This window comes from Sturnira hondurensis, unplaced genomic scaffold (genome assembly GCF_014824575.4).
Source record: "Sturnira hondurensis isolate 20B ecotype Veracruz unplaced genomic scaffold, ASM1482457v3 Scaffold0025370, whole genome shotgun sequence".
NCBI classification, from domain to species: domain Eukaryota; kingdom Metazoa; phylum Chordata; class Mammalia; order Chiroptera; family Phyllostomidae; genus Sturnira; species Sturnira hondurensis.
This window is the reverse complement of record NW_028098001.1, coordinates 12,816,406-12,878,307: the sequence shown is the minus strand read 5'-3', so window position 1 is coordinate 12,878,307 and position 61,902 is coordinate 12,816,406. Positions and strand designations below refer to the sequence as shown.

Sequence of the window (61,902 nt, the reverse complement as noted above, 5' to 3'; positions counted from 1 at the left end):
AAGTGGGTCACTCTGCCTTGCTGTTACCTAAGACTCCACCCCTCACCACATAACAGGGACACTGAGACAAAGTAATATGGCCCAAGTGAAAGAACAGATCAAAACCCCAGAAAAAGAACTAAATGACAAGGAGGTAGCCGATGTGTCAGATGCAGAGTTCAAAACATGGCTAATCAGGGTGCTCCCAGAAATGACTGAATACGGTTGCAAAATAGAGGAAGAAGTGAAGGCTATTCAGAGTGAAATAAAGAAAAATATACAGGGAACCAACAGTGAAGGGAAGGAAATCGGGACTCAAGTCAATGATTTAGAACAGAAGGGAGAAATAACCGTTCAGCTGAAATGGAATGAAGACACAGGAATTCAAAAAAATAAGACAAAGCTAGGGAACCTTCTGGGACAACTTCAAACATTCCAACATCCAAATGATAGGGGTGCCACAAGGAGAAGAGGAAGAGCAAGAAATTGAAAACTTATTTTTAAAAAATAGTGAAAGATAACTTCCCCAATCTGGTGAAGGAAGTACACATACAAGTCCAGGAAACTCAGAGCTCCAAAGAAGATGGGCCCAAAGAGGAAGACACCAAGGTACATCACCATTAAGTTACTGAAATTAAAGACAAAGAGAAAATCCTAAAAGCAGCAAGAGATAAGGAGACAGTTACCTACAAAGGAGTTCCCATAAGGCTATCAGCTGATTTCTCAAAGAAACCTTTGAGACAAGAAACCTTATGGACAAGAAGGAGCTGGAAAGAAGTACTCTAAGTCATGAAAGGCAAGGACGCACATCCAAGATTACTGTATCCAGCAAAGGTATCATTTAAAATGGAAGGGCAAATAAAGTGCTTCCCAGAAAAGGTCAAGTTAAAGGAGTTCATCTTCACCAAGCCCTTATTATATAAAAGGTTAAAGGGACTTATCTGAGAAAAAAGATAAAAAATATGAACAATAAAATGACAAAAAACACAACTATCAACAACCAAAGTTGAAAAAACAAAAACAAAAATGGACTAAGCAAACAGCTAGAACAGGAATAGATTCACAAAAATAGAGATCACATGGAGAGTTATCAGTGAGGAGGGGGAGCAGAGAGAATGGAGGAAAAGGTACAGGGAATAAGAAGGATAAACAAATAGGTACAAAATAGAGAGGGGGAGGTTAAGAACAGTATGGGAAATGGAGAAGCCAAAGAACTTCTATGTATGACCTATGGACATGAACAAAGAGAGTGGGAGAATGCTGGAGGGAAGGAGGTACACGGCAGAGGGGAGTAAAGGGGAGAAAAAACGGGACAACTGTAATAGCATAATCAATAAAATATACTTAAAAACCTTATCCTCTAAAAAAAGTAAATAAATAAAGGGAAAATAATTTATTTCCGATTTAAAGTTTTTATCACTTTTACAAAAATTAAGCAAACAGGAGTTACAACCAATGTATTTGTTAGATAAAATATATATTTTGTGTGCAAGTGATTCTACCATTGAAACTATAGAAAATATCTTTCTGCCAGCTTGGATCATGACAACTTTGCAAAATAGTATATGTTTGCTTCTGGGTTCTGTTTTTCCTACAATATATTAACTTTATGCATAGAACTAGTACAAGGCCAGAGGTATTACACTCCCTGACTTCAAACTACACTACAGAACTGCAATAATCAAAACAATATGGTATTGGCAGACAGAAAAACAGACCCATAGGCCAATGGAACAAAAATCGAGAGCCCAAAAATAAATCCACATGTATGTGGGCAACTAATTTTTGACAAAGGAGCCAAAACATTAAATGGAGAAAGGAAAATTTCCTTAATAAACAGTATTGAGAAAATTAGAAAGCCGCATGCAAAAGAATGAAACTAAACTGCTCTCTGACACCATATACAACATTAACTCAAAATGGATTAAAAACCTGAAATTAAGACCTGAAACAATAAAATACATGGAAGAAAACATAGGCACTAAACTTACAGACCTTGGTCTCAGAAGAAATTTTGTGAACTTGATCCCAATGGCAAGAGAAAGAAAAGCAAAAATAAATGAATGAGACTACATCACTTAAAAAATCTTCCGCAGAGCAAAAGAAACTATCAACAGAACAAAATAGCAACCAACCAAATGAATATTTACAAAGAATACCCAATAAGGGGCTAATGTTCAAAATATATAAAGAACTCATACAACTCAACAACAAAAAAATACAAACAACCTGATTAAAAAATGGACAGAGCAACTGAATAGACACTTTTCCACAGAAGACATACAGATGGCCAACAGATGTATGAAAAGATGCTTAACATCACTAGTGTATAAGGGAACTGCAAATAAAAACCACAATAAGATATCACCTCACACTTGTTAGAATGGCTATTATCAATAAGACAAGAAATAACAAGTATTGGAAATGATGTGGAGAGAAGGAAACCCTCACACGGTGCTGGTGGGAATGTAAATTGGTGCAGTCATGATGGAAAACAGTATGCAGATGCCTCAAAAATTAAGAATAGAACTACCAAATTACCTAGCAATCCCTCTTCTAATTATCTGCCTGAAATATTTGAAAATGTTTATTCATAAAGACATATGTATCCTTATGTTTATTGCAACATTATTCACAATAGCAGAAACATGAAAACAATTTAAGTGTTCTTTGATAAATGATTGAGTGGGTAAAGATTGTACATCTGTGCAATGGAATACAATTCAGCCATAAAAAGATGAAATACTGTCATTTCTGACAACATAGATGGATCTTGAGAGTATCATGTTAAGCGAAATAAGTCAGAGAAGGACATGTGATTTCATCCATGTGAGATATAAAACAAAAAATAACAGACAAAACCCCATAGAGACAAGTATCAAAATAATGTCACCAGAGAGGAAGAAGGGTAGAGGGAGGGCAAACAGAAAAAAGAGGCTCAAATATACGGTAATGGAGGGAGACTAGGCTTTGGGTGGTGGGGTTGTGAGCACACAATGGATTATACAGATATTGTATGATAGAGCTGTATACTTGAAATTTATATAATTATAATTTATATAAATACATTTATATTATTAACCAATGTTGCCCAATAAATTTTATTTAAAACAAGATATAGAACTGGTGGAGGTTAAAATATTAGAGAAATAAATTGACTTCACACCAAATCAGTTTGATAGTGACTTAGATAATATAAAAATTATTTCTTAAGTACAAGTCCAATATATTTTTTGCATTTTACCTCTCCACTGCTTTATTTTATCATGTTCCTGAATATTTGAGAGGTGGTGTTCACAGGTGGTTTTTGGTTTCAGTCTTAGTTGGCAGAAGTAAAGTATGATTGCTACCTAGAGCCATGACGACACACCCCACTGATTCATTCATTCAGTAAATATTCACTTGGTAGCTTTTGTTATAGTAAGCCCTGTTTCAGGGTCTATGGATATAGCAGTGAACACATTGGGAAATAATGCTCATTCTTGTGGAGGATTTTAGTGGTGAATATGAAAAACTAAAAGTAAAGTCTGCGCTGTGTAAGATTTTGAAAAATGTTGTGGAGAAATATGAAGCAAGGCAGGCCAACAGGAAGTGCAGGAGTTGGAGTGAAGGTGGAGTACCCAGTGATTCATTTTTTTTACATTTTTTACAATAATATTTTTATTGTATTTTTCTATTTCCGTATATCTCCCTAATACCCTCATTCCCCCACAATCAACACACTCTTGTCCATGAGTCCCTTTTCGTTTTTGCTCAATCCCTCCATCCCCTAACCTCCCCCCAACCCAGAGCTGTCAGCCTGCTCTCTATCTATGAGTCTGTCTCTGTTTTGTTTATTAGTTTAATTTGTTCATTAGGTTCCACATATGAATGAAATCATGTGGTATTTGTCTTTCTGTGACTGCTTATTTCACTTAGTATGATGTTCTCCAGGTCTCTACATGCTGCTGCAAAAGGTAAAGTTTTCTTCTTTTTTACGGCCGAGTAGTATTCCATTGGGTATGTCCCATCGTTGTTTTATCCACTCATCTACTGATGGACGCTTGGGCTGCTTCCATATCTTGGAGATTGTAAATAACACTGCAATGAACATAAGGGTGCTTATGCTCTTCTGAATTAGTGTTTTGGGTTTCTTTAGATAAATTTCCAGGAGTAGAATTGCTGGGTCATAGGCAATCTACTTTTAATTTTTATATGATTGTCAGGAAAAGCCTTACCAAGTAAGTGACCACTGAAGAAAGAGTTGGAGGAAATAAGAGCCATAAATGCAAAGACCTTGATTAGCTCTGATTTCTCCTCAACCTAAAATCACATGCTTCTGTTCCATTGGTGACTAACACAAGACCTGGAAACTGCATGAGTGGTTATTTATTAAGAGTTTGTAAATTTTCTATAATTAGAGCATTTTGTCTTACCTCTGTAACAAACTTTCACTCGTAGGTCATGCTTTATCATATGTATTTTTAAAGCAAAGGCATAAAAGCAATACAATGCTTTTCCCTCTGGAGTCGTTTGTATGTATGTGTGTATATGGTACGGGAGGTAAATATGCGTGTGTGTGAGAGAGAGCATGGAGAGTGCTTGGGGTAAGAGGAGGGTTGGCTCAGAGTCATTACTAATTACACATGCATCTGTTAAAAGGTACCTCCTCTTTGATTTTTGCTTTTTTCAAGTTTAATATTGATACTGAAGCCAATATTTCAAGAAGCATAACATAAAGGAAAATATACAGCAATGAGTATCCTCATGCCATACACTTCCCTAACTCAGCACTCTGACACTAGTGGGACCCTGGTTTCACAGTCCCTCATCTAGCATAGTCCTCAAAGCCTGGCTCTGACTCTGTCCCTTTCCATTCCAATGTGCTCCTGGGAAGCTAGGTGGAGGGCTGCTCTATCCAGTACCTCCCTCATACCAGGCAAGAGCAGTCCCTCCTCTGAACCTCAATTTTCATAAACATACTGACAAATAAATTTATTAACAAACACACTGGATCTCTGTTAACTCCTTGTCTGGTGCTTAGCACGCAGAGTGTGATCTATAAGCCTAAACATCTACTTTTGTTCCTAACCCCATTCAGGCCCCAATGAAAACCTAAGAGCTTCTCCAAACCTCCTGTGCTATGTCCTTTGAAACAAAAGGCACCTGCACCCAGGAAGGTTCGTGGGTTGTGCCACTGCCTACACTGAAGGTTGATATTCCTTCAGGGGATTAGAGTGGTAGAAGTCCTTAGGTAGGAGAAAGACAAATTAACTAACCTGTTAGGTTCTTCCTCTTAACGTCATTCCCAGTAGTATGGAGCATCCACTTTCTTGCTTCTCCTTTGCGTTTCAACTTGTGTTCTTGGAGGACCTCACCAACTAATGTGGTATTTGTAACAGTCTGCATGGCAACCAAGGAATACTCACTGTCTAACATGGTAGCTTTAGCTATAGTGGCTATTGGGCATATGAAACGTAGCTACTCCAACTGTGAAGTGCTATAAGTGTGACTACACATCAAACTTGGAAGACATAGCATGAAAAAAATGTAAGAGACCTCATTAATTATTGTTATATTGATTATATGTTGGAATAATATCTTAATTTGTTGGATTAAATAAAATACATTGTTAAGATTATTTTAACACATTTAAAGTGTTTATTTTTAATTTTTTTATGTAGAAGAATTTTTAATATAAAAAGTTAAAAGTTATAAGTATGTGGCTTGCACTATTTCTATTAGGCAATGCTGACCTAGACATAATATGTATAAAGTGTAATACTTATTCAATATATTAGCACAATTCAGTGCTAAAGCTGTAAATAGTTTTATTTTTCTGAAAATGTCTAATAACATTTCATTGTATTTAAAAATGAATTTAAGCCCTGGCTGGTGTAGCTTAGTGGATTGAGCGCGGGCCTGCGAACCAGAGGATCGCGGTTCGATTCCCAGCCAGGGCACATGCCTGGGTTGCAGGCCGGTTCCCTGCAGGCCAACTCCCAGCAGGGGATGCCCAAAAGGCAACCATACATTGATGTTTCTCTCCCTCTCTCCTTCCCATCTAAAGATAAATAAATAAATAAAATCTTTTAAAAAAATAAATAAATAAAAAGGAATTTAAAGATTCAATTTTATTTAAATAATTTTAATTAAAAATTTTATATGCATTAATTTAGAATTTGTATTTTGACTTAATTTTAATATGTAGTTTTGAATAGTTGAGAAGAAAATAACTTTTTGTAAAGTTATATGTAAAATAACTTTAATTTTTATATTTATTTTAATTTTTGACAGAGATATATTCAAATATTTGCTCTTTGAATACAATCACAATTAACTTTTAGTTCCTTAGCCCTTTACTGTCAGTAGAATATGTAAAAATCTTAGTTAGAACAATATAATAAATGATCTTTTTGTAATAAAAGAAAAACAAATTCATGAAATGAATCAATTTACAAGTAACATAAATGATATACTTCATGTTATTACTCTTCCAAACATTGCTGGCTTATCAGCAGAAATGCCTAAAATGTAGAGTAATCATTAAATTCAAATGCCTTTTATATTTGCCAGCTCACAGCAACAAACAGCCTTAGCTTTAAGCACGTATTTCAACTTTGTTATTACAGACATACTATTGCTTCAGTAGGAGGAGAGGGCATATTTCATTTTACCTGCAACCTTTAAATATTTACACATAAGGTATGTAGGCCTCTATTTGTACTCTTGTCCTGGAGCTAACAAATGTTGGAGGTGGACCTTTTCTGTCCATGAAGGGACCCAGAGTAACCAGAAAGTCCGGAGTGAAGCAGGGTATTCCCTGCGGAACAGCATGGCGTGTAGAGCTTTCGTGACTACTGGGGCTCCTTCAGAGCTGACAGTATTTACATGTCCCCCTCAGGGTCTGGGTGACCCAATAGGGTCTCTAGCTTAATCCATCTGCATGTTCACTTTTGAGCCTGAATGGAAAGGGGTGGATCTAGGGATTGAGTTGGAAACAGAATGAATCTGACAAGGTCTTTGCATGTATGTCTTTCTACATCTGCCCTTTTCAGAGTGAGTTAAATAGCCTGGTTGAAAATTGCTGAGACAGGTTTAAGCCAACTCAAAGCTTCTGCAGTATGTGCAATATAACAGCTGTGGTGCCAGCTCTTGGTAGAAACTGGGTCAAAGGGTGGAGTAGGTAGAAGTGATGACTTCATATGGCACACTCAGCCATCTGCCAACTAAACTACCATTGAGGACCAAAGCTCTTGGAGAACCCAAAGGAATTGTTTGGGTTGAATTGTGAGCTGAATTGTTTATTAAGTTTGATTCAAATATTATTTTAACAACGCATGAAAAAGGAACAAAAACAAAAAGTATCAATTCAATATGGGTAAGTACTGTGAATTACACCTATCCCCAGACAACTTGTACTCAACTCTGGAAATCAATGGCTATTTTTTGTGACAGAACGAATGATCATTCTGTCAGAAATAAAAATGAACTCAGAAACCAAAGTCCAGAGTTCTGATCTTAGTGTTGCTATTTTCCAGATATGTAACACAGGGCAAGTAATAAAATGTTCTCAAATTCAATCTCCTGCCTTCAAAATTATGAAAAAAAATTGTGCTACCTATCTCATAAACTGATCAAATGAGACCATTTAAGTGAAAGCACTTTAAAAATTGTAAAGCTACTGACAATTGTAACATTCTACCATTTTTTGTTTTACTGTTGTTACTACTTCAGGAAGTTAGGGCTAATTGCTATTATTTCTATTAACATATTGATATGGGTTTACTTGAGATGATTATATAGTAAGATATTCAGGAGTGGTCAAAAGTAGGTTTATAATTATAATAAAAATACATAATACAATGATTAATAAGCAATAATATAAGAATAAACTCATGTACTCAGAACTGTAAGTCTACTTTTTCCCACTTCTGTATTTCTTTCCCAATGACTACAATTCAGATTTCTAAATAACCAACTATTAAATAGTAAAGTACTATTTCAGAGAAATTTTTAAATTTAATTTCCATCACTAATATGAGCGCTATATTTTCCCCTTGAATTCCTATTTCTCTTTCCTTCTCCTTCCATTTTAAAAAATCTGATGACTCATTTTCTGTAGGATACTTACAATATCAAACTAAACATTGCCATTTTACCAATGATTGCTTTTCTTCCATCTGTCTCTCCTTCCTGCACTCATCTACCCAGTTCATAAGGATGGAGCCTCTTAGTCTTTTTCATGTTGACTGTTTTTACAGGAAAGCTCTCCTTCACCCCTGAGGCATCTCTGGGCTCCATTCCAACAGGACCAGTCTGGCTGCTGGACACTCCCTGTGCAACCTTGCTCTATCAGATAAAGCAGGGAGTGAGCCTCTGACAGGTGCTGCAGTCACTATCCTGGGTGTCCATGGTGCAAGTGGAACCCTAATCAGACTTGTATGCACACATGGTTGTGCAAGAGGCCGTGGGTGGGTGACTCTGTCCCCAGAGGGACACCTCACCACATCTGCGTGCTGTGAGTAAAAACCTTAAGAAGCTCACTCCTATCACTGAAAGATGCACATCCAATAACATAGGAGGGAAATTTCCAGACCCAAAACATTATAATAAAATGTTTTAATTTTTTTAACTAACTGAAGAAAGGTCTTGAGCTTCTTTATATATTCACATAACAACCTAATGCAGGCCCCTCATGGGAGACACAAGTAAAAGATAGTTTTAGTTAGCATACAATAATACTTAGCTGGCAGAGGAGAGACCATGACCATGAAGGTGATTTTCCCAGGGTGAGGCTTATCCATTGCCAATTTTTGATTTTTTTTTGAAATATTTTGAGAAGGATAAGATTTTTAGTTCTTCTTTAAATGTTGGTCAAATTTGCCATCAAAGCTGTCTGGTCCAGACCTATTGGGTGCTGGCAGGTTTTTAACTGCTTCAATTTCACCAGTTGTTACCGGTCTACAGGAGCTTTCTGCTTCTTCCTGACTCAGTTTTGGTGATTGTATGTTTCTAGAAATATGTACATTTCACCCAGGATGTCCAATTTCTTGGCATATAGTTGTTCACAGTAATTTCTTACAATCCTTTGTATATCTGTGATATCAGTTGTAACTTCTCTTTCATTTCTGATTTCATTTATTTGGGCCCTCTCCCTTTCTTTCTTGATGAGTCTGGTTAAAGTGTTGCCAATTTTGTTTATCTTTTCAAAGAACCAAATCCTGGATTTATCAATGTTTTAAATTTTTTTGTCTCTATGTGATTTAATTATGCTCTCATATTGATTATTTCCTTCCTTCTACTCAAAAAGTTCTGGGCTTTGTTTGTTGTTGTTTCTATAGTGTATGGTTAGGTTGTTCATTTGAGATTTTTTCTTTTTTTTGTAGGCCTGTATTGCTGTGAACTTCCTTCTCAGTGTTGCTTTTGCTGAATTACAGGGTTTGGGGCTGTCATGTGTTCAATTTCCTTTGTTTCCAGAAAAGTTTTTATTTAGTCCTTGATCTCATTGTTAACCCATTCATTATTTAATAGCATGTTATTCAGTTTCCTTATAGTTGAATGTTTTTTAGTCTTTTCCTTGTGGATAGTTTCTGGTTACAAGCCATTGTGATCTGAGAAGATGCTTGATATGATTTCAATTTTCTTGAATTTATTGAGGCTTGTTTAGTGTCCTACCATGTGGTCTATCTTTGATAATGTTCCATATTCATTTGAACATAATGTATAGTTTGCTTCTTTGGGGTGGAAGTTTATGTATATATCAATTATGTCCATTTGATCTAGAGTGTTGTTCAATGCTACAATATCCTTTTTGATTCTTTGCTTGAAAAATCTATCTATTATTCACCACTGGGTGTTAAAATTCCCTACAATGAGTATGTTGCTGTTGATATCCTTCTTAAGTCTCAAAATTTCCTTAGATGTTTTAAGGTGCTCCTATGTTGGGTACACATATGTTTGCAAGGGTTATACCTTCTTGATAGGTTAGTCCCTTAAGTATTACATAGTCCTTCCTTATATCTTTTTGTAGCCTTTGTTTTGAAGTCTGTTTTTTATGATATAAGTACTGCTACTCCAGCTCTTTTTTCATGGTCATTTGCTTGGGATGTTTTTTTCTACCCCTTCACTTTCAGTCTGTGTATATCTTTTTATGTGAGGTGGGTCTCTTGTAGACACATATATCTGGGTCCTGTTTTCTTATCCATTCAGCTACCCTATGTCTTTTAACTGGAGCATTTAATTCATTTATTTTTAAGGTTATTGTTGATAGGTACTTATTCATTGTCATTTTTCTGCTTTGCACCTGTGCTCCTCTCTCTCTCTCTTTCTTCATTTTCTTAAAGCAGTCCATTTAGCATCTCTTGCACTGATGGTTTGGTGAAGATGTATTCTTTTTGCTTTTTTTTGTCTGGGAAACTTTTTATTTCATCTTCCATTTTAAATGAGAACCGTGCTGGGTATAGTAGTCTTGTTTATAGGCCTTTGCTTTTCATTACTTGGAATATTTCTTGCCATTCCCATCTCCCTTGTAGTGCTTCTATTGCAAAATCAGCTGATAGCCTTATGGGAGCTCCCTTGTATGTTACTAGCTGTTTCTCCCTTGCTGCCTTTAGGACCCTCTTTTTTACTCTAAATTTTGCCATTTTAATTATGATGTGTCTTAGAGTGGGCCTCTTTGTATTTATTTTGATTGGAACCCTCTGCTTCCTGGACTTGCTTGACTTTTTCCCTCATCAAGATAGGGAGTTTTCTGTCATTATTTTTTCAAACAGGTTTTCTACACCTTGCTCCTTTTCTTCTCCTTTTGGTGTCCTTGTGATACAGATATTATCACATTTCAAATCGTCCTGCAGCTTCCTTAAACCCTTTTTATTCTTTCTGAGTAAGTTTTAGTTTTTTTGGTCTGTCTGGGAGTTTGTTTCTACTTTGTCCTCCAGCTCATTGATTTGATCCTCTGCTTCATCTAACCTCATTTCAACTCTTTCTAATGTATTCCTCATTTCAGATATTGTATTCTTCACTTCTTCCTGGCTCTTGTTGATATTTTCTATGTTCTTTTTCAAGCTGGTGTAATTCCCACTAAGTTCCTTGCAGCCTCCATAGAGTTCCTTGTAGTTCGAACTGAGCTCCTTGAACATCCTGATTACTTATTTTGAACTCAGTGTCTGACTGTTTGGCTGCCTCAATTTCATTTAGCACTGTTTCTGAATATTTCTCCTTTTCTTTCAATTGGGGGTTGTTTCTTTGTCTCCAACTTTAGGTGACTCTTATTGTTTGTTTCTGCATATTAGATTGATCTGTGTTGACTCCCTGTCTTCATGGTGTGACTGTCTGGGTTAGGAGAACTGTAGGACCCAGTGGTGTAGTCTCATTGATTTCCTGAGCTGGATGTCTTGGAATGCTCTTTGTGTTGTTTATGTGGGTTCTCTGGTTGTAATAGGGTTTTGGTTTTTGTTGGGTGGTTCTTTGGTGGGTCCTTCCTTCCAGCTGGCTGGCTGAGATTCACACCACACAGCATGTCTTGAATGCTGTCACACAGGTGCTGCCAGAACAAAGCCGAACAACCCAGGAAACAAACCCACATCGACAAAAATAACCCCCATCCACAACTATTGACAGCAAATGAGCAAATATTAATAAAGGTCTAAAGAAGCCCTGGCTGGTGTAGCTCAGTGGATTGAGCGTGGGCTTGTGAACCAGACAATCACAGTTCGATTCCCAGTCAGGGCACATGCCTGGGTTGCAGGCCAGTTCCTGGCAGGGGCCAGTTCCCAGCAGGGGATGCACAGGGGATGTACTATCTCCAAGAAGCAACCATACATTGATGTTTCTCTTCCTCTCTCATTCCCTTCCCCTCTAAAGATAAATGAATAAAATATTTTTAAAAATTAAAAAAATAAAAAATAAATAAAGGTCTAAAGAGATGAAACTATTATATGAAAGGAAAATGAATATCAGATGACTAACTGAAAGAAAATGATTTTGAGAGGGTCAAGGGAGGAGAAATAATAAGAGTAGGGAATAAAAACAAGGTGAAGAGAGAAAGAAAAGAAAATTTACATTGTAAATAAAAAAGGTAAGGGAGAAGGCAGAATGGAGTAAGAAATGAGAAGAGTATAGTATTAGGTTTATACAAAAAAATTTTAATATAGTGGAAAAATCAGAACCAAATTAGAGAAAAAGATCCAGCACAGCAATATCAACAACAAAGGAGCAAAGATTAATATAGGTGGAATGGGAATAGAAGGAAAAAAGAAAAAGTCCTATGAGATGTCTAGAGAAAAGGAAAATGATTTTGAGAGAATAGTGGGAGAAGGAATACTAAGAGTGAGGAGTGAAAACAAGACTAAGTCAGGGTAAAATTAAAATGAAAAACAAAGAAAAGAATGGACTGGAACCAAGCAAAATGGAGTAAGAGAGAGGAACAGTAAAATTTGAAATTTGAAATACAAAAATAGTGAAGATCTAGAAATAAAATTTTAAAAAATGCATCAACCACCACCATATCAATAGCTAACAAGCAAAGACTGCTAAAGGTGGAGAGAGAATAAGGAATTTTTAGAATGGGAAAAAGAATGTGAGATGACTAATGACATGTGGTTTTAAGAAGTGAGAGGGGGGAAATAGTAAGAATTCAGAAAAAAACAAGTGTAGCAAGAGAAAAAATAAAATTTAAAACAAATAAGAAGAGAAAGGAAAAAGGTAAAATGGAGTAAGAGAAGAGAGGAAGAAAATATGAGATTTGAAATAAACTAAAATATAAAAACTAGTAGCATAGTAGGCACAAACTTGAAGGACAAGAAATGTTTGAAAGCTATGCAAGAGAGAAAATAATGCAATTCATGAAGAAGACCATGGTGGAATTTGTCTCAGTAGAATCCAGGATTTACCACTGTCTTCTCTGTCTGGATCTGCCCCTGGTGATGTCAGATGGTGTCCTAGTCTGGCTCTAGGCAGCCAGTCTGAGACCGCAAGCATTTCACAGTCTGTGACTGTCTCCTTTATGGTTAGTCCCCACTCTTCTGCCCTGCCAGCTTTCCATCAGCCCAGGGCCCAGAAGTGGTTCATTTAATGACCCAAGAGGACTTCCAGTACCTTTTCTACCTGCCTCCAGACTCTTAAGTGCAATCAGGAGGGTGGGTACCCTGTGTCTCATTTGGGCGGGGCGGGCATTGTTCAGTCTTCCAGTAAGACGGTGGGAGTGTTTCCCTCACCCCTAGCCATACATCTTGGTCTGCCCCAAATTCTTTCCAATAATGTATGGGTTCTGGTGAATTAGCTGTTCGTTCCTATGAGGGGCCAATTTGTGTAAAAGGGGCCACTCCTTACTGCTAGGCACAGATGGCAGTTCTGTCTAGGCACTGAGGCTGGGTAGGGCCCTGAATACCCCTTGTTGTGCCTGTCTGTAATCTCTCTGTTCTGCTGTTTTCAGAAGATGTTGGCCAGAGAAACAGTGTAGCTCGAAGTGTCAGGTAAAGGGCCCTTTCAGAGCTTTTCTTCTTTCCCCTGTAGAATGTGCTCAGCGAGGGGTTTCTGAGCCTGGCCTTACTGATCTGCAGGGCCTATAATCCAGTCAGTGGGAATTGGGCTCACCAATATGTGTGGGGACCTGTCTAGCTGCAGAAAATCTCAGATGTTCAGCTACTGGCCACCCCGTAGCCAGCTTGCCACTCTCTCACTGGAGTCTCAGGCCAAACTCTCCATTCTGTACAGTCCCATGCTCACCAGCCATGTTGGGTTGGGTCTCACAGTTCCTTCAGCATGACTCTATCCTTCTGAGTTTTTCATTTGCAGAGCTGCTGGGCATGCACACATGTGCACATATGCATGTGAGCAACAGATCCCCGCTCACCTCAGCTCCTCTTTTAAAGGAGTTTCTGTGTAGCCCCCATGCTACAGCATTGAGCCTTGGGCTGCCTGTTCTCCATGTACTATCCATCCCCCCAAATAACTGTTTCTCTTGATCAGGGCTGGCCACAGCCTGTGAGAGCCTCTGACAGTTTTTGATAAAGTTTCTCTCTGGATTTCTCCCGATGGCACTGGGAAGAGTCCTGAAGCGATACTATAACACAGGGGCAGTGGCAGGGTGCTCTAGCTGCGTCCTCCTGTCATTCTCAGCCTCAGGTGGGCCTGCTGCTGTTTCTGCAGCCAGCACCTTCCTAGCCATCTCTCTCCACCTCTGGAGCTTGAGGCTCCTGAGCCAATCTGCAGCCATACCAAATCTATGTAGCCAGAAGTGCCAGATTGGGGAACGGTGGTGGCAGCTGGAGAGACCAGACCACCTGCTCCCAAGTGTCTGAAGACGAGCAGGCTCTTTTCCACTTATGCATACTCCCTGCACTCTCATCCACATATGCACTCACTCGCACATGCTCTCACTCCCTCTTTGCTGGATTTTCAAGTTGGTTGCTTTGTCATTTATCTGCAAGATCGGTCTGGGTCTGGGAGCAAGTAGACAGAGCTTCTGGCTACTTCGTAGCCATCTTGGATCTGAAAATAGCAACTATTTTGATGCTATTTCTATTCTTCCAGTCTATATACCTACATATTAACAAGTAAGTTGTGTCCCCAGTTTGAGGAGTATCATGGAGGAATTTCAGTAGAATGGAGAAATGGAGTCCAGATTCCTTCCTGCCCTTGGCATAACATCCTGTGTGAAGATTGGCTTCTGTGTTGCCTTTGGTGGCCTTTCCATTGTTTTTTCTGCCACCTCATGGCCTCTATCACTACTGACTGCCGTGAGTGCTAAGGGTGTGGAGTGGCTTTATGTGATTTGGAAACTTGTCACCGCTGAGTTAATCTGAAGATTTTCTTGTGCATCAGGATAGAAAAGTTTCAGCTTGAATCTGGCTGCAATTCCCGCAGGTTCAGGCCTGTCTGGGAACTTGTGAAGACAGCCGATTTTCCTGGGGCCTGAAGAACCTTTGAGAAAGAACTTGAGCTTTGTCTCCTGCTTGGTTTTACTAGGCAACCGAGGTAAATTATGGCATACTCTGCCAGAAGTCAAGTTAAAAGGGAGCTATAGAGTCTCCTGGGAGAGGACTCATTCTAAGGGAGGAAGGAGGGAGGTGCAATGAGCTCTCCAGTAACAAACCCTCACTATCAGAGGAGAAAAGAGATTCTGTGTACAGCTTTGTTCACAGTCTGGTCATACATTGATGCCTGGGTCTTAAGTCAAGTGAGGGTTATAAGCAAAAAGCTGAAAGAACATTTACTGAACACTCCATAAAACATTAAGGCACAAACACATAATGCATTGTTTCTGACTTCTCAGATTGCAAGTTATAAAGGAGAGAGAGGTAAACCCAATTTGCCAGAGATAACCGAGGTTTACAACTGCAAACTTTTAAGGACCATGCAGAGTGTTGTAGAGTCCTTTGTGCTCAGTGGAGTAACAACAGGGTTTGTGGAAGAATGAGATGGTTGGAAGAACAAGGTCTTGGGAGAGGAGTGGTGATCCTTGGAGGAAAATGTGGTATCCACTGAGGCTAGTTTTGTTTCTGATCACAGGTAAGAAGCCCCCAGATATCCTCCAAAATACCCAAGGGAACAATTCAGAGACTAAGGACTAGCATTATGCAGATAACAGGTATATGTCCTGAAATCTTAGTAGTCTTCAGGTGACTTGGAATGCACCTACAGGTTGGTAAGGTCTCTGGAAAGCTTGCATACCACTAGTCTTTTCATGGGCCCTTCAGAACTAGGTGGAGGTTTCCATACCCACAGACGAAGAATGCTGCTATAGTTAACTACAGTAGCTTGCCATTATCCATGGTTCCACTTTCCACAGTTTTAGTTACCTGCAGTAAACCAAGGTCTGAAGATATTAAATTTTCCCAATTATCAACCATTGACAAGTTCAACCATGGACATCATTTGTTCTTGACATTCAGCCACTGATGTTGTCATTGTTCAATGATCCAGGAGCACCCCAAGTAGATGATCCTCCTTTTAACATATCATCAGGCCATAGCAGCCTAACACTAAGTCACAGTGTACGTGTCATCACCTCACTTCTTGTTACGTAGGCACTTTATCATCTGAAATCATCACAAGAAGAAGGATGAGTGCAGTATAATAAGATATTTTGAGAGATGAAAACCACATTCATATAACTTTTATCATGATATATATTATATTTTATTATTAGTTATTGTTAATCTCTTACCATGCCTGACTTGTAAATTAAACTATCATAGGTATGTATGTATAGGAAAAAACATATATATATATATAGGGTTCATTATTATCCATGGTTTCAGGAATCCACTAGGGATCTTGGAACTATCTACGCTTGTTGCAATAGATTTTGTCTTCCATCCATTGCTATGTAATGTATCAAAAACTCTTGATCATCAGAGAGAAACAGTGCCTATTTTCACAGCTATCTAACTACTTATGATTTAAAGTCTGGGACTGAACTTTAAAGCATTTGATCTAGCTTTCCAGCAGATGCGCTTATTTCTGACAAGTTTTAATCTGGATTCACATCTGATATTCAAAAAATACCCTACATCAGAGATGAAAGATCATTTACCTAAATGATCAAAAACTCTTAAGTCTGTTTTCACAGACCTCTGCCAGGTTAGGTCTTTCTCATTCTGTATTTAGTAGTGTTAACATGGTGTATCTTTTTATGTTCTTTTACTTTTATCCTATTTGTCTTCATATTTGTAGCGGGTTTATTATAGGCAGCAGGTAGTTGATACTTGTATTTTTATTCAATATTAATATCTCTATCCTTTTCAGGGAGTATTTCGAACATGTGCAATTAACGTGATTGTTGATATAGTCAGACTTAAATAAATCATTTTCTGTTTTCCTCGTCTGTTCTTTTTTCCTTGTTTGTGATTTTCTGCTTCATTTTGGATTAAGTGACTATTTTAATTATTCCTCTTTTCAATAATTAGCTATAACCTTTGCATTTATGTTTTTTTTTGTTTTTTTCTTTTTAGTGGTTGCTTTACAATTTCTAACAACACTATCCAAGATATAAACAGTGAGCCACATATGTAATTTATAATTTTTCTAACAGCCATATTAAAAATAAGTTAAAAGAACCAGGTGAAATAAATTTTGATATAATTTTTTTAATTCTATATATCTGGATTATTATTTTAAGCTGTAACAGTATTAAAATATTGATTAATTTAATGTTTTCTTTCATACTATGTTTTTGTAATCCGATGTATACTTTATACTTACAGCACATTCTCTTTTGGAATAGCAATATTTCCAGTGCCAGAGATGTACATACTGGTTATAACAACAGACACTGGGGGGTTACAGAATGCATTTTTAACTTAACACAAGTAATATACCACCTTACATATAGTAGGAAAACCTTAAGCAACAAACTTGCAATTCCTTCCTCCTGGTCTTGGTGCTATATGCCATATTGCCATATGTTGCCACATGGCAAACTTCTGTGCATGTTATAAATCTGACAGTATATTGTTATTATTGTTTTTACTTTAATCAGTTATATTTTAAAGAGATTTTTTAAATTGAAAATGTCTTTTCTATATACCCACATATTTACTATTTTCAGTGTGCTTTCTCTTTCACGTAAATTCAGAATTTTTTCTGCCTGAAGAACTTCCTTTAATATTTCTCATAGAGCAAGTCTCTTAGTAATGTATTCTTTCAGTTTTTGCATGTCTGAAAACATCCTTATTTCCCCTTCATAGTAAAAGATATTTTCACAGGGTATACAAATCTAGGTTGATCCCTTTTTTCTTTGAATCTTTTAAAGATATTCCTCCATTGTTTCTGGGTTTACATTGTTTCTGCTGGCGTCCTTATGTTGGCTCTTTTTTATGTAATATGTCTTTTTTCTCTGGGTGCTTTTTAAGATTTTCTTTTTATTACTAGTTTTAAGCAATTTAATTATGCACCTAGATAAAAGATATTATAAAATTAATATTTTATTAAGTTTATTGTGCTTAGGATTTGTTCTTTTTCTTCAATATGTTCACTTATAGTTTTCATCAAAATGGACAATTTTTGGCCATTTTTTTCTACAAATATATTTTTCAGGTCTCCCTCCTTTCCTGTGAAAACTCCATTTACATCTACCTTAGTCCACTTTAAGTTGTCCTATAGCTCATAGGTGTTTTGTTTACTTTGTGTGTGAATTTTAAGATTTTATTTATTTATTTATTTATTTATTTATTTTAGAGAGAGGGAGAAAGAGAGGAGGAGAAACATCGATGTGATGGAAATATCAATTGGTTCCCTCTCGTACATGCTCCTACAGGGGCTGAATCTGAAACCCAGGCATGTGCCCTGGCTGGGTATTGAACCAGCAACCTTTTGCTTTGTGGAAAAGGATGCTCAACCAACAGAGCCACAGTAGTCAGGGCTTGTGTACCTTTTCATTTTTTTTTTTAATTTGCACAGTTTTTATTGCTGTTTTCAAGTTTTTGAACTTTTGTTCTCCATTGTCTAATCTGCTGTTAATCTTATCTGGTGTCCTTTTTATTGCTGACATTATATTTTTATCTTTACATGTTCATTTTGTGTCTTCTCATATATTCCACATCTCCCCTTAGCATATTCACATTTTCCTTACTTCTAGACCATATGGAATACAGTTCTAATTACTGTTTAGTGTCCATATCTACTCATTCTGTCTTCAGGGCCATTTTTTAATCTGTTTCAACTGACATTTTCTTTCACTTTTCTGAGTTACATTTTCCTGCTTCTTAGAATACCTTGATAATGTTTTCTATTAGATGCCAGACATTGTGAATTTGACCTGGTTAAATTTTCTTGTATTGCTATAAAAAATCTCGAGTTTTGTTCTGGGGTGCAGTTAAATTGTGTGGAAACAGTCTAATCCTTCTAAGGCTTGCTCTTAAGCCTTATTAGGCTGGACGAGTGCATTCTTTAGTCTAGGTCTAATTTTGCCCCAGTACTGAGGACATATCATGTGTCCTTTGTCTGTTGCTGCACTGAGGAACATGAAATATTTCTTTCCCTTTATGACCTCTAGGGATTACTCCCTTTGATCCTTTCAGCTATTATTTTCCCCTGGTGGTGGGGTAGTTTCCCTGGACACATGTATTCATCATTGTTCAGTTGGAGCCTCAAGGGGCTTCTCTGTACATTTCCAGAGTTCTGTACAGAATGTACAGATCTGTTATTATTTAGATTTCATCTTTTTTTAAATTAATGTCCTCTTTCTGTTTCAGGATTCAAGCCATGATCTGGTCTATGACAGGAGATATTAATATTAATAATATTTTTTGTCCATTCATGAGCATTTTATTTAAAGTGCAAAATACAGGACTAAAGAGTTTTATTCATCCCTGTTTTAAATGACTTGAGGTGAAATAAAGAAGAATGCTGATTCTACTCAATATATAGATAGATTTTTCCCAGAATTTTGACAGAAAGTGAAGTCCATATTTTTCCCATAACAAATGCTTCTTTTTTTGTCATTCTCCCCCTCCACTCCCCCCAACCCTAGCCATCCACACCTACCACCCTCAATCCTATTCCCCTTTGGCTTTGTCCGTGTGTCTTTTGTATATGTTCCTTGACAACCCTTCCCCTTAATCCCTCCAATATCCCTTCCCCTCTCCCCTCTGGTCACTGCCACTTTGTTCTTTGTTTTCATGTCTCTGGTTATATTTTGCTTGCTTGTTTGTTTTGTTGATTAGGTTACACTTACAGGTAGAACCTACATTATATTTTTGATATATTATATCAACATGTATTATTAATTTTAACAATATAAACACAATACAGTGATAAATATATTATTAAATTTAATATATTTAATACAATATATTAAATATATCATTTAACTGTAATTAATATTTTTAAAATTACCCATAGTATATTTTACCTTATTTTCCATACTAAGTCTTCAAAATCCAGTGTGCACTTATATTATCAAACTAAGACATTTTCATAGGAAGTACTTAATCTGCATTTATAAAATTTACATTTGAAAAAAGTAGGTTCATATATCTGGGTTTTTGCAAATATACTTAAAAGTCTTCCAATAATTGCACTGAGTATGTTTTTAACTTTAATTAAAATTAAAATTAAATTAATTCTTTGGGTGTACTAATCACATTTCAAGTGTTCGATAGCTATGTTGTTGAACATTGCAGCTCTAGACCATTGTAACAAATTTGGGCTTTTATTATGAATGAGACAGGTAGCTCTGAAGAGTTTTGAGGGAAGGGGTGGCATGGTGATTTAAGGTTCCTCTGCTGTGCTGGAGAATAAATTGAGGAGAGGCAACAGCAGAAGCAAGGAGAGCAGCCAGGAGACTATGGCAGGAATCCAGGTGAGTGTGACAAAGGTGATTGGGACTAGGGTGGTATCAGTGGAGGTGGTACAGTTTTAGGAATATCTCTTTAGACCTGACACAATGTGCTTATGGATTAGATGTGGGGTCAGGAATGTCACCAAGGTTTTTGGCTTAAAAATGGAACAATGGCCCTGGCTGGTGTAGCTCAGTGGATTGAGCGCGGGCCTGCGAACCAGGAATCGAGGTTCCATTCCCAGTCAGGGCACATGCCTGGGTTGCAGGCTGGTTCCCTGCAGGCCAACTCCCAGCAGGGAACGCACAAAAGGCAACCATACATTGATGTTTCTCTCCTTCCCCTCTAAAGATAAATAAATAAATAAAATCTTTTAAAAAAAATGGAACAGTGAAATTGTCTTTTACAGAGATTTTGTAGGAAGAGTTTAAGATAGAAATGAAACATTTAAGTAGAGATGTTAAGTAGGCAATGGGTAAATGAGTCTGGAATTCAGCAGAAAGGACTCAGCTAAAGACATAAATTTAAGAGTTATTGACAGGTGGAGATCACCAAAGGAGTGAATGTACAAAAAAAAAATGTTAGGGTGAAGTTATTCAGTGACGGTATTTTCAGGAAGATGCAAGCTTGAGATCATGCCCCAAAGAGATCAACTGAGAAGTTGTGAAATAGTAAATTCCTTCCAACTAAAGGCACGTGTGCAAAGGTGGTGATTAACCAATCCTATTGCTCAGATGCAGCAAAAATACATAGCCAGCAGGTACGGAAAGATACACTAGGTAACTAAGGTTTTTTTGTGCTGGCCGGCAGGACGGCTAGCCAGAGCTGGGGATGTAGGGTTCTAGCAGCTTTGGAGTTACCAAGGGACACCTACAGGTAGTTTCCTAAACATACCCAAAAAACAAATGTCCTACCATAGCGCATGTGTTGATGCTGCTACAACCGACCACTCATTGCCTTGGATCACAAAGCCACACTTAGTAGAGCCCCGCACCTGGAAAGATTACTCGGAAAGTGACCTTTCTCTGAGGATACTTGAGCCCTGAAGTGGGGCAGGCTCGGAGGGGAGGTGGCTGATAAGCAATCGTGATGGGCAGGTGAGTTCTGCGCATTATTCTGACAAAGGAGAGGGCCTTAGCTTGAAGACAAAATGGGATACCTTAATGGGCAGTGGAAGGGCACAAGTAAAACCTCAGGGAGAAAAAGCACCGAGATTCTTGAGCTGGCAGCTGGGCTGGAAGGTAAGGTACTGAACCATCCTTTGTAGTCGCATCCTCCTAAGCCGGGCTGTGAAGAGCGTGACGTACTAAGCAGTGGGGTGGTGGTCATAGGGCGGGAGGGGAGGACCTACTCTCAAAGCACATTTTAGGTCCAAATGCTGAGAGCAGCGTCTCCGCCCCTGTTTTCCTCTCACCGGGTAACTCTGCCCGGGAGTGGTTCCACTTCTGACAAAAATCTGTCCTGGTTACACTGGACGGTGCGAGAAAAACCGATCTCTGAGAGCGGGGAAAACACTGGGCAGACCAGAGCCAGCAGCTGCATGGGTGGAGTCCCGCGAGGACCCTCCCGAAGCGGAACTGCTGGGTCTCAGAGGAAGGGGCGGTGCCGGCGCACACAAGCCAGTCAGGGCAGACACTTCCACGTGACCAGTATCGGCCAATAGGAGGCCGGGGCAGTAGCAGCGGGGAATTTCAAACGTGTTAGCCGAGTGGGGCTTGGATCCCATCCTTTCTTCTCTTTTCGGCTTTCTGGCGGCGAGTTCAGCCTCGGAAGTGCACGACAGAACTGCGGCGTGGCGCATATACAGGCTTCTTGACCGCAAGGGTGGTAAGTAGTGGGGGCGAGACGGAGGGGGCCCAGAGGAGTAGACGTAGGGCGCGGCTATACCAGCTGTAGGGGGAGGGGAGGCCTTGCTGCCCCCGCCGGGCCACTGGATGTTGTTGCCTGGGTTTTTGTTCAGGATCGCGGAAGCGAGAGCTGGGTGTGGGTCCCTTTGGGTAGAGGGCCTGGCGGGGTTCCTGGGGAGAGTTTGGGGACCTAAGATCGTCTCCTAAAAGTCACTTCCTCTCTTGTCTGGTGTTTTAAAACTGGGACAGGAGATGGAGGCTCTTTTCTGACAGTTACCTTTCGAACCTGACTTAAAAGAGATGCTATCTAGCTGCTTATTTTACCTCCCCTTTTAGTTGTTAAACTGGAGGTCATTGGCCGCATTGATATCAATGATCCTGGGTTACTGGGTTGATGCTTGAGAATTACAGAGGTGAGATTGACAGGAAGGCTGCAGACACTTTGTTGACTATCACCACCATGCAGATGAGCAAGTGCTTGGTGTAAGAATACAGTAGATTCTTGATGTTAGAGTGGTTAAGTTAGCAAGTCAGGATTCTGAGAGAAGTGCACAAGAACAAGCCTGCAGATATCCCATTTATCAATAAAGGGCTGGAATGGTAGAGCCCTTGCAATGTGCGGGCTTGCCCTCATAAAGCAGGTGACTGAAAAAATGGTCGTTCATGTCACCGAAAGGATTCTTTCTATGTTTCTACCAGAATCCAAACAGTCCATCACATTTCCTCAAAGGATGGAATTTGCGAATGGCCCACAGAAAATAATTCTGGAAAAAGAGTGAAAGGAAGGCATTCAGTGTGTAGAAGAAAAAAAATGGAAAGTTTGAAGGGGGGAGGGGCAGCAAATTCTATGTTATGCAATGGAACTTCTGTTAGGAAAAAAACATAATTAGTCTATTGGGAACCCTGATGAGAAAATTTCAAATATATGCAGTTGTTTTTATGCACGTAGCTTCACAAATACTACTTTAATACATTTGTGTTTACATAGTAAAGATGTGTTTACATAGTAAAGATGTGTTTACATAGTAATGCTTTAGTCTTCTGGCTTCTAAAACTCTAGTTGCAGTGTTTTTTCTCTTTAATGCTAGTGAAGTACAGGAATTATGACTAGTTCAGTTTTTTTTTCTTTAGAAATGGAGCCTGAGGATTTAAGTGGCAAAGAATTGACCATTGATTCAATAATCAACAAAGTGAGAGATTTTAAAAATAAATTTAAAAATGAAGACCTTACGGATGAGCTAAGCTTGAATAAAGTCCCTTCGGATAACACAGGTGGGTTTCTTTTCTTTCTTTCTTTTTTTTTTTTGAATGACTGCTAAGCAAAGGAATAGAATGTTAACCACTATATGTTCACATAATATAATTTTCTCAGTAATTGATGCTTTCTGAAACAAGAAACATCATTTATTACACTGTACTCAGAGGTAGTTTTTTAAACTATTCTGTAATTGTCAACTGTTCTTTCTCTTGCTATGCTTGCTATCAGTAGATGTGCTATTTTTTACTTTTTTGCTGCAAAATGAGAAAGCCTTGCCAACCTTAATAAAATTATGTATAAGGTTAAAATCAGAAACTTAATTTTTCATTTAGAGAGTCTTTCTATTACTCCCTTGGCCTCTTTTTTTTATTCTCTTGCTCACTCGGTTTCAGCCACCACGGCTTTCCTGATGTCTGTCCTATACGCTAGGTCAGCTCTTACCCCACTGTCTTTTCTCTTGCCCTCTGCAGTGAAGTGAACACCACTCCCCAGACATCTGCTTATTCTTACCCCTTTAGGTCTTTATTCAAATGTCATCTCAGGAGGGGCCTTCCCTAACTCACATATTTAAAATAGTAACTTGTTGATGTGGGAGTGTGTCCCCTCTCTCCCTTTCTTGTTACTTTTTTTCTTCATAGCACTAATCATTTTATATCTGGTTTATTCATGGGTTTATTTGTTGTTCTTCTCTTCCACTAGAAAGGGGGCTCTATGAGGGCGTGGTTTTTATTTGTTTTGTTATGTCTACACAGCTTAGAAAGGTGTCTGGCACATACTAGGCATTTAAACATTTGTTAAATGATGAGTGAGTGAAAGTGCCAAAATTTTAATACTCAACCTTTAAGCTGCAAATTAGCTCAGAAACCTAATTTACTACATTTCAGATTATTGACATCATTTGAAAAGTGACTTTTAGAAAAGTTTGCTGTATCTATACTGACCATTAAATGGATGAAAAATTGAAAATAAATGGAAGAACCTATAATCTAGTCTGGGTGACAGATCATATCTACTTGAAACAAGCTTGAAATTTATCATTTTGGTGTTAAGCAAATTCTTAATACTATACCACCGTATTTTATTATGTGTATTTAAAAAGCACTATCAAAGCTTGTACACCAAGATAGACGAGTCCTTATATAAAATCCTTAGCTCACTCAAGCCTGTAAGTACTCAACATCTATTGATAACTGGGATGTGCAACATTAAATTAAGTATTGAGGAAGACTCAAAAATACTTAAAACCATGGTTTCTAGATGAGAAAACTTACGAAATCATTATGCTACATGTAATTATGTTTGGCAACAAGTGAATACAAACACTATAAACACAACGCTTCAAATGCTGAATAGAAAGAGAATGGGGTATTCAGAGGCATGAGGAATAGATCTGTAAAGACAATTTTTTAGACATCTTACAGACTAATTCATTAGGAAAGCAATGGGTAGTAAACCTGAAAATGAAGTTAAGGTTGGGCTAGATTAAATTTAAGGTAAGAAAGCAAAGTGATGAATGTACTATGTTTTAGTAGGACACAGAAACAGTAATTTTGTTTGCAAAAGTAAAGATTTGGCCCTTGTCGAAGGTGACTGAAACCGATGGAATGATAGTTTCTCTGAGAATAGATTCTTTGACAACTTAATCAGCCCTGCCTTGGGTGGAGGCGGGGGTGGGGTTCCAAGTGCCTCAGTGGACTGAGGGCTGGCATGCCAGCCAAGGGGCTGCTGGTTCCCAGTCTAGGGTGCGTGCCTGGGTTGTGGGCCATGCCGCAGTAGGGGGCATGCGGGAGGCAAACACACGTTGATGTTTCTCCCTCTCTTGCCCTCTCTAAGATATAAATTAATTGAAAAGAAAATTATGGAGAAATATGAGTAACTCGGAGGGAGAAGAAAATAACCATATTAGTTGCTTATCTTTTGTAAACTGCTTTTGTTTGGTTGGTTTAAAATAAGTTTGGGTTATGTGAAGATAGTGTTGGATAAAAATTTTATGATACAACTGGAATAATAAGTTTCTAAGTTTTTAATGAATAAGTCATTAATGAATTTTCTTAAGGAAGTTGGTACACGTGGTGGTAGGAAAACCTTAGGTTTTCTTTGAATAGTTAGGATACAGAAATAGAATGCTGTTACAGTGTAAAATATTTTTAGACTATATATGGTTTTTTAAAGCTACTTATATAAACAACAGTTCCAATTTTTTTCCTTCAAAATATATAACTCTTTAGAGTAAAACACAGCCTGATAAAAGATACCTATGTAGTAAATAAGTTGCATGTATTTACACAAATGTTAAATTTTTTCAAAAATATTTTAAGAAAGTTATGTACATTGATATTGAGCATATAACTATAATTTGACAGAAAAGTGCAATATGGCATTTATTTTTATGTCTTACTGTGATTACTGCATATTTTGTTTCCTTTATTCAGATAATTCAGGAACTGTTAACCAAATTATGATGATGGCGAACAACCCAGAGGACTGGTTGAATTTGTTGCTCAAACTAGAAAAAAATAGTGTCCCCCTAAATGATGCCCTTTTAAATAAATTGATTGGTCGTTACAGTCAAGCAATTGAAGCACTTCCTCCAGATAAATATGGCCAAAATGAGAGTTTTGCTCGAATTCAAGTGAGATTTGCTGAATTAAAAGCGTAAGTATTAGTATTTTGACTGCATTACATAACTACATTACAAAAAGGTAAAATGAAAACAAGTCAGGATTACTTGTAAGAAAATTAATATTTTTGACCAAACTCTTATTTATAATCAGCAAGGGAATGATGCAAACTCTCTTTACTATGTATATATCTCCACAACTTCTCTATTCTTGGCTCTGTCTTGAAAGATTTTTTAAAATAACCCTGATAGTATTCAATTTTACACACCCACAAAAAACAATACCGCGTGTCTTTTGGGAAGTAAAATGAAGAATTATAAAACTTCAGTAGCTGGGCCCTTTTTCTTAAACTTTGACTCTGAATCTTCATTGCAGTATTCAAGAGCCAGATGATGCGCGTGACTACTTCCAGATGGCGAGAGCAAACTGCAAGAAATTTGCTTTTGTGCATGTATCTTTTGCCCAGTTTGAACTATCACAAGGTAACTTGAAATATCAAGTCCCAATTTTAAGTAAAAGATAACTTGCTTTGTAACTCAGATCCTAATGTTAAATCATATATGAAGTGGGAATTTGAGATAGGAAAAGACCGGAAAGTTGATGAGATAATATCATGGGGTAAGAATCTCACCTAAGTGGAAATGCAGAGAATACTTGTTATACTAACTCTTCCACTTGTAAAGAGGAATGCAAGGAAATAAGCATGAACATCATGTCTGTGCTTAGTTAGATTCAGAAACAGTCTGAAGGAGAATGACTTCTTCACTGAGTATTTGTGAGATGAAGGAGATAAGATAGTTAAGCTAGAGCTTAGACAAGCTTTTTTATACTCTGATTTCATAGCACTGAAATGAACTTCAGAATATAATTTAGCATTAATTGGTGGTTCCCCTCTGAGAAGAAACAAGTAAACTGCTGTAGAAGCTTTTATTTCTTGCTCACCAGGTTCTAGTTCTGCACTTTTTGGACAGGATCAGGCCAATCTCTTCCTCAGAGATTTTTAGCCTGGCCATTCTTAGTCTCTATTTCTCATTTTCTGGGGCTTCTGGATCTACCCTCAGTCTGTCCTCTGGGTCACATGGTCATGTTTTCCCCTCATACTTCTTTCTGCTGCATTCCTGATTCCATTTACCACCAGATACACACATTATCACTCTGGCTTCGCTTGGCCAAAACCCCCTTGATGGTGCTCAAATTGGGGCTCAGTAACTGGAGAGTATTCTCTAGGGTTGAGGTTGGAGAAAAGCATTATACCAACTCCTTGCTTATTAAAATAATTTTGGCTGGGCCTTTTAGACCCTTTATCTTTCCTTCATTTTATCTAAAAATTTGTTTGCGGTATGGCGTATCAATAGCAGCTATAAACTGTACATCTTTAGAATGCACAGATATTGAAAATCTCAAATTGTGGTATGTGAAAAAGAAATACACTTTATCTGTACCACTGCATTGTAGTAACCTCAAAGACAAAATTGTGTTCAAAAATTATTTTGAACAGGGTTGATGAATAGGCTTTCAGGAAATACACAACATCTTTGAAATCTTATGTGTAGTTTGGTGTGTATATTTGTAGGGGTGGAGGACATTCCATGGTTTTATCAGATTGTCATTGAAGTCTATAAGCTGCCTAATTACTAGTTATCTAAGCTTTTTCCTTTGCTGTGCTAAAATGTTCAATGTATGAAATTTTATCACTGCTGTTAATAAATGTAGACTTAGTAACCACCGTCAAATATATTTATATTCTTAAAACTTGTAAATTGTCTGAAGCTAGAGGACATCTCTTAATCATTTTTATACCCTAAGCACCAAGTTCATAGCATAGCTCCTGTAAATGTTGATAACATATTCTATAAGATACATGATATATATTTTTTACCATTTATAACAAAATAGTAGACTAAATAGATTGGGTAAGTTTGCAATTGAAGTAAAATTTGTTTGCTAATTTATCTGTCATTAGAAAGGTAATTAGGGTAATTATTTTTACATTTTGAGAGTGGTATAGCTAACTAAGTCTGATAGGTAAAGATCAATCTTTATCACTGCAATTTTTTTTACAAGAATCCTTTTGATGGAGGATTTCCTTTAGCAAAAGATGTCAACCTTTTCTTAATGACTGAATGTCATGAGTGATAATTACTATACTGCATTGTAATAGATTGATGCTCTTGGGTCTGTCATAGCATCTAGGGCCTACTTTTCCCTTTTACTCATTTCCTTGAGGACCCTAAGTGTTTTTGTTGGCCTTTGGTGTCTGCACTTTGTAACTGCTTTGTTACACTTTTACATCTGAAAATGGACAGTGGTGATACACTAATGCATAAATACATCAGTTACATATTACACAGGTAAACTATTTGAGGTGAATTGTGTATCAGAACTGAGACTGCTTATTTGCTTATGAAGTACAGCTCAAGAGCCTTGGAATGAGTATTTTTGTCTAAAGCTTGTAAATTATTTTCCAGGTCCTGAAGAATAAGAATCTGGAGAGTCAAGATGGTTACATTAAAATAACTATTAATTTTTACTTTGTTAGGTAATTTCAAAAAAAGTAAACAACTTCTTCAAAAAGCTGTAGAATGTGGAGCGGTCCCACTACAAATGCTGGAAATTGCCATTCAGAATTTAAACCTCCAAAAAAAGCAGCTGCTTTCGGAGGAGGAAAAGAAGAGTTTATCAGGTAAACGTACTAGTGTGTACTAATACTTTTCTGTGGTTGATTATCTGTGAAAGAAGATTAAGGATAATATTTTATAGAAAAATATCATTTATGTGGAATGGGCACAATCTAAGTTTAAATTTCATATTTAAAGGAGGTGAGTCATTTAGAAGTAAAGTCTTTATTATTATGTTGGATAGTTTGTTGTTGATCACACTTTCACTGATAACATGTAAAAAGCAATTCAATCTAAGCAGGACAATCACTTTGTGTTTTTTTAAGAATGGGGCATGTGCCTTTAATCTGGGTAAACAATTATGTAATTATGAAATACTTATTAAATATAGCTAGACAGTTATCTTGAGAACATCTTTAAGTCTGCATATCTTATTTAGGGACAGGTCTATGAACTGACCATAAGTATTCTTATTTATGAAATTACTTTTTGTGTATTCCTTATGTCTTTACAAATTTAATCCCAATATCAAAAATTTTACAACAGCTACAGTTTTAAGTGCCCAGGAATCGTTCCCCAATTCACTTGGACATTTGTGGAGCAGGAACATCAGCTGTGATTCCAGAGGACAGGCCGTGAAAGCCGGGTTTCTCTATGGGTGAGGAAATTGAACCCGTGTATGTTAACACACATATTTTCATGTAAGAGTGATAACAGTGTTTAGCAGGTAGTGAAAATACATATGTTAACATTATTCTTTTAAAAATTGAGGGTATTTTCTTCTGTTTAGAGAGAATGTGCCCCCTCAAGATGCAGACATAAGTCATCGAAATCCCTTAAAACAAACAAACAAAGCTAAACGGGTAAGTTAGTTTTTTAATCTATTTTGATTAAGGTGGTAATGGTGAGGTTTTTATTTCCTAGTTGGTCACTTAATCTTTCAAAATGTTTTCAGTCATGCCCATTTGGAAGAGTCCCAGTTAACCTTCTAAATAGCCCAGATTGTCATGAGGAGACTGAGGGTCCAGTTGTACCAAGTTTTACAAAAAGGTATGTTTGGGTTTTAATTTTTTAATTTGTTTTCAATGTTTGCATATTGATGGCAGAATGGTCTTAAAGTCTTTTACTGCTTAATAGTAATTACAGTTAAATTTTTATTTAGTATTAAAGGTTACCAAGTCTCTAAATGTCAGGGATAAAGAAATGAATGGGGGATTTGACTTTATTTTGCTTTTTCGCTCATTAAAAATATTCACTAAAGGAACTATTAAAAAATAGGAAACATGGAGGAAAAAACATTAAGACAACCTGAAAGTTAAAAGACTGTGCAGACATACCCAAATTCCTGTTGTTTGAACATTTCTCACTTAAATTGGTAGTCTCTTTGTTAAAAGTTCCTTCCTGGTATATATATAGAAGTCCCCATAGCAAGGGTGAAGGCGGTCTGGGCACGATTTCTTTTCCAGCTAGTTGTTTATTACATCCAATGTGTTCTCCTTCCTTCAGCTTAAGTGTTTATTCCCATAAAACAAATGGGAATATAGTGTTCCACTTTAGCGAAGGGCATTTTTCTGGCCGATTGCTAAGTCTAATCACTACATAAAATTATTTCTGTTGGAATAGTCTTTTTGGATTCTAGAGAACCATTAGGCAAGTAAACTTTAGAAACACAAAGGAGCCCTGGCTGATGTGATTCAGTGGACTGAGTGCCAACCTACGAAACAAGGGGTTGCTGGTTCAATTCCCAATCAGGACACATGCCTGGGTTGCAGGACAGGTCCACAGTAGGGGGCGCACAAGAAGCAACCACGCTGATGTTTCTCTCCATCCCTCCCCCCTCTCTAAAAATAAATAAATAAACTCCTTTAAAAAAAAGAAAGAAACATGATTGTTTTTAATTGGCATCTTCTATACTTAAATTCCTGTTATATATAGGCTGGAGCATGTGTTAATATTAAAAGAGCATTTTGGTTGTCAGGTTATGCTCTGAAGTGTTATAATTATTATCTTAACATCTTCATTTCAAATACCTAACTGAAGAATAAAGAAGAGTTTCTCACACTCTAAGAAAACAAAAACATACTGGGCATTTTTTTGCTTGTTATGATAGACCATGCTAGGCACTGTGGAGGCCCACAGAAGGGTTTGTAGTCTAGTACTTGTCCTTAAACTATTTGCAATCTGAAGTGTAGCTTCACTTACACATTGCTGTTCCCTTCTCCTTTCCCATAGTTATACCCTAACTGTAATCGTTACTTATTGCATAATGAAGTACATCGTCACCTACTAATCTCTACCGTTTTTGTCATCGCTGAGCACCTAAATTACATTTATGCTAGCGTCATGTTATTTTCTAAAATAATTTTTCAAGAGATTTTTATTCCATTAAAGAAAGTATAGTTAAAAAGTCAACTTTAAAATAGAAAAAATAATATACTGAAAAGATTAATTCAAATTAAATGTTAAAATTATTTTGTTTTGTGGGTAATAGACGGACTTCTAGAACAGAATGCCGAGAAGTGGTTGTGCCTGAATCTAAATCAAGTGGAAATGATTCCTGTGAATTGAGAAATTTAAAGGTATTTCTATTTTTGAATTTTTTAAGGTTTTATTTTTTTTATTTATTTTTAGGGAGAGGGGAAGGGAGGGAGAAAGAGAGGGAGAAATATCAATGTGTGGTTGCCTCTCATGTGGCGCCCACTGGGGACCTGGCTTGCAACCCAGGCATGTGTCCTGACTGGGAATCGAAACAGCAACGCTTTGGTTTTCAGCCCACACTCAATCCACTGAGCTACACCAGCCAGGGCTCTATTTTTGAATTTTTATATGGAGTGAAGTTTTTGAGCGAGGGTTCATGGAGCTTTTTCTGTGAAAGTCAACCCACAGTTTGTACAGTATCTTTAACAGTGTCCCTGAAGCCCCAAGAGATGTAGGACCACTAATGGAAAGTGGTACAGAAGTTCTAACCTCTTTCTCCAAGACTGAGGTGGTGGAGATCAATCATCTCCTGGGATAAATGAAGTAATATGTCTTAACACATGTGCTTAGACTTGGTGGCCTGGGTTTGGTAATAGCTGGAGGAGTCATTTCCCCCAGCTTTAGTTTCATGGTATGTTTAATCATATGATCTGGCAGGACATCATAAACAAAAATGAGAGAATAAATTGTGATTTGCAGAGGTGAGGGCTTGGCCTGATGTGCTGATATGGCAGAGCAACTCTGTGTGAACTTCAAAGACCCGGAAAGTTTTAGTCTCTGATACACTGGTTTTTAGGTGTTACACTATTCTTACTGTATTTCAGTTAGACCCCCTGGCGTCATAGTGTGGGTCTCTTCAATTGTATATTTTTTATAATTCCTCTCTTTATGTTCTATGCTTTAAAATAATGATTTTAACTAATCACCACTATCCTGGAGAAAAATGCATAGTTTAGCTAAAATTTTGCTTTCTGGATTTAGAATAACTATTGTCTTAGGCTGACACAAATCTTACTTTTGAATAATGCTCTTATTTTTAATGATAAAATATGATCATAGTAACAAAATAATGATATGTGTTTTATGTTGGATTCAGACTTTCTAACCTCACTTTTTAAGTGAATTTATTCCAGCAGTTGTAATATGCCCATTAAAAGCAAATTGGCCAAGTTTATGGTTATGGGTTATGGTTTATTACTATTACTTTAGTCAGTAATTCAAGAAATTAATCTTTGTTTGGAGTTTGCGAATCTACATGTGATTAAAATGGATAATTTTTCTAGCAGTGTTTTCACATAGATGAGACTTTAGTATATTGAACACTAAGGCAAATAAGTACTACTGTTTTTGAGACTTTTATTATTGATATCTTATTTTCATATAGTCTGTTCAAAATATCCGCTCCAAGGAACTTCTGGTGTCAGATGAGAAATCTTCGGAAGTTATTACTGATTCAATAACTGTGAAGAGTAAAATTGAATCAAGTTTTCTAAGAAAATTAGAAGAAGGTAAGACTTCCTTAATTAAGAAAATCATTTTGTTGCTAGAGAATGCTAACCAGCCACCTAAGATCTGTAATATAAGACTTTGTCCCTTTTTCTATCTTGTATTTCAGTTGAATTATAAAGAGTGTATAAAAGACATTGAATTCTGTAGCAAAGGAAGTTTTATTTACCTAAAAGATGCATAAAAGAAAGAGTGTATGGAAAGTACCAAGGAGCCAAGTTATTTTTCTCAATTGGCTTGAGAAGTACTTTCTGGAAAGGACACAGAAGCTGTATTTATATGACACTTCTCCTTTTCCTCTTTAATCAAACGTTTAGTTTTCCACTTTGTGACTATGATAAATGCTCTAAGGATATGCAAGTGAATGAGCCAGAGTCTCAAAGAAGCTGTCATCCAATGTAGGGGATACACTGCTATATATAATACTGGGTAGAATGTAGAGCGTGTCATGAGAACCACGTAAATAAAATGCTGTGAGAATTCAGAGGGAGGAGAAATTTGAAAAACTAATTTAGGGGAAATAAGGTTAATAGTTTGGGGAAGAGAAGAAATGAGAAAAACTATTAGGGGTTAATAAATAGGAAGGAAAAGCTGTGACAGTGTTTTAGATGGAGGGAGTAGCATATGCAAAAGAATAAAACATTTTAGGAACTAAAGACAGTCTAGTTATGCTGAAAACTTTAATAAAGGTAGTATAGAAATGTAAGGTAAGACTTGGTAAACCTCAAACGGCTGGCTTAAATCTCTTATTTTAGATGTCAGAGTACCATTAAAGATTTTTGAACAGGGTCATTAAATGGATGATCATTGTCCAAACAAAGGTTGTCAGATTAGATGTATTTTTTTTTTTCTTTTAATTGGACTGAGGAGGGGTACTGGGACAAAACTAGGCTTGCTCTGGACTCATTTGGGTTTATCCTGGACTTGCCTGGTTTAGCCCTGAAAATCCCATGTCTCAGGAAATCCCTCAGTCCACAGCAAACTGAGGTGGTTAGTCATCCTAGAATAGTGTTTTTGCTATTATTTTGATTGGGAATAGATCCTTAATCCTAGTATATGGGGAAAACTGTTAGATTTTATACTTTCATGGAATCTACTATAAACTCATTTGATTAAGTACTAATTCTGACACCTAATTTAATGTTTTAAAATGAAGACATACCGATAATACTTATTATATAGTAAAACTTCTAATTATAAAAATCGCCTAAATCATAAGAGTATAGCCAATGCAATGTTTCATTCATACTTATTTCTATGTAGTGTATTCAAAGGGTGATGTTGCTGGGTCACCAGATGTGTATACGTCACCTTTAGTAGACAGTGCCCAACAGTTTCCCAGACCGGGGGTACCTTTGACCAGCAGTTATATTGCACTTGCTCCATATTCTTCTCAGTCGTTTTATTGTTGGGTTTTAGTTTTAGATGTTCCGATGCTGGTAAATATTATCTCTTTGTGGTTTTAATTTGCATTTCATTGATGTCTGATCATGTTGAACATCTTTTTGACTGTTTATTGGTTATTTGGATATCCTCTTGTGAAGCACATGTTGGAGTCTCTTGCCAATTTTTCTGTTGGTTTTTTTTCTTATTGAGTTTTAGGAGTTATTATATCATTTAGATACAGATCCTTTTGTTGGGTATATGTATTACAAGTGACTTCTCCCATTAAGTGGTGAAGACTTTTGATGAAAAGAGGTTCATAATTATTATGCATTTTAATTTATTATTTTTTTTTCTTTTGGAGTGAGTGTTTTCTGTGTCTTTAAACAAATCTTTTCCTTCTCTAAGATCATAAATTTTATGTAAGATCAAATGTCAAGATCCTTTTTTCCCTTGTGTATATCCCGTTGATCCATTGGTGTTTGTTGTAAAGACCCTCTTTTCCCTCACTGAATTGTTGTAAATTAGGTGATTCTGTGTGTGATGTGTAGATTTGGATTCTTCTGTGTTCCTTAGTTCTTTTTGTCTATGTTTGTGCTAATACTATGCAGTTCTAATTACTGCCGTAAGTCTTCATATCTGTCAGAAAGACTTCCAGTTTCGTTTCTTCATATCAGTGTAAATCTCCCAACTTTGTCCTTCAAGACTATGTTAGCTATTCTGAGCCTTTTGGATTTCCATATAAACATTACAGTCTATCAGATTACATTTTTTAAAAAAGATTTTGTTTGTTTGTTTTAGATAGAGGGGGAGGGAGAAAGAGGGTGAGAAGTATCAATATGTGGTTGCCTCTTGCATGCCCCGTACTGCGGACCTGGCCCACAACCCAAGCATGTGCCCTGACTGGGAATCATCCATCAACCCATTGGTTCTCAGGCCAGCACTCAATCCACTGAGCTACACCAGCCAGGGCCAGACTACATTTTTTTTTAAATGGGATTTTGATTGAGACCTAATGGGACAAGCTCACATCTTAACAGGTAAATTTTGTACTCTACTAACCTAGTATTCATTTACGTAGTCTTTAAAATATTGAGAGCGTCATTTTCTCTGTAGAGATTTTGATTGTCTTTGCTAGAGTTATTCCCAAATATTTGACAGGTTTTGATGCTGTAATGAATGGGATCTTTTAAAAAAAAGTTGTATCCTTTTTTGTTTTTGCTGATATATACAAATACAACTGGTTTTAGTTATTGATCTTAGATGCAGTGACATTGCTAAATTCATTGAATAATTTTAATATTATGGATGCATTCATGTTATTTGAAAATAATATAACTTTTTTCCTTCTAAGTCTTTTAATTTCATTTCCTTTCTTTGCTGTCGTGCACTTAACATCTTAGGTATAGTGGCGAATAGAAGGGATGATATGTGGTAGTCTTTTCTCATTCCATATTTTAGAGGGAAGTTTTCAGTATATTACCCTTGTATGATAATTGCTGTAGATTTTTGTAGCTGCTCTTTATCAAGTATCAAAAGAGTGAGTTTTGCTTTATACCTAGATTATCATTAGTCTTTTTTGTAAGTGGGTGTTGAAATTTCTCAAACTCTTCCTGTGTTTATTGAGTTGATCATATTTTTTCCTTTTTTAAAACAATTTTATTTATTTTTGAGAGAGGGGAAAGGAGGGAGGAAGAAAGGGAGAGAAACATTGATGTTCACACATCAATCAGTTTTCTCCTCCACACCCTTAACTGGGTGCCTGGCTGCAACCCTGGCGTGTGCCCTGACTAGGAATTGAACCCACAACCTTTCATTTTGCAGGCTGCTGCTCAGCTCACTGGGCCACACCAGCCAGGACTGAGTTGGTCATATTTTTTCTTCTCTATTCTGTTATGACAAATTGATTTTCAAATAGTAAGCAAACTTCACATTTAGGAATATACATAACTTGGTCATAATTATATTCTTTTGTGTATAAATTGAAAATATTTTGTTTAAGATTTTTCATCTTTTGTGATAGATGGAATATTGATATCCATGGAATAGTAAATATATTGTTGAGGCTCTTGTTTTTTTCTTTTTTAATTTAAATTGTGTTTTATTGCTTATGCTGTTACAGTTGTCCCAATTTCTTCATTTCCCTCCTCCACCCAGACCACCTCCCCTCCTCCCTGTAAGGATCCCTTACTGTTGTCCATGGGTCATGCATATATATTCTTTGGCTACTGTATGCCCTGTGCTGTACTTTATTTTACATCCCCCATGACTATTCTGTTAACAACCAACTTGTACTTCTCAATCCCTTCACCTTATTCTCCCATCTGCCAACTCCCCTCCCTCTGTATCTATGATTCCGTTTCTGTTATGTTTGCTTATATTGTTTTTTAGATTCAATTGTTGATAGGTATATATTTGTTGCTATTTTATTGTTCATATTTTGATCTTCTTAAAGGAGATCCTTTATATTTTATAGAATACTGTTTTGGTGATGCTGAACTCCTTCAGCTTTTTCTTGTCTGAAAGTTCTTTATCTGTCCTTCGATTCTAAATGATAGCTTTGCTGGGAGAGTAATCTTGGTTGTGGGTCCTTGCTTTTCGTCACTTTGATTATTACAAATTCCTTCTGGTCTGCAAAATTTTTTTGAGAAATCAGCTGATAGTCTTATGGGAGCTCCCATATAGGTAATTTCTTTTCTCTCCTTTTAAAATTCTTTGTCTTTAACTTTTTGCATTTTAATTATGATGTGTCTTGGTTGGGCCTCTTTGCATCCGTTGTGTTTGGGAGTCTGAGCTTCCTGGACTTGTATGTTTGTTACCTTCACCAAGTTAAGGAAGTTTTCTGTCATTTTTTTCAAGTAGTTTTTCAATTTCTTGCTCTCTTCTCCTTCCAGTACCCTCAGATTGGTATGCTTGAAGTTGTTCCAGAGGCTCCTTACACTATCCTCATTTTTCTGGATTTGTTTTTCTTCTTGTTTTTCTGATTGGGTATTTTTTGCTTTCTTATATTCTAAATCGCTTATTTGATTCTTGGCTTCATCCAGGCTTACTGTTAATTCTTTGCAAATTGTTCTCCATTTCAGTTAGTATATCCTTCATTTCTGACTGGTTCTTTTTTTTATGGTTGTCACGCCCTTTTTATGCTGTTGAAGTTCTCACTGAGTTCACTGAGCATTCTTATAAGCAATGTTTTGAACTGTACATCTTATTTCCTCTCTGTGGAAATAGAGAGGCTGCCAAAAGCAGCCTCTCTGCATTTGTTTCTATGTATGAGATAGAACTCCTGTGACTCCCTAGCTTGGAAGAGTGGCCTAATGTAGTAAGTGTCCTGTGGGGTCCAGCCTCCCTTACCTCCCAAGCTGGGAAGTGCTCACCATGTGGGCCCTGATAGTTGAGCCTTAGTTGTTGGCAGATCAATGGGAGTGACTTACCCAGACCAGTCAGCTGTAAGGACTGGCTGTGGCCACTGACAACCAACCTCTGACCACTGTGGGGGATCAGCTGTGCAGGGGCCCACACCACACAGCAGGACTTACTTCAGCAGGGCTCTGGGTGCCTGCTAAGTTCACCCTTTGACTATGTCATTTGTGGAGGTGGTCGGGTGGACGTGCTCCAGTGTGGTGTGAAGCTGTCCCTTGGGTGCACAGGCTGTTGGGCCTGTTGAGGCACTTTTGTTCAGAGACCCTTAGAGTAAATTAATTGCAAGCCAGTTTAAGATAAAGTTTTTGTTAAAAAGTAAAAGTCTATAAAAATGGTGACTTACTTTATCTTTATTAGCAAGACTTTATAATGTGTTTTTTAAATTTTTACTTATTTACTTGCTTTCTGGTAAAGACCAGAAAAAATTAAATTCAGAATGCTCTCTGATAATAAAACCCTAAGTAAGTACTTAAGATGGCCGTGTTGCAGGTTTGTGAAATTGGCTTGCTGTAAGCAACTTGTCAACAACTGGCTTAAAGTTTTTGGTTCCACTCTTCATTTTTAAAAGCAAAATGCTAATTGTTTGCAGCATATTCTAGTGTTTAGGTCTAATTTTGTTATTATAAAATATTCTTGTGTTTTAATGACAATAACAACAAAACAATTTCAGAACCTAAAGAATATCAAGAACCAAAGGTTCCAGAAAGTAACCAGAAACAGTGGCAATCTAAGAAAAGGTCAAAATGTGTGATCCAGAATCCTGCTGCTCCTTCAGATCAATGGCAGATTCCAGAGACAACCCGGCAAGTTGATACAGAGGTAACTTTTTTCCCTCTCATGTAACATGCCATTGTTCAAAATGTGATGATCATGTTAAATATTTTCTTACTTTGCTAAATTTTTATGCACCATATTTGGTGGAATAGTTCACTTAATGTTTTTATTATTCACAAAACAATGTCCAGTAACAGTTACAGTTTCAGTAAGAGCATATGTCAAGTTGAAGTTTTTTCTGTTTATTTTATTCTGTTCTATTTTCAGTAGTGTTTCTCGGTTACCGGTGGACTGGTATAGGGATCAGCAAACTACAGCCTGTGGGTCAAATCTGTTTCCCAGCCTGCGTGTGCAAAATGATGTTTTACTGGAACACAAATGTGCCAGTTCATTTACTTCTATCTATGGCTGCTTTCTAACTGTAACAGCAGAGTTGAGTCGTTGCAACAGAGATCATCGAGTCTCTGAGTCCTAAAATGTTTGCTGCGTTGCCCTTTATGGAAAACAGTTTGCTGATCCTTGCTCTAGTGCGGTGCGTATCAAAGCATTTGACAGTTTCCTATTGTCATCCTCATGGATGGAACAGAAAACATAAGACTAGACAATACATGTGAATTTGTAACAGTGGCTAAGGGCCATTTCGGAAGGAATGGTCTGGTAGACTACCGGAGAGCCATACCTATTTTAGTCCATGGCTCTACTTTTTATCACTATTTGTTTTCAGTTATATTCTAACGCAGTAGTTCTCAAATATTTGGGCCTTGGGATCCTCTTTTACCCAATTAATTACCAAGATACCCAAAGAGCTTTTGTTTACATAGGTTGTATTTATCTGTATTGACCATATTAGAAAGTAAAACCAAGAATTTTTAAAAATATTTATTAATATATTAAAAACAACAATATACCCATTACATGTGAATATAGATACACTTCTATGAAAATCAAGTGTTTTGTATTATTGAGGTATAATTGGTATATAACATTAGTCTCAGGTATACAACATAATGATTTTATATTTGTGTGTATCATAAATTGATCACCGTAATAAATCTCATTAATGCCTGTCACCACACATAACTGCAAAATTTTTCTGTATGGCAATGAGAACTTGTAAGATCTACTCACTTAACAACTTTCAAATATGCAATACAGTATTATTAACTATTATCACCATGCTGTTCATTACATCCCCATGGCTTAATTTTTTAACTTTTTAAAAAAGTCCTTACCTGAGGACATGCGTATTGATTATTGATTTTAGAGCAAGGGGAAGGGAGGAAGAGAGAGGGATGGGGAGAGAATATCATTTGGTTGCCTCTCACACGTACCCTGATGGGGGACCAAACCCACAACCTAGGAGGTATGTGTTGTGACTGGGAATCCAACCTCTGACCTTTGATTTACAGGAAAATGGTCCAAGCAGTTGAGCCACACCAGCCAGCGCTAACATTTTACATATAAGTGATACTATGTAGTATTTATCTTTCTGTGTCTGACATATTTCACTTACCACAGTGTCCTCAGGTCCATCCATGTTGTCACAAATGTCAAGATTTCATTCTTTAGGCTGAATAATACTCCATTGTGTATGTACTGTTTTTAATCACTTTTTTAAAAAGATTTTATTTATTTATCTTTAGAGGGGAAGGGAAGGCGAGAAGGAGAGAAATATCAGTGTATGATTGCCTCTCGTGAGTCCCCTGCTGGGAACTGGCCTGCAACCCAGGCATGTGCCCTGACTGGGAATCGAACCGTGATCGTGTGGTTCGCAGGCCCGCGCTCAATCCACTGAGCTACACCAGCCAGGGCACATTTTTTTATTCATTTATCCATCAGTGGATGCTTGTGTTTTTTCCATATCTGGATCATTGTAAATAATGCTGCAATGAACATGAACATGAAATTCCACAGAAGTGGAATTGCTAGGTCATATAGTAGTTACATTTTTAATTTTTCTATATTATTTTCCATAGTGGCTGTATTCCCACTAACAGTGTACAAGGGTTACCTTTTCTCTACAAAACACTCATATTTCTTGTCTTTTTATAATAGTCATTCTAACAGGTGTGAGGAGATCTCATTGTAGTTTTTATTGCTTTTCCCTGATGACTGATGTTGAGCATCTTTTCATATGTCCATTGGTCATCTGTATGTCTTCTTTGGAAAAAAGTTTATTCAGATCTTCTGCCCATTTTTTTAACCAGATGATGATGATGATGATGATAATGATTTTACTCTTGAGTTTATATGAGTTTTTAATATATATTTTGGGTATTTACACTTTATCAATATATGATTTGCAAATATTTTTTCCCATTCTTTAGATTGCCCTTTCATTTTGTTGATAGTTTTCTGTGCAGAAGCTTTTTAGTTTGTTGTAGTCTCACTTATTTTTGTTTCTGTTGTCTGCTTTTGGTGTCAGATCCAAAAATCATAACCAAGACCCAATGTTTTCTTCTAAAAGTTTTATGATTTCAGATCCTATATGCAAGTGTTTAATCGATTTTGAGTTAATTTTTGTGTATGGTGTATGATAGTGGTTCATTTTCTTGTTTTTCATGTGGCTGTCTAGTTTTCCCAAGTTCATTTATTAAAGAGACTCTTCCTTCCCTGTAATGTGCAGTACATTCTTGGCCCCTTTTGTTGTAAATTAATTGACCATGTATTTCTGAGTTTATTTCTATACTCTGTTGTGTTCCTGTGGTCTGTATATGTGTATGCCATTACCACACTTTTTTTTTATTACAATAGCTTTGTAATATAGTTTGAAATCAGGGTTGTGATGCCTCCAGCTTTGTTGTTCTTTCTCAAGATTGTTTTGGCCGTTTGGATGTGTTTTGGGGGCGGGGTTCTCTTCTTTTTTTCTTTCTTTTTTTTCTTTCTTTCTTTATCCTTAGAGGGGAAGAGAAGGAGAGAAACATCAGTGTATGGTTGCCTCTTGTGTGTCCCCTGCTGGGAACTGGCCTGCAACCCAGGCATGTGCCCTGACTGGGAATCGAACTGCGATCATGTGGTTCACAGGCTCGCGCTCAATCCACTGAGCTACACCAGCCAGGGCTGTTTGGAGTTTTTTATAGTTTTATACAAATGTCATCAGAATTTCAATAGGGATTACATTGAATGTAGATTGGTTTGGGTATTATGGACATTTTAACAGTATTGATTTTTTTCAGCTTCATGAGCATGCATTATCTTTATTTGTGTCTTTTTCAATTTTTTCATCAGTGTCTTATAATTTTCAGTATACACTTCTATCACCTCCTTGGTTAAATTTATTCCTAGGTATGGTATTCTTTTTTATTTAATCATAAATGGGATTGTTTTTAGTTTTTTCTGATAAATCATTATTAATTTTTAAGAAATGCAACAAATTTTGCATATAGATTTTGTATTTTGAAACTTTACTGACTTTGTTAGTTCTAACAGCCTTTTGGTGGGATCTTTAGGGTTTTCTATATATAATACCATGTTGTCTCCAAATAGTGACTGTTTTACTTTTTCTTTTCAAATATGATGCACTTTATTTCTTGCCTAATTGCTCTGGCTAGGACTTCCAATGTTCTGAATAAAAGTAGTGAGAGTGTGCATGCTTATCTTATTACTGATCTTAAAAGAAAAGCTTTCAGCTTTTCACGATTGAGTATGATGTTTTCTGTGGGCTTGTCATATATGGCCTTTATTATGTTAACTTACATTCTCTCTGAAAAACAGTATTTTTGAAACAAAATTATACTAAGAAGAGTGACATTGTTTTACAATTAACTTAATGGTTGGCTTAACAGAAAACTGGATTTCTTGTATCTGCTTTTGCATTAATCTTTTAGTAGCGTATGTTCTACAGCCTTGAGTAAACTCCAGTGTATACTTATGAAAGAATGAAAGTGCAAAAGGCAAATAATGTCTCAGTATGTTGAGGAAGATCGTTTTAACCTCTCAGACTCCCTGAAAAGATCTTGGGACCACTCTTTTTTTGCTTTTCCTGGATTACTCTTTGAGAACCATCAAACCACGTAAGTGATGACGTGGGTAGTCAATGTTAGATGAAAAGAATCCTAACAGGTTGAATCATGGATCATGTTAAACAGCATCTCTTTTTTTCTTAAACCTGTAAGTCAATAGCATGATAAAGGAACTCAGAACCATTTAATTGTCATCAGGGAAATGCACATCAAAACCACACTGAGATACTACTTTATACCCACTAACATGGCTATCATTAAAAAGAGACAATAACAAGTGTTGATGAAGGTGTGGAACCCTTACATACTGTTGGTAAGACTGTAAAATGGTGCAGTCACTTGCCAAATGGTATGGCGGTTCCTCAAGAGGTTAAACACCGAATTACCATATGATCCAGAGTTCTACTCTTAGGTATATACTCAAAGAAACAGAATATATATATAAACTTTTACATGAATGTTCATAGCAGCTTTATTCGTAATTACCTAAAGGTGGAAATAACCCAAATATCCATCAAGTAGAGAGTAAATAAACAAGTTTTGGTATTCTAATTTTATTATTTTTTATTTTTCAACAGTAAGAAATAATGAAGTAATTATAAATGCTATAACATGGATGAATACATACTAAGTGTAAGAAAAATGTTCAGAATAGGCAAATCCACGTAGATAAAAGATAGATTAGTGGTTACCCACAGACTAGGAGGAGTGGAGAATGGGTGTGAAGTTTCTAATGGTAAGGAGTTACTAACGGTATGGAGTTTCTCTCTCTCTCTCTCACTCTCTCTTTAAGATGTTGTTGTTCATTTTCAGAGAAAGGGGGAGGGTAGGAGAAAGAGAGGGAGAGAAACATCAATAGGTTGCCTCATGCTTGCCCCCAACCCAGGACCTGGCCTGCAACCCAGGCTTGTGCTGTGACCAGGAACTGAACCCTCAACCTATTGCTTCACGGGCTGGTGTCTAACCCACTGAGGCATACCACTTAGGGCTGGAATTTCTTTCTAAGATAGTGAAAGTGGTCCGTAACTAAATAGTGGTGATGATTGCACATTCTTGTGAATATTAAAATCCACTTCTCAAGCGGATGTTGTTTTTGCCTCGCATCTCACCTTAGAGCTAAAAGGTCCCCATTACAGTATCCAGATTATTTCTTCCTGTGTCCTGTTTATTACTATCATCTTTGAACATACTGAGGACTCCCTATTAATTCCTTGAAGATACTAGGCTGTGGATCACTTCTATCTACTTCAAACCAACAACTATCATCTTTTTTTGTTGTTGGTTTCATAGCCTTATCTATCACTAGTCCTATACCCGGCTCCTAAATTTATTCTTTCTCCCTTGTGACCATTCTCTTAATTTCACTTTAGCTATCCATTTCTGTATCCTTAGTTCTAATCTACAAAATCCCAAATGCAAACATCCCACTCCATGACAATAATATTTACATTTTCCCTGCCTAATAATCTTACAACAGTTGCTCAGTACCATCCTGACTATTTATCCAAATATATATGTGAGGAAATCTTAAATGAAATGGAAAATTTATCCAGGAAAAGAGATACAGTGACCATGCTTGCTAACTTGGAAACTTGAAGGACAGAAATGTAGAAAGTAGAAGAGATTTGTACATTATGGCTCTCAAGAGCATAATGTAAACAAGTAGGTTAAAAATTATAGTAGAGAAACTGATTTAATCTAAACTTCTGTGGAGCCTCTCTAATAATGAAAGCTGTCCCCAAATTGTAGTGAACCTCCTTAGGCAGTAGTGAGTGTGCAGTTACTAATAATGTTCAAACAAAATGTGATTCTCTGTTTGGTTGAGATGCTGTAGAATAGGGGTTGGAAATCTTACAAAGTCAGTAGGCTTTGCAGACCAGGTGGTCACTGTTGTTACTACCCAACTCTGCCACTATAGCATGAAAACAGCCTTAGACAATATGTAAACAAGTGGACATAGCTATGTTAAAACTTTATCTACAAAAACACGTGGCAGGCCAGATTCAGCCCTCAGGCTGCCATTTGCCCATGATCTCTTCTGTAGAGGATGTTCATTTATCATTGCTTTGGGGTTGGTATGAGATAAATTCTACGGGTCTCTTACTAGGGAGAACACTAAATAAATATTTGCTGTGTCAAATTTGCTAAATAATTAGTAGTATTTGGCCATTTTGCCCTCACACATAAAGTAGGGAGTGATTTCACTGATTAGAGAGAAACTGGTTTTTGGAAGACTAGCAGGGTACTTCATTAGATTGTACAATCTCGGTGCTGCTTGCAATAGACCTGTTGGGAAAGGATATTAGACCCTGTTTTGTGAAAGCTGTGCTGTATGACTGCCATCTACTTGTGATCCCTTTGAGCAAAATATAACAGGCTTCGGAATTGAGAGTGAAAAATCTATATTACAAAGTTATTGAAAGCCTGAATACATGTGTTTATTTACTCTAGCATGTTTTTTGGTATTTCATGTTTTTATTATTTTATTTTAGAAATGGTTTTTTTTCTTTTCATTTTGGTTTAGCAGAAACAAACCACCTTGGAGCAACCTGCCTCTTCAGTTTCAAAGCAGTCACCGCGTTTGTCAGTACCAAAATGGACTGACCGAAAATCTGTTTGTGAAACACCCAGCAGCAGGGCCTTAGAAGATTACATGAGCTGGTAATTACTTTTGGCTGTTAGCTTGTTACAGTAGAAATAACATTAGTGTTGGAGCCAAAAAGATCTGGAGTTGAATCTTGCTCTTTTACTTTAAAGACTCTTTAGATTTATATTATTTATCTTAGCATCAGTTTTTTCATCTGTAACAGGGGATGGAAAGGTGCCTGCATTATACTTTTAAGGATGTTGTGCAAGTCTCGGTCATATTGTAGTCTGTATCTACAACCTATAACTACTCTGAGTATGCAGAACTTGATAATTATGCATTGCCACATGGATACTTCTCTAATTGAGGGATTTGAAGGTTACATTCTTAGAGCAGATAAAGGGTGGATGCATTTTATAGCAAAGGAGGTGTTAATTGGAATGTGATTGTTTCTGAAAGAGGTGGGTTGTGCAGGTCACATAGTTCTGGGGGTGTTCAAAGGTATAGGTCTTGCTGGATGGGAATGAAGGATGAGTGTAGAAATTGGATGGTCAGTCCTGACTTTAGGAAACCCAAGGGCTATTACAAAGGCAAGTTAGTGATATTCAAAGAAAGGAAATAAAGGAATATAACACATCTTATTTTTAAATTAGTGGGTATATGTTAATGTATTTTTTTAGTGTTTTACAGAATAATTTAAGTCCATGATGCCTAGGTACTGAAAGAAAAATAGTGAGAATAAGGCAAGCAAAGCACAAATGTGAACTGAATGGCTTTAAGCTTAAAGGCCAAACTTCTCTGATGTAATTGGCTTTCAGATATTTATAGCAAGCTATTGCAGAACGTTATTGTTAAAAAGCACTCATAACATCTATGATTAGCCATAGGCTGAACTTTACCTTGGCTAAATTTTTATAAAATAACCCCAACCTAATATTTTCAGTGCCATCTTATTTATTTTACAATACAGATTTTTTTTTTTTTTTGGTCTGGGGACAAAAATTACTTTCCTCCCAAAATAAAATTGTCATGGTGTATCTAGAATACATAATTCAGCTATATTATGAAAACCGACTTTGATTCTGTTTTATATAACACATTCAAAGTTTATATTTACCTTTTAAAATCATACAAAAAATGAGTCTGAATTTTGTATTTAAAATTTTAACATATTACCTTTTAAAAATATATTTCTTAGCTTTAGGACTCCAGTTATGAAGAATGACTTTCTACCAGCTTGTCCGTTGTCGACACCTTATAGACAGCCTGCCTGCTTCCAGCAGCAGCAGCAGCAACCGCAGCAACCGCAAATACCCATTACTCCACTTCAGAACTTACAGGTTTGATAAGCTTTGTCTATGGTATATGTTACAGTAGGATTAGTTTCAAAGATTTTATTTTTACAGCATCTGGTTGTTAGGGAAAGTCTTAAGGACTTGTCGATCCTTAGTCTCATTAAGCAAAATTCATTTCTGATAACCTCCTGAGCTCAAGAAGTAGGTCATGAAGAAGCTAATGAAGTTTGGTTGTTTTTGTTTGTTTGTTTTTCTTTTTTTTTTTTCCCATTACCTAGGCCAAAGGGTCCAGTTTGAATTGCTAGATAAAATTTTTCTTGTAATCTAGGTTACTTTTTATTTCATTTAACTAATTAAGCCAGCTGTTTGTGAGCAGCCTGGTTTTGTTGGCTACTTACTATACAAGTAAATTTTCAAGAGTACGAGAATAGCAATATGAGATATTACTAGAATATATTATAAAGTACTGTATTTTGCCAAGTATAATGCACTCCCCTGTATAATGCACACCTACGTTTTTGGCCCAAATTTTTTGGGGGAAACTCTTTCATTTTAATGTTTTCATGCCATTCTTTATTTACATTTAGATGCTTGGTTTTTTTGTATGGTAAAGGAATTTTAGCGTTAATTTTTGAACATATTGTGGTATAAGAAATTTTATATAACAAATAATTATAAAACACAAGAACAGATACAAGGTATTTCAGGTACTGCCTATGTATAATGCACACACATCCTTATTTTTCCCTCAAAAATTTAGGGAAAAAATGCTCATTATATGCTGCAAAATATGGTGATGATTATAAAGTAAGAAAAAAATTTTGCTGGTGAAACAATTTCATTGCCATCTAGAGAAAAATGAATGTAGACACTCTACAGACATCAGTACTAAAACTAATTTCCAGTAACTATCTCAGAAACATCTTAACACTGGTAGGAAGTATGGGTTTTGAAGGGTGACGTCTAGCCTTGAATCTTAGCCACACTACTTACCAGCTATTTGACCTTTTTCAAGTTACTCAAACTTTCTGTGCCTGTTTCATCATCGGTAAAATGGGGATAATTGTAGGGAACTGCTTCACGAGACGTGGAAATGTGGCCCAGCAACCATGTGGAAACCAGTGAGGGGCAAGTCAGCACATAGGACCACACCCATGAAGAAGTTCTTTCGTGGGGAATTATACCTAGGCCTGCATTATACCTAGGCTGCATTGTGACTTGCTCTTGCCAAAACTCTCTCACCCTGAGTTCAGACACAAGCCCTTGCATATCTTTAAAATAACTTCCTGAAGTCTGTGCTAATTCTCCCAAGGATTAAAGTATAACCAGACGTGTTAATCTTATCGTTCCCTTGCATTTGCACATTTCTCAATGGACTGAATTTATGAGTTTGGGTCATGGCAGCCCTTGGGTGCCTCCATGTCTTAATCCTTATTTGTGCTTTATTATATATATATATATATATATATATATATATATATATATATATATATATGCAATCTTAAGAAAATAACATATATATATGGAGAACAATATATATATTGTTTTCTTAAGATTGCATTTGGGAACAGCAAATAGTAGGTTTCACAGGCCTAACAGCTACAATTGATTTAAAAAACAAAAAAGGGGGAGATGTTGGGAACCACCTGCCTGGTTTCAGAAGCTGTAACTCCCCCATGGCTAAGGCTGAGTGAGCAACCTTCAGACCATAAGCCACTAAGGAGACAAAGCTTATCTCCCTGGCAGGAGCGCCGCTTCTGCTCCTTTTACTTCTTCCATAACTGGCCCCCAGTGCTTTATCGGTTAGCCATTGATGGGTAAGATTCCCCAATGCGGGGACGACTGAAGACAGGCACAATCATGTGGAGGCCCCAGGGAAGGACTTGCGGGGCTATAGCAAAAGCGGGTGTTGGACGCTCGCCTCTCGGCTTTGACATAGCCTGAGTCCTCATTCTGTCTGCAGGAAGTCTCCTACTCTCTTGGCTGCCTTACTTCCTCTGCTTTACTTAAGCTTGAAACAATGCCTTAAGCCTGAAACACCACCCGTGGTGGGTGCTGCCCTGTGCTGGAAAGGGTGGGTTCCCTAGGGCTATCAGACCTGAGAAAGAATATGTAAAATCCTGTAAAACATGTTTTGTCAGGAGGAAACTGAAAAGAAGCCAGAGCATAGGTGGAGTTTAGGAAGGTATAAGGGGGTCGGGAGGGACGGTGGACCCTTAGGGTCCTGCTGTTTTACCACCAGAGATGGGGAGCAGGGAAGGGAAGTTATTTGCATTTTGAAACAAATACTCTGATGACAGTGAGGAGGATGAACCAAAGAGAAAGTGGGGTGTTATCTGTATAGGAAACTGAACTTCACATTAGTATTTTGAGTTAGAAATAAGTCATAATTACATTATTCTTTAAAAACAAAAAAAAAGTTAGCAGTTAGGGAGAAATAAAATTGAGCCGTTTTCTTCCCTCTGAGAAAATTTTCAGTTTAAGTATGAGAAGAAGCTCCAAAAAGAAGTAGGGTAAAGAGGATAGTGAAGAATTTTGATAAAAATAACAATCTAATGAAAGATGACAAGTATATATTTTAAAAGCAAATACCTTCTTACAGAAAACAAATTGTCATGACTCAAAGGTCTCTTTCAACCCCAAAAGATAAGAAATTAGAATTCTTATCTTTTATATTAATGTAGATGGAGATTAATTACATAAGAGAGATTCTACCACTTGGGATCTAAAGCAGCACTTAGTTAAATTGAGATTTATTTAGATCCTATTTTGAGTTGGTTAATCAGCTAATCAGGTACCCTTTGTGTCTTCAGCTTCCTTGCCAGCTCAGAATAAGTCCTCTCGCATCATTCCACCTGCTGAAAGCTTTCGTACCTCCCCAGAGAACTCTGGCAGAGGGAAGGGAAGGAGGGGCATGTAGAGCAGATCGGGTGACAGTTTGCTCAGGAGGGTGCCGAAGCTCAAATTGAGTACCTTGAAACTCCTTCAGCAAAAAGGTGGCATTTCTGAATCTGCATTTGTCAGATTGGCTTTGGAGCTCCTAGCACCTCAGTGCACTGCTTCCTTTACAGCATGCCGCTAAATGAAAAAGTCTGTGTATTTATGTATGTGTGTGTGTATGTATGTACATATGTATGTAAGTTAAGAGGTTTCTGTAGGAAAAAACGATAGATAAGATGTAAATGATAACTTATGAGTTTGTAGGTTGAACATTAAGTGGTTCCCTGCTCCTCCCCTTTAAATCTTATTTTTATGTATTTAAGAAAAGATAAGTTAGAGGAGGAGAACTTGGAATTTTATATATCAATTTAATAAGTTTATTTCTTGGACTAAGTTTAAATTCCTTCTTTTAAATAATTGTGACTAATATCTAGTTATCTAAGATTTAAGACTATTTCAAAATTGGAAGTATTTTACTATATTAAATGCCAGCTATTTTCTCAGGCATATTCTTTGAACCTTTACATATTTAAATTTAGATTTCCTCATCCTCTTCAACAAGCGAATGCATTTTAGTTAAAGGAAGAATGTACTCCATTTTGAAGCAGATAGGAAGTGGAGGTTCAAGTAAGGTGAGTATCTACCCCCAAAATTTGAAAATGTTTATTTGCAAAGTTATGTGTATCTTAAATATTTAGGAAACGAATAAAAATAGTTTAAGGTCTTCTTTCTTTGTCTTTTAACAATTTTGGTTTCTTTGTTTCCTCATTTGTAGGGGCTCACATTGCCCCTGAGACAAAAAATCCTTCTCATCCCTGGCTCCCATTTCCTTCTCCCAACAAATGACATGTCTCTTTAGACCCACCTCTTAATTCAAATTCCTTGCTCTTCTCCCCAGATTTCTTCTCTAAATAACATTAACATTGACTTAGGAGCAGTGCTACTAAAGACATTTATTGTGTTAGAATAGTACATAACTCAGTTCTTTGAGATTTGTAAGGCTGTTTATGCAAAATGGCTTTATACTATTTTAAAATTCCTTTTATTTTTTCCTTGCTATTTTTGGCTGTCTCTTGCCGTGTCATTTTATGCCCCTCACCCTCTGATTGCCTGTATGGGCAAGTAAACCCTGTGCGTGCAAGTACTTTGTTAGAATTTTGCATTTACGTTTTTTTAAGTGACTAAGCTGTACCTGACAGCCTGAGATACACTTTGGCTTTTATTCCTTGCCAGCTCCTGCTGGATAGTCAAGGTTAAATGGCTTTAAATAAATGATGTTTACTTCATAGTGTCAAAAGGAGTAAATGAATGTAATTTTTCTTGCTTATGTTGGCACTTTGTATTTTGAATTATTGCCTTTTAGAAGCCCCATTCCTGTTGCATGTTTGCCGAAGGTTCAACACAGTAGCAGTGTTTTCTACATTTTAAAAAATTGTGTATTGATTTTTAGAAAAAGAGAAACATTCATTTGTTTTTCCACTTACTTATTCACTCATTGATTGTTTGGTGTATGGTCCCTGACCAGGGATTGAACCTGCAACGTTGGCGTATCTGGACAACTCTAACCAACTGAGCTACCTGACTAGGGCTAATTTTTCAAATATGTTATCTGCTTTACCAACATTGCTTAGAAATTGACTGTCCAGCCAGAGCACCTGGACCTCAGAGATCCTGACAACATGTTTATAGCATCTTGTTTCTGTATACTTGACTTTGAAAATTAGACCCGATCTATTTTTTTCAACTGAATATACTGATAGCTTATAATTAGTACCATAAATACAATTCTTGATTGATATTAGTTTATTTTTCTGTATGCATTTGCTTTGTTCTCATAATTTTAAATATTTTCTAACACGTGAATGAAATTGTTAACTCCAGGCACAATGGTAAGCATACACTATGTGAAATGAATTGACTCTTTATTATAGCCCTTAGTCTCCACATTTCTCAATGTCTTCTTTTTTAGGTTATTTCCCTAGTTAAGCATTCAACAGAGTGTTATGACATGAAATTTAAATTATCTTTCTAATATGTTGATATAGAAACTTTTTAGGGTTTGTGTTTGAGTTACTGAATGCCCTTTGTCATAGGTAATTGAGGGTGGACTATTACTCTCCTAACATTTTTTTTCTATTCTCAGAATAAGCCCAGACATTTTATTTATTGTTTTAAGATTTTATTTATTTATTTTTAGAGATAAGGGAAGGAAAGGAGAAGGGACAGAAACATCAGTATGCAAAAGATACATCAATTGGTTGCCTCTTGCACACTCCTAACTGGGAATCTGGCCCGTGCGACCCAGGCTTGTGCCCCAGTTGGAAATCAAACCAGCGACCCTTGGGTTTGCAGGCCAGCACTCAATCCTGAGCCCCACCAGCCAGGGCAGCCTAGACATTTTAAGTTATTCGTATCAGTATTCCTTAAGCTGTGTTAAGGAATAAATTCAGTGTTGTATTAGCACATTCTAAACTTTTCCTTTTGTCCTACTATATAGGTGTTTCAAGTGTTGAATGAAAAGAAACAGATACACGCTATAAAGTATGTTAACTTAGAAGAAGCAGATAGCCAGACAGTTGAGAGTTACCGGAATGAAATTGCTTATTTGAATAAACTACAACAACACAGTGATAAGATCATTCGCCTCTATGATTAGTAAGAATTTTTTTTAACTTAAAAAGAAAAGTTTTTTTTTACTGTAATTCTTGAGATTAATATCCAATAGATCTTAACAGTGTAACCTAAGCTTTTATTGTTTTGTTGTTTTATTTGTTTCTTTTTAATGGCAGTGAAATCACAGACCAGTACATCTACATGGTAATGGAGTGTGGGAATATTGATCTTAATAGTTGGCTCAAAAAGAAAAAATCCATTGATCCGTGGGAACGCAAGAGTTACTGGAAAAATATGTTGGAGGCAGTTTACACGATTCATCAACATGGTATTTAAAATCTCTTACTATGTAATGTTTAAATATCCATTAATAATGTCACTTTAGAGACATACACTCATAATTTTAAGTTATTGGTTATTGGCAATTTTAGACTAAACTAAATATTTTAGAAGTTTATTTAAAGGAACAAAACCATTTCTTTAAAGCACGGTCAACCAAACAGTAGAGCATGAACTCAAGTCCCACTTCCATGATGTATAAATAAATGCAAAGTGTATCTTTATCAGAATTAACATAGGCATAATCCTAGGTCTCCAAATACCTGGACTACAGTAGATCTGAGACTTTGGGATTCAGACAGCCTAAAAATCTGAGATGTTTATTTCATTTATTCTAGTCCTTTTGTACTATGTGCCTTGTGTGGGAGTTGTTCTCCTTTTCTGTTGTTGTTTTGGTTTTAAACTGTTAGCCCTTACCTTCTGGTTTGTTTTTCACTTTACTTGGACTTGGTTGTTGTTAGGCCTTTTTGCCTTTACCTTATCTTTTTTTAAAAACTGTTATCCTGGATAATTGTAATTTGTCTCTTTGCATCTTCCTTCTATAAATTAAAGAGAATTTACCAGTGATGAAGATCAGGCTATAGGGATGGAGGCATCAGGAGCATTAGGGTCTTACTGTCTGCGGTGTAATATAAAGTGCTCTCTAAGGGGTGGAGAATTGCAGTGGTTAAGCTAAATGCTGATGCCAGACTGCCTGCGTTCACTCATGCAAGGTCACTGAGGCCCTGTGACATTGAACAGATTACTTAAACTCTTTGCCTTTGTTTCCTTACCTAAAAATGGGGATGATAATAATAATAATCACCTGGGCACTGATAGGTTAAATGACTCCATACAAGCAACAAACTTAGAATAGTCCTGGCACATGGCAGGCTCTATATCTTTCTTTGTAGCATATAATTAAAATAAATATTTGATTTGATTGACTAATGAAAGGAATCAACCCAGTGTATACATTGTGACAATTTTTGTACTTAGAATGTTTTACATTGTGTAATATTACAAAGGATTTTTATTTTGAAGGCATCGTTCACAGTGATCTGAAACCTGCTAATTTTCTGATAGTTGATGGAATGCTAAAGCTAATTGATTTTGGGATTGCAAACCAACTGCAACCAGATACAACAAGTATTATTAAGGATTCCCAGGTGAGACTTAATGAATAGTTGGTTACTACCCAGTAGAGGTCAGTTCCTTTTCACTTGTGAATTATTAATTTCCTACTGGGGATTTTCTTTTTACCTGCCACATTCTTCAAGGGATTCAGAGCCTTTTTATAAGAATAGAACTATAAAAATATCAAAGCCATGATTGATACAATTTGTGTAGAAAGTCAAGACCTGATGGAAATATATCCATCACTTTTGAGTGGTTTTCCTGTAGTCAAGGTTGAGAAGCAGTAATACCTGTCTTGGAAATCATCTTCGTCATGCTCTAAAATTCACCTGAAACATGGTCTCAGAGTTTCCTGGTAGTAACCAAAGAGGGATTGCAGTTACATGTTTTTTTAATGTCCATGAGGTAAGGTAATCCCATTCTTCCCAAGGAAGTAAAGCTTTTCTTATCATTTACATTTGAAAAAGAAAATTCTTAAGGGGACCTTTATTTTGAAAACACAATAGTTATTGTACTTGACTGTGTTTTTATAATAGGATATGCAATAGCAAACTTAATGAAGTTGTCCCTAAAAAAACTGAGGTGATGACACCAGCAAATAACCAAAAACAATCCTGCTTAGAGCCAAGATGACGTGTTCTCTGTGTAGATTTCTGATGTGGGTCTGCTTTAATTCTAGGAATAAAACTAGACTTTTATGAGCAGAGTGCCCTTCAAGCAATTTTGTGCAACACTTCTCTTTACATTAAAAATCTGACTGCATATTTATTTGTAAATTGCCTTGAAGATATCTTCTATATCAAGGCCCTCAAAATACAATATTTTATGTTTGAAAGCAGAACTATTTATTTTAGGATAAAAATGAATGTCTTAAAAGGTTGGCTTACTTTTACTGTGAAAGCTCTTGCATTATTTAGATGCTCATCCCATGTCAGTTTGGACATGGGCCCAGGGAGTTCTTAGAGAAAAGCTAGGTGGTTGGTTGGTTGGTTGGTTGGTTGATTTAGAAGGGAAAAAAACCCACTCTGAGTCTATCCCAAGACTGAAAATGAGTGATTGATCAATTTCTTCGAAGTTTATGAACATTAATATAATTTTAGCTTGCATGGTTTTATGGTAGTTTCCCACCATAATCATAGAAGAATTTGCTCAGCATTCTGAAAGGGATCAATTTGCTGATTATGAACTTAATTTATTTTGCTGAAATTCTGAAGAAATGTGTATCTTAACATTGTTGTCAGGTGCTTGCGTTTTTCAGATATATTACTGAAATCTGTAATGATCCAAGTTTCTAAGAATCTGGCATTCATGTTTTTAAACATCTAAAGCAGAATTTAATGTTTTCATTGATTTGTGTTTTCTCTGATTTGACAAATAGGTTGGTACAGTTAATTATATGCCACCAGAAGCAATCAAAGATATGTCTTCCTCAAGAGAGAATGGGAAATCCAAATCAAAGGTACTATAAGGGTTGTTGGTCATTTATCTGACATTAATGGGGAATAGTCTGTTCTCTGAACAAACTTATCAGATGACTGAAAGTGAAACTTTAGTCCTTTACAGAGACCTTGCCTTCTTAAGTAGACTGTCATGGGATTTAATTTTGTCCTTCTTTATTGATTTGAAATTGTTCTTAAAATATTGTGCGCACCTAGGGTATTTTCAAGTTTTAAAATTAAGGAAAAAAATTAACACTAAAATAAACAACATTGAATTGATAACCTTTGAAGTCTTCTTTGTTTTCTCTTTGATTCATACATTTTATTTCTTACCGATTATTCATTTGTGAATTCTGCATTTTCAAATAGACTCTAGTATATAATTTCTCCTGGCCTGCCACAGGCTACATTCTCCCTTATGTTATTTGACCACTTCACTGAGCTCTCTGTTAGCCTCATTGCTGCTCCTCGCTGGGCCTGTTTTGCCTGCCACCGGTGCCTCCTGCTCCCAGGGTGATCCCCTCTCTGTGATGGTGTGACCAGCTGGGTGGCGGCACACGTGGTCCAGGGGCTGCCTTCAGGTCACAAGTCTGTCTCGTCATTAACTGACTTCGTGACATAACTTGCCTAGTTTCTTCATCTGTAACTTAGGCTCACGAACAGTACCTGTTTAAAAAAGAGGGGGTGGGGTGGGGATTTTATGAGAAAGAATGTGAAACACTTAGCACATTGTCCAGTTCAAAATAATTGATCAATAAATGTGCTTTTATTTGCTAATTACATTTTTCTTCCTAGAAAATTGTAGTTTCTAAATATCTTTTCTAAATAACTGGCATGAAAGTATACCATTTTATATCTGTTTAGCTTCTCTTTTTCTTATACTTGGATTTGTTGTCTTTTTTAAATTAGACTAGCCATGGTTTTTTTATTTTTAAAGAAACAGGTCTTGAATTCATTTATTAATTCTGTTTTCATGTGCTCACTAATTCTGCTTTTATCTTTATTTTATACCTTTGAGTTTTTTTCTAGCTTCTGTATTTAAATAATTACTAATTTAATTTCAGTATGCTTGCTTATAATTAATATATTAAAAGTGAATTTTACTGAGTTTTACTTTAGCTTGTATTTATAGGTTTTACTATAGTGTTTTTTAGTTTCATTAATTCCTAAAATTTGTCATTTCAGTTTTAAAATTGTTTTATTCTTTTTTATTTTATTTATTTAGAATAAAATTTGTTTTAAATTACATTTAAAATTTAGAATTTCATAGTTGTCAACTCAGGGCTTTAATATATACTGGAAAATCTCAATTCAGTTTAATCACCTGCTACTATCCAATGGCCTTAGTGGTTCTGTTAGAAGATAAAATTTTATCCCAACATGTGAATTTATCCCTGCTATTAAAGAGCTCAAAACTCCTCCCAGTCTAACTCTGTCTCACATTGCTTTCCAGTGAATGTCTCATGGCTTTGGGCCAGGGTTCAAGCCCAGCTCATCCTGGCTCTGTAGTTTCTCTTCTCAGGTGTAGGATAGCTCAATGTAAATAACATAAAAATCTATACGTACTTATATATTATAAATTTATATAAAATGTATTATAATCCAGTAACTTTGGGGAAAACAAGTACATTTCAAATTTGCAGTTTTATTTTTTAGTTTTGTATTTCATAAGCTGACAAGAATGTAATATTTTTAGTTGGAATATTTTAATTATAAATTTGTTGAAAGACTTAAAGTGAAGCTTGTTTCTTGATAAAATATAATAACTAAAAACAGATGTTTTCTCATGTAAACATAATCTAGTACTTACATAATAATTGAGGTTTACTTGTGATATTAAATATTAGAGTATATATGTATATGTATGTGTGTATGTATAATATTCTTACAGTTAATTTAATATGAAAATAATGGCAACTTATTTCTATTTTTTTGTTTGTTTTACTTAGATAAGCCCCAAAAGCGATGTTTGGTCCTTAGGATGCATTTTGTACTATATGACTTATGGGAAAACACCATTTCAGCACATAATTAATCAGATTTCTAAATTACATGCCATAATTGACCCTAATCATGAAATCGAATTTCCCGATATTCCAGAGAAGGACCTTCAAGATGTGTTAAAGGTAACATTAATAGTACAATATAGAAGAACAATATATTATATACAGTTGACCCTTAAATAACTTGGAGGCTAGGAGTGCCCATCCTCCTCCTACTCTAAAATCTGCTTTAAGTTTTGACCTCTCAAATCTTAACAAGGAATAGCCTACTCTTGACCAGAACCCTGAACCATAATATAAATAGTCGGTTAACACGTTTTGTATGTTATACATATGAGGTCTGTCCAGAAGGCATCCAACCATGTAATATGAAAAATAGAGACATTTATGGAAGAAGATACAAGAAAATTGTACATAGGGCAGTGACTCCCCAGTCTCCTTCAAAGTTAGGTACCTTGGGACCTCACACAGTTCTCCCAGTTGCTATCATGTTTTCCTGAATCTCATCGATGATCTGAAATCTTTTCCTTCGCAAAGGTGATTTTAGTATTGGGAATACCCAGAAGTCTCAGGGCACCAAATCCAGGCTGTAGAGGGGCTGAGTCACCTGGTTGATAATTGTGTTTTACCAAAATACTCTGCATGAGATGTGATGCATACATGAGCATGTTGTTGTGATGGAGCTGCCAATCACCAGTTGCCCATAGCTATTGCCTTCTGAATCATCCAAGTAGTTTCTGTGGAGGAATGTTCAAGCTTAACACAAAATCTGATGCAGATTCGTTGATGTGCTCACTTAATCATTTTGAATGCAACAGCCACACAGTACACATGCTTACTCAAACTGTCTACTGTCCCCACTGACTAGTACAGTGAAATCGTCATTGTTCACACCTGCATATTCTAATCCACTTTCCTTGGCTGCCAAGTTACACTGATGTCGCGCAAACTGTTCTAATTATTTTAACAGTGGCTGGAGTTTTTTCCAGACAGACCTCTTATTAATACTGTATTCTTACAATAAAGTAAGCTAGAGAAAAGAAAACTTTATTAAGAAAATCTTAAGGAACAGAAAATACATTAACAGTTTCTATTGAAAAAGTGGACCATTCATTTGAATTCTAGGGTCAACTGTATATGTTTACAGAAATTATTGGACTTAACTAAGTGGGTTAGCTACTTAACTAAGTGGTCCATTGAAAGCTGACTCAGCTGGCTTTTTGGGCCAGGGTTCAAGCCCAGCTCATCCTGGCTCTGTAGTTTCTCTACAGAGAAACTACATGTTAAGTTCACTTTGAATGTGTTAGTTTTAAAATGAATACTTGGGGATTTTGCAAAATATGGCATGAAACAATCTCATTTCTGAGTAGGCTATCTAGAAAGCAACTTCTATGACATGATACAGTAAGAAAACCTGTTTTGTTGTTTTAAAAAATCATCTTTATCTTTGTAGTGTTGTTTAATAAGGGACCCTAAAAGAAGGATATCCATTGCTGAGCTTCTGGCACACCCATATGTTCATATTCAAACTCAACCAGGTACTTATTCAAAAATCAATTTATTACCAGATTACTAATATAAACAGACTTTTAACTATTATAAGAAAACAATCTGAATTGGCTGCCGTCTTTCAGACTGCCTCCTTCCTTAAGAAAGTTCCCTCTTTTTTTTAATGCTAACTACTGAAATAAATGACATTGCCTTTCTTTACCTACTGGCATATGTTTTTATTTATCCACAGTAAGGGGCTATCTATGATCAGGATAAATTACAAGTCAACCCTGGGTGGTGTGGCTTAGTGGATTGACCTATGAACTAGTGTCACTGGTTTGACTTCCAGTCAGAGCACATGCCTGGGTTACAGGCCAGGTCCCCAGTAGCAGGCATGTGAGTGGCAACCATGTATTGATGTTTGTCTCCCTCTCTTTCTCCTTCCCTCCCCTCTCTCTAAAATTGAATAAATAAAATCTTAAAAAAAATAGAATGTCAGTTACTATAGTGCTACATGGAATGTGTATTTGTATATGAAGGTATATTTTTCTTATTAGTACCAGTGTGTTCTTGATTATATTTTTTTTTATAGGTAACCATAAGGGAACCTCTGAAGAAATGAAACATGTTCTGGGCCAACTTGTTGGTCTGAATTCTCCTAACTCCATTTTGAAAGCTGCTAAAGTAAATATTTCTGTTGTCTGTCTAGGTTAATTTCAGTTTTGTATAGTTAAGTGAGTTAGATACTTAAATGGATAACTCAAAGAAAAGCTGTTCCAATCGTCAGATCAACTACGAAGTATTTATCTATGTAACATGTGCTTTTGACACATGTAGATTCATTTCATTTACATTCTTATTGTGCATCTAGCATAATTGAAAGTGGATTGTTGTGTAAAGTTCATTCAAAAGATTGCTGTCAATCTCAACTGGAATAAATTGAATGAGGAGTCTTTTAAATCAACACCATTTTTCACCCAGTTTTTAAATTCATTTCTTCTACCCAATTTTTTTCTTAAACGGTTTTAGAGAAATCACAGTATTTATCACATATAATGACTTATGTGAAGCTGTATGTAGTAGTCAGTACATTTCTCAAAGCAAATATCTCAAATCTTTCAGCTTCACTATGCCTATTTTTATCTATACCATAATTTTTGTATCTCACTGCCATCAAACACCTCATTATTTCTAGAACCTTATGTGTGCTTATTTACCAATTTGTTTGGTTACCAAGCTGTTACTAATTTTACATTTCAATTGTAACATTATCGTAAATTAGGGGAGGTTTTAGCTCTCTGGATATGGTAAAGCCAATCCAAGATGTCAAGAAGTTGGACATATTACTGGTGGAATTAGCTATTTATTCACTATTGTTCATTTATATGATTAAGGTAAAATATTTTTCTTAAATTTTCTCAAATGCTAATGTCTAAATCAATGGCTTTAGGAATTAAAATTGGACAACATTTGTTTTGACTTTGCTGTATATTTCATATCTCCATATTTTAAGTTTCTACCATTGTGTTTCAGCCTTTTATAAATGAAATTAAGGTAGATAAGTGACCTTTTTCAAGGGTATGTATTCCTAAATAGCAAAGATAGCTTCCTAAATTAGATGTTGATTTAGCCTTAAGCCCTTTTTAAAATATAGATTTTAATATAGCTATACTTACTAATTAATTCGTATGAGTTTTAATGTCTCTGTTCATTTGTTTAAATATCACTGGAAAGTATATTTCCTGATGAGTATATTTTCCAATATAGGAATTTATCTAAGACTGGCTTTTTTTTTTTTTTTTTTTTTGAGGAAAAGGGAGATCAAGAAGGCCTTGAAGACATATATATGCTTATTAAAAGCATGTTACATTTCTCTTATAGAAAATTGAGCTGTAACTCATAATAGCTGATTCTTAGGCCAGGATAGGTGTTAAATTCTTAATTATTTCCAACCATTTATAAAATAACTCCCTAATTATAAGAACAAGAGAAAAATTATTACATACTAAAATATATAATTATCTCTATTAATCTGACAATATATTGAATTTTAAGTTCTAAAACAGATGTGTGTTTTTAATTTCAGACTTTGTATGAGCACTATAATAGTGATAAAGGTCATGATTCCTCTTCATCATCCAAGACTTTTGAAAAAAGATGAGAAGAAAAATGATTTGGAGCTACTCAGGAAGTGTCAAATATCACCTGTAAGATATATTGGACTGCTCTGGTCTTGATTCTGTGGAAATCTACTCTTGGAGACAACTTCACTCTGAAATGTCATTGGTGGAAAAATTCAGTGGATTATCCTAAAAAAGAACCCTGAAAATAATAACCACTAATGCATTGTGTATATTAAATTATAGAATTGTTTTGTCACTTATGCTTCCCTCTCATTTCACACTTCAAACAGTGGGTAGAAAACTGAAGTGTATTCTGAAGACCTATGTAAATAAAACTTGGTAGCACGACATGACACTAAAATGTTTAAGCTGTAAAATTATTTTCTTCAAATATATTGGTGTTGTAGCAAAATTCTTAATAAAATTGAATTAAGAGTGGAACTTAGTAAATTCTGTTCGATTTTATAAACAGTCTTGTCACCTGCAAACAAGACAGTTTTATTTCTTCCTTCTCAACTTATATACCTTTTATTTCTTCTTTTATTTTTTTGTTTACTTCTTGTTCTAGTACAGTTTTCTGTCTTATATTCCCAGCCCTCCCACCCCAGTGCTACCCACCCTCCCATTTCCGCCCCCCACCCTTAGTTATTGTCCATGTGTTCTTTATACTTGTTCCTGTGAGTCCTTCCCCTTTTCCCCTGTGATTCTCTCCCCTCTCCCCTCTGGTCCCTGTCAGCCTGTTCCGTATTTCAGTGCCTTTGGTCATATTTTGCTTGCTTGTTTTGTTGTTTAGATTCTTGTTAACGGTGATATCATATGGTATTTATCTTTCACCACCTGGCTTATTTCGCTCAGCATAATGCTTTCCAGTTCCATCCATGATGTTGCAAAGGGTAGGAGTTCCTTCTTCCTTTCTGCAGCATAGAATTCCATTGTGTAAATGTACCATAGCTTTTTAATCCAGTCATTTATCGATGGGCATCTAGGTTGCTTCCAACTCTTGGCTATCGTAAATTGTGCTGCTATGAACATCGGGGTGCATAGGTTCTTTTGGATTGGTGCTTCAGGGTTTTTAGGATATACTCCTAACAGTGGAATTGCTGGGTCAAAAGGCACGTCCATTTTTAGTTTTCTTAGAAAATTCCATCCTGTTTTCCATAGTGGTTGTACCAGTCTGCAATCCCACCAACAGTGAACTAGGGTCCCCTTTTCCCCACAACCTCTCCAGCACTTGTTTGTTTCTTTGTTCATGGTAGCCATTCTGACTGGTGTAAAGTGGTATCTCATTGTGGTTTTAATTTGCATCTCTCTGTTAGCTGCCGATATCGAGCATCTTTTCATGTGTCTCTGGATCCTCTATATATCCTCCTTGCAGAAGTGTCTGTTTAAGTCCTTTGCCCATTTTTTAATTGGGTTGCTCATCTTCTTTGAGTGGAGTCGAGTGAGTTCTTTGTATATTTTGGAGATTAAACCTTTGTCTGAGGTATCATTGGCAAATATGTTTTCCCAAGCTGTTGCTTCTATTTTTATCTTGATACTGTTTTCCTTAGCCATGCAGAAGCTTTTAATTTTGATGAGATCCCATTTGTTTATTCTTTCCTTTATGTCCCTTGCTCTAGGGGATGTATCAGTGAAAATCTTGCTGCGTGGAATGTCTGAGATTTTCCTGGCAATATTCTCTAGAGCTTTAATGGTTTCATGGCTTATATTTCAGGCTTTTATCTACCTTGGATTTATTTAGGTGTATGATGTAAAATGGTGCTCCAGTTTCAGTTTTTACATATAGCTGTCCAGTTCTCCCAACACCATTTGTTGAAGAGGTTATCTTTACTCCATTTTATGTTAC

At 36.4% G+C, this 61,902-nt stretch overlaps 1 protein-coding gene across 3 annotated transcripts; it reads left to right on the top strand.

Annotated features, from left to right (window-relative positions):
• Positions 1–21,910: 21,910 nt before the first annotated feature.
• TTK (TTK protein kinase) lies at positions 21,911–60,491 on the top strand. Of its 3 annotated transcripts, none has more exons than XM_037039439.1 (22): positions 21,911–22,070; positions 23,222–23,362; positions 25,781–26,003; positions 26,345–26,451; positions 28,509–28,652; positions 29,134–29,245; positions 29,378–29,450; positions 29,543–29,637; positions 31,079–31,166; positions 32,450–32,573; positions 38,045–38,193; positions 44,638–44,771; positions 45,896–46,037; positions 49,472–49,564; positions 51,430–51,587; positions 51,722–51,878; positions 52,913–53,032; positions 54,379–54,459; positions 56,389–56,565; positions 57,896–57,980; positions 58,526–58,617; positions 60,020–60,491. In XM_037039439.1, exons 2-22 carry the CDS (start codon positions 23,224–23,226, stop codon positions 60,092–60,094), a joined length of 2,568 nt encoding a protein of 855 aa, XP_036895334.1. In that variant the 5' UTR covers positions 21,911–22,070; positions 23,222–23,223; the 3' UTR covers positions 60,095–60,491. The 3 variants fall into 3 exon arrangements, with proteins under 3 accessions (XP_036895334.1, XP_036895333.1, XP_036895332.1); XM_037039438.1 differs by having other exon boundaries at positions 44,635–44,771; positions 51,722–51,873; positions 52,908–53,032; XM_037039437.1 differs by having other exon boundaries at positions 44,635–44,771.
• The last annotated feature ends 1,411 nt before the right edge of the window (positions 60,492–61,902 follow it).

Excerpts from the sequence above, each read along its gene's own strand:
- TTK (XM_037039438.1), top strand. The coding sequence starts at position 23,224 with ATGGAGCCTGAGGATTTAAGTGGCAAAGAATTGACCATTGATTCAATA. Across the intron at positions 29,638-31,078 it reads GTACCAAGTTTTACAAAAAG|ACGGACTTCTAGAACAGAAT; the intron begins GTATGTTTGGGT and ends TGTGGGTAATAG. Across the intron at positions 57,981-58,525 it reads TCATATTCAAACTCAACCAG|GTAACCATAAGGGAACCTCT; the intron begins GTACTTATTCAA and ends TTTTTTTTATAG.